This window comes from Cajanus cajan, chromosome 11 (genome assembly GCF_000230855.2).
Source record: "Cajanus cajan strain Asha chromosome 11, NIPB_CcT2T_4, whole genome shotgun sequence".
Classification (NCBI taxonomy): domain Eukaryota; kingdom Viridiplantae; phylum Streptophyta; class Magnoliopsida; order Fabales; family Fabaceae; genus Cajanus; species Cajanus cajan.
Window position 1 is genome coordinate 22,415,752 of NC_138527.1, and position 72,089 is coordinate 22,487,840.

At 34.9% G+C, this 72,089-nt stretch overlaps 2 protein-coding genes across 2 annotated transcripts; one reads left to right on the forward strand and one right to left on the reverse strand.

The window, feature by feature from the left end:
* Nucleotides 1-5,396: 5,396 nt before the first annotated feature.
* Nucleotides 5,397-8,462, reverse strand: NUDX1 (nudix hydrolase 1). Its single transcript, XM_020352256.3, has 2 exons — nt 8,275-8,462; nt 5,397-5,906 (listed from the first exon to the last, which is right to left on the reverse strand). The coding sequence occupies exons 1-2, from the start codon at nt 8,420-8,422 to the stop codon at nt 5,599-5,601; spliced, it is 456 nt and encodes a 151-aa protein (XP_020207845.1). The 5' UTR covers nt 8,423-8,462; the 3' UTR covers nt 5,397-5,598.
* A 20,007-nt stretch (nt 8,463-28,469) lies between these two features.
* Nucleotides 28,470-40,793, forward strand: PPC4 (phosphoenolpyruvate carboxylase 4). The gene is made up of 20 exons (XM_020352255.3): nt 28,470-28,750; nt 29,727-29,890; nt 30,121-30,235; nt 30,458-30,535; nt 30,663-30,731; nt 30,906-30,984; nt 31,456-31,532; nt 31,613-31,708; nt 32,736-32,874; nt 33,518-33,652; nt 34,008-34,072; nt 34,148-34,417; nt 35,331-35,456; nt 35,534-35,635; nt 35,706-35,852; nt 36,655-36,753; nt 37,092-37,180; nt 37,777-37,903; nt 38,001-38,207; nt 39,737-40,793. The coding sequence occupies exons 1-20, from the start codon at nt 28,595-28,597 to the stop codon at nt 40,559-40,561; spliced, it is 3,165 nt and encodes a 1,054-aa protein (XP_020207844.1). The 5' UTR covers nt 28,470-28,594; the 3' UTR covers nt 40,562-40,793.
* Nucleotides 40,794-72,089: the final 31,296 nt, after the last annotated feature.

The window sequence follows — 72,089 nt, forward strand, 5'->3', positions numbered from 1 at the left end:
GTTCTAGAACCAGAACAAGCTGTTCTGAGGTTGCACTTTAACACATAATGACCATGTTTGGAACGGCCCGTTCTAAACCCAGAACGACCAGTTCTCAACTAGGGTTACAAGCCTTTTGGGTGGTTTGGAACGCCCTGTTCCCATCTAGAATTTGTAGGCCATTTTAGTAGTTTGGAACGGCCCGTTCCAATTTGGGAACGGCCAGTTCTGGGCTACTAGATCACGCTTGTTTTAGTAGTTTGGAACGACCCGTTCTAATTTGGGAACGGCCCGTTTTGGGCTACTAAGTCACACTAAAAATTACTAAATTACCCTCATCAAAAAGCATGAAAACTAAGGTGTTACAATAGGAATGTTAGGAGATTGAAGGATGTGAACATAAGATAAATCTGGTCTTTCTAAGTGAATTTGAAGTTGTTTTAGAGCTTGGGGAGTTGAAATACTTCAAAGAGTAGGAAATTTGAGGTAAATAGGTGCTAAGAGTGAAATTTGGAAAATGGAAATTTTGGAAAATGGCTATATATAGGGGCTTAGGACCAGAGGATTTCATTTGTCAGAAAGAAACAGTTTCTAGAGAGAGGAAGTATATAGAGAAGCTCTGGTCCAGAGGGAAGCTGAGAATACATTTGGGAAGTTTATCAAGCTAGGATCAATCTTCACAACTGGAATTTCAAGAGTTTTAGCCTTTAAAAGCTTGGAAAGTGAGATTGAAGTTTGAGTTGGGATTTGAGGATCTAGTTAAAATCTTGCATTTCTAAGGGTAAGGGTAGTACTTATAAGATTTAATCTAGTATGTGGATTTGAAATATCACATTGATTCCATGTTTTATGCATGATTAAGGTTAGATTGAGTGGAGAGGGTTTGGTTGGGTTTCTTCATGATTTTCATGGATTAATGGTTAATACTTGATTTTATCACTTAATATGTTGTTTTTGGATGATGTTTATGCTCTATAATGGTTCGAAATCATGTAATTTGGTTTGGAATTCATGTTAGGATGGAGTTGAGGGTGAAAATCGAAGTTTTCAAACTTCTGACGCGTTGTCTGATGCATGTGCGCTAAGCGCACGCGACGACACGCTAAGCGCATTGAAGAACAGAGCTTTCTATCTAGAGCGCGTTGAGTGCATTTAACCATGGGTTAAGCGCACGAGTCTATGTGCTAAGCGGGCAGCTTCTAGTGGCTCTCTGTACAGAGCGCATTGAGCGCATGTAGCCATGGGTTGAGCGCATGTGGTGACGCACTGAGCGGGCAAAGCCTGATAGGCTCCCAGTTTTGATTGCGTTGAGCGCAAATACCACTACGCTAGGCACGTGGTTTCTTTGAGGAAAACCTTTTATAATTGAGTTGTTATGAAACTTTCAAATTTTGAATCATACCATCTTTTGATGTTATATATTTGGTATGGAATGTGGCATGATTATGGAAAAGATTACATGTAATTATGGAATATGCTTATGTGTGTTTGGTTCGGAAAGCTAATAGGACTTAGAGGAATAAGGTTATGATATGGATTGGGAGATCTCTTGGTGAGATCTGGATATAATCCTTGGGAAAACATGGAATTTGGGGGTTCCATGGTGAGGATCCTAATATGGAACTTTTCCAAAGATTATATAATAAACCAATTTAGATGTTAGGTGGATTCTAAAGTACTCCTCTAAGCATTCTATTTGCTACCGGTATGAGGGCAAGGTCGAGTCATACTGATGGATGAAGTGGCTAGAATCACCAGGGTTACGTGACGACGTAATCCAACTGTGTATTTTCCATGAGAGGTTAGGTGTGTGACATGGGCAGGTGACATGTTCACAAACTCAACACTTGGGTTGGATGTGTTGATGCCAACATTTGGTTTGGATGTGTTGGCTACTTCATGGGATTATACAATGGTGTGACTTTGGTTTGGATATGGAATATGTATGCATTTGGTATGGATTGTATACATTGGTTATGGATTCTTTATTATTATAGAATATATATGTATGCATTGGTATGGATGTGTATACATTAGATTTTGAATTTGTTTATATTGGCATGGAGATGGGCATGTAATAATGTTGTCATTCCTTTGGTATGGATAAATGTCGATGATTAATATTTGGTTTGATGATATTTCATTTATATGTGTTATGGTTGGTTTTATACATGTTAACCCTTATATTTTCATGATGTGGACTGTGATGATCTCACTATGTGGGGGAGAAGATCAGGTGTGAGACTTTGGGATGACAAGGAGTCTTTTGGTAACTTCTTTGAGAAGTGACTAGATCTAGAGCTTGACCAGCACCTAGGGTGTCTTATTTTGATGTTTTCATGATGTTGTAACTATATTATCTTCTTGGATGACTGTATAACCTTACTAGTGATAACTCTTTTATAAAATCACGTTTTATATGATAAAAATAATTTATACATTTTAAGTTATTTTTACTCTAAGGTAGCTGACATTTACTCTTTTTTCTTTTTATATTATTATTTATTTTGAGTTGTTGGGTTGGTGATAACTTCCTATGCTATTATAATATTGTCCTTGCTATTCCTATGGGTATGAAACTGCTCTGATTAGGATGCACCAGTTGCTCCATAACTTGGTTGAGTCGGTGGGCTAAAACCTTGATGAGGACCTTGTAAGAAACATTGCAAAGCCCAATTGGTCGCATATGATTCAACTAGGCAACATTGTCCAACTTTGGGATTAAGATAATGAACATGTCATTTATATGAGCAACTCTAGTTGGATTATCTTTAATGTCATGAATTAGCTAACACAAAGTAGTCTCGATAATATGCCATTGGGTTTGGTAGAATATGGCTTGGAGACCATCTGGACCTGGGGCTTTGAAATTGCCCATGAGAAATGAGAGATAAATAATTCTATATAATTGGTGACATATTAAATACAAATTAATGACTCGTTTGATAGATAAATAGAGTGAAAAGAAATATGTGATAAATAAAATGGAGAGAGATCGAAAAGAGATAAATAGGCGAATAAAAATAAAGTAGAAATTTAATTAAAGAGAAATAAGAAAAAATATAGAAAAGAAAAATAAATAAAACAAAATAATCTTATAATCATTCATATGATAAAAATTAATTTTGCGTAAATTATATATATATATATATATATATATATATATATTATATTTGTTATCATTTAGGACTATTCTTTGATGAAACATTTTTAAATTTTTAAAAAATTTCTTATATACTCCAAATTTTTATTTATCTTATTAATTTTTGGGTCAAATTTTTATATTTTTATAAATAAATTAATAATTAAAAATATTCTTTTGAGAGAGTAGAGGAATAAAAGTGTGAGAAAAAACCTTGTCCTCTCTCCCTCTTCTGTTTTCTGGGCTATTTCAACTTGAATTTGTGAAAAAAATTTATAGACAAGGATCCACATGTGCAAATTTCTCCTTTGATGAATCTCCCACTAAACAAACAACACAACTTATTTGAATGATAATATTTCTTCTGTCCCTATGCTATTTCTTGGATATTTGGTAAACAAACGTAACGTCAAAAATACAATAATTTTGACATTTTATTTAATGATAATTCATTCAATCATTATATCATAACATATATAATTTATCTCAATTAAACCTAAAAAAATATATTTTGACAATGACTCTAATTTCAAATATTTTTAATATTATATATTTTATAAACATTACATGCATGTAAAAACATCATTTTAATATAGTCTAGTGTTTCAAATAAGATATTAATTTGTTTTGTTAGTATTTATTTTAATATTTTCAATTTGAAAAGTAAGTCAATATCAATAATATCAAATTAATGTTTATTTAAAATTAATATAATATTTCATTTTTCAAGTTATTCTTTTTTAAAATTTTCGTTTATTGAGATTCATGTAAAAAAATTAAATTGATTTCATATTTTAGTATTTGTTAAAATAAGTTGAGTAAAACAAAATAAATAAATTTAATATATAAAATATATCATTTCATAATTTAAATTAAAAATTATTTTTTAATAATATAAAAAAAATTATGAAGGGCTTAAGGCCTCACTCACCTTGCCACCACCAATATTGTAAACAACAAAACTCATTTCCACTCCAAAATTTCCTCTCATTGTCCTCTCCTTCCATTTCTAACCTATCAAACATACTTAATGCTTGATTTGGAGAAGGTGGAAGAATCGAAGGGAATGAGAGATAAGTGAGCATTGATTTGATAGAATATATATCAAAAAAATAGTATAGAATTTGTAATTATTTGATAAAATGAAATTAAGTGAGAAATAAAGAGAAATTGATATTTTAAAATTGTATTTTATATAGTTATAATTTTATGTAAAAATATATGATTTAGACAATTACATCTTTACTCTTTACTAACTATTTTAAAATATACATTTAGACAATATTGTAGGCATTTTTTTTTTTGAAAAATTCCTCACAAACCCATGCATAAGAATGAAATTAAATCTACATGAACTCTAGCACAATTTTCTCACAAATCTACTTAAATCATCTCTTTTAAACACACTTTTTCTAATTCCTTCATAATTTTTTTTTATCTTTTTTCTTTATTTCCTACTAAATTACCTCTCTCAAACAAGTGTCGACTTTAGGATTTTATCCTTTTCAATTTCCAAATGTCGAGTTTGTCAACAATAAAGGAGTTTTCCTCCATGACATAGAAGCCTGATTGGTAGTCTTGTGATATATTTTGCCATTTGATTGAATGATTTTACACACCAAAAGCAACACTGAAAATCATAACAACATATTAGCAATATCTTCTTCCAAAATTAAGATTTCAAGACCCAATGCATCATTTTTTGCAAACTCATTTGTTGCAACTGAAGTATTTTCGAGACAAAACAGCTAGCAATTACAAAAAACTCAAATTAATTGCTTCGTCCATTATGCTAGGTGAAATTAAAATTGTTCAATCTTTTAGATAGTGGAATATTATAAATGTGGTTTAATTGTCTTTATTCGTCTAATATTATAATCATATAATTTTGATTTTTAAGATTTTAATTGAATAATTTTAATTATTCAAATATTATAATTATATAATTTTGGTCTCCTAAATTTTAATTAAGTAATTTAATTTTTTAAGTTTTACAATTATATAATTTTAGTCATTCAAATATCATAATAATGCAATTTTTGACCTATTTAAATTACATATATTATAACTAAAATTACATAATTATGATATTTAAAAGACTAAAATTATTCAATTAAAATTTTAAAAATTAAAATTACTCAATTAATGTACTTCATAGACCAAAATCACATTTAAAGCCTATAAATTTTTCTTGGTATAATAGTCAGAGTTGTTTCGTTTAAAAGAGAGGTATTCAATCTCATTACAATTTAAAACACTTAAAAAAAAAGGCTAATTAAAAAAATTAATTAATATTACTTATTATCAATAAGATGCACCTACTCAACAACAAAATATGGCAATAGGAGAGATCACACATGCACTTCATCAAAATATGGCAAACTGAACTACAAAATCCACATCACACCAAAAAGAAAACCTAGCCCAAACACATAGCTACCCGAGCATATTCAAAAAAGCATACATGAAAAACAGAATTAGGACGAAAATGGGTCATAACCTCCTTTGACCATTTTCTCGAGTGGCCCAAACAAAGGTTGCGGCAAATGATCCCATTCATACCAATCCCAACCATCACACTTGTGAGGCTCTAGATTTTGTGGCTCTTGCTCTTCTTTTGGGGCATCCACGCCCACAATTACTCTCATGAAAATGGTCACATAGTGGCACTTTTTAGGCTGATCCAACATCACGTTGTTCGTTACAGTCAGAAACTCTGCGTTCCTTATCTCCAACCCTGTTTCCTCTTTCACTTCTCTAGCTGCACATTCCTCAAAACTCTCCCCTGCAAAACTAAAAACACCCCTCAACCATTTTCTTAATTTTTGTGCATAATCTTAAACGACAATAAAAAAAAAACAGAGGGAGTATACGTTTTTAATGCTCTGTTCAATTATAAGAGGTGTCAAAGCTTATATCACAGCAACTCTTACACGAATCAAATAGTAATAATGACTTGAGTTATTTTTACTGTATATGCTTTCATTTAGGGTGGATCTTTCTGTATAAGTTATTGTTTTAAATTCTAGTTATCAACTCTTAGACAACTTTCTCTCGATAACATTGGGTTGATGACACATCTTATGCTTCAATTCAATGTCTTGTTTTTCAATTCAATGTCATTTTTGCTTGTCAAGAAACAAAAATTAGGGGAGTTGGAATCAACACCGTTTTATTCTTTTTTTCCCCCTTTATGTATAATAAGATTAAACTATCCGTGATGCAAATTACTTCGCCATGTATTTTATTTTATTATATCTAATATTATCACATCACATTTAAGTAATTCATAGACAACATACTACATTTTTTCTCTAATAGTATAATTTTAAACGATCCTTACTAAATCTTTTTCTAGATATGATTTCTCGTTTTTATTTTTCTTTTTCTCGATTTAATGGTGTAAAAATAACTTTTTATTTATAAGCTATCATATCTTACATGCTCCTAATTACTTTTATAAAAAAAAGTCACACATTTTTTTATTAAATCTAAACAAATTTCAACTACTTTTATTTTATTTAATAACTTTTTTAAATATTTTTTTTTCAACACATGACTTTTTAGTTACACTACTTTTATGCATTTATGAAAGATAATTAAGGAACCGTATTAAGGAATAGTAAAATATAATGCACTAAGTTGATTTCTTAACATGTGTGAAACAATTTTTTTTTCCTTATAAAAAACAAGAGTAAGATATAAAACTTAAAATTAAGATACTTTTATGCTAGGTAAACCAACTTTAATAGGGAAAAAAAGATATAATTGCTTAAACAAAAATACACATAAGATACTAACTTTATTGACTATTCTTCATCAATGTGTCAACTCTAGTAATTACCTTTTTATTTTCTTTAAACTTTAGAGAGAAAAAAATTATACATTGACAATATAAATATTATCCCCAATCATAAATTATTACATACAATCTTTTTATTTTTAATTTTAGAATTTTATCTCCCGATGACATGTTCATCCATGTCATTAAATAAATGACATAACAATTAAAATTTAATAATATTTAGATTAAATTTAATTTTTATTTTTTATTTTTATCTCATAAAAATAATAATAACATAATTATTATAATTTAACCTAAATATTATTAAATAATAATCTTGTCAATTTGCTTAACATTGAATCAAAACTAATGTTACACTATTAACAATAAATGGACAACATTTAAAATGAGAGAATAAAATTATAAAATTAAGAATAGAATACCAAAATTGTGAATTAGATATTATAAAGAAAATAAAATTACAATTTAGCCTTAAAAAAATTATATATATATATATATATATGATTATAATTATACCGGTATAACTTTTACTAAGTATTACACCACTCAATAACTTTATATTAAATGTAAATTTTATAAATCTAACCGTTAGATTAAAAGTTCATATCACTTTATATGTGTATAACAAATTTTGTTAAAATTGAACAACAACTTGAAAGTAATCAAAGTGCTCATATTTTAATATATTTTAAAATAAATATATTACGTTAATTTTGTTTTATAAGAATAAAATATCAAATTATCTTGGATTAATATATATATAATTAAATTTACAAAATTTATATTTAATATAAAATTATTGAGCGGTGTAACACTTAATAAAAAATATACCAATATTATTATAACCCCTCTTATATATATATATATATATAAATAAAATGACACATTCTTTTAACATTTTTCATTTTAATGACTCTCATATCTAAACTGGTATTTATTTTTTATTTTTTTATTTTTTTCTGAATAACTAAACTAGTAAGCAGTAACCAACCACTAAGACGGCGAATGGATTGAAAAGGAAACGATAGAAAACCACATCGAAAAAATGGAACAAACAGAAAATAATACTCTACTCCCCTTTTTCAAAAAATTGTGAAAATCATCCTTCGAAATTTAAAATATTAATATTTTTTTAATAAATTTGTTATAAAATAATTATTTAATTTAATATTTTATAATTTAAATTATTATTTTATATATTCGGACAAATTTTTAGACAAATTTTTTGAGGATCTATCATTTTTCTTTTCAAAATATTTGTCGGAAATCGTAATCATAAATATAATTATAATCACAATAATAATAAAATAAATAAATAAAAGGGAGAGGGAGAGGGAGAGGGAGATACCGAATTCGAGGTGGCCGCCAGGGAGAGCAAAGGTGGCATTGCCAACGGAGGCGCGACGGCGGCCGAGGAGCACCGATCTGCCCTTCAAGAGGAAAACGACGACCGCCACCCGCGGCTCCGGCGTCAGGTCTCCTTTGTTGTGTTCCATTTGAGGTCTCTGTTGCCTCACTTCTGAGTTCTCACTACTCTCTTTCTCTTTATATAACTTCTGCAGTCTTCATTCTCTCCAATTGTTAGACGACACGTGGCGTTTTGATTTTCTCGGAATGTGAACCTCCTTGGGCTCCAAGCATTTTATTTTAAATGCAAAAAAGTTAGTGTTTGACTGACTCCTTCACTACGGTATTCTGGTTAGATATTTGTCAAAAAAATATTTAAAAGGGTAATTATTATTTGAAAAATTAACCTAAGTATATTTTAATGTTAAGAATATCAATAGTCTATTTGGATATGATGTGAAAGAGTTTTGGAGAAGTTTTTTTTTTATTGAATTTGCTTTAATAAATAAAGAATTTGTTTGTATACAGATTAGAAGAGTTTGAAAATAAATAACTACTAGAAGTAAATAATATATTTAAGTGGATGTGAATGAATTTGTGTGGATTTAATAAAAGTTATGCTTGTTAAGGATTATTTTAAGTTGATTAAAGATAAATACTTGTGGATTTCATGATGAAATCAATTACTATATATAAAGGAGTCATTTGTGTTAAATTATATTTTAGTTCACTAATAGTTACAAAATTAACCTTTGTTCTTTTGTTTCTAATCAAGTAAGCTCCAAAAGGTATCTTGAAAAGCTTGAGCATTTGGGCATGTTGTTCGCCTTTTTTTATTTATTTTTTATTGTGAAGGTGTGATAGGATTCAAGTTGATGAGAGCTATAAGGTTACACTAGTATTACTAAATAAAGAAAAGCTAATTCAGGAAAATGATATTCTCTGCCCGTTCAATTAACCCGAGCGTACATATATAGGTGCTTAGAAAATATCTAATGGACACTAGTCTTGTGAGATCAAGGGCTGGAAATTATTCTAAAAAAACAACTGAAACAACAAAAGGAACAATTGGGCCAGTGTATCCATTAAATATAGTCTCTCATCCAAGTTGGTGATTTAATGTATCTTTTGGGCTTATCATTACCGCCCGGTCGACAATGAACCTTGTCCTCAAGGTCCACAATGGCCATATCATGATGTGGCGGCAACTGGTTGGTGGAAGTATGGAAGTTACGGATCACGGTTGCAGGGAGTGGTGAGGATGAATTTGTGTTTGTTGGGAGTGGCCTAGATGAAACCGCAACACTCGTGGGGTTAAGTGTGGACACGTGCGTGCTTGCAGAAGTCGAAGTGACCTTAGTGGGGTTAGGTGGGAGTGAGGAATTTAGACTTGTGGGATTCAAATTGGATAGCTCAGATTGGGAGAGAGGTTGATAGGGTGATGGGGCAGCATCTGAAAATGCAATATTGGGAAGGAAAGTGTCATTTGGATTGGTATGTGAGTTAAGCGGAGGGAAGAGGTCACTAGGAAGGTTTAGGGGCGACAATGGAAGAGAAGGTCCCCGATAGGGCCTAAGCTTGGAAATATGAACCACAGGATCGATTTTGGTTGTCTCTGGAAGTGCCAAATCATAGGCCACCAAACCAATGCGACGACGAACCTGGAAGGGGCCAAAAAAAGGACAGCCAAGTTTGTTCGATGATCGACGAGACAATGTGGTTTGCCGGTACGGTTGGAGCCGGAGAAGGACCCAGTCACCAACTTCAAAGGTAAGGTCTTTGCGACCTAGGTCGGCGAGAGCTTTCATTCGTTGATGACTGCGAAATAGGTTAGCTTTAACTATCTTGACAATATGCTTGTGTTCTCTGATAATCGCAGTCAATGTTGTTGAGCTTAGGAGAGCTTGAAGCTTAAAGAAGTTTTGATGATCACAACATGTGTGTACAACAACACCTTGGAAGAACAACTTGGATGCACAAAAACAAAGTCAAGAAAATGTTGGTCCCTACGGTTAGAATCTAGAAGGGGGGGTTGAATAGATTCTATGTTATTTTTCCTTTTCTTCTTTGCTTTCTAAATCTTTACCAAACAAATCTTGATTTAAAACAAACCTTTAAACAAAAAAGGTAATTCAGAGTTATAAATGCACAGCTTATCCAACAAGATTTGAATAACAAGATATGTAAAGATTGAATTTATCAATTACCAAGAATCTTTAAAGTTCAGTTTCTGCAGATAATGTTTTTCTTCATACAACATTAATCAAGAAACTTATACAGAATGTAAAGAGTGTAAGAGTTAAGAAAATCATGCACCAAGATATATACTGGTTCAGCCATCCAAAGGCCTACATCCAGTTTCAGATTTAGATACACCTCTAAATCCAGTCAAATCCACTATTGATATTCTTTACATGCACCCTGCACAAGCAATATCCAATCAATGAATTTAACAAGCAAATCTTGACACCTACAAGATTAACAAACCATTTCTTGACTCCACAAGAAACATATAACCCAAGAATATTGATCCCACAATATCCTACTTGAGAAAAACCTATCTCAAGATTTCTCTTTACACAACTCTTCCAGAGATTCTCTAATCTCAAGAGTTAAAACCATTCAAACAATAACAAAAGATCAGAAACGAGTACACCTGTTCGTGTAGATATGATCTTCAACAACGTAAACCAGTTTAGAATGAATTTTCTATATGAACTTCATCTTCTTGAATTGATCTTGCACACTTCTTTTTCCAAAAGTTGATTTTCAGCAGATATGTTCTTTCTTTCTTTTTCAGAAAATCTTTTTCTCTTTTGCAGTAATGTGTATTCAAAAAAAATTTTCTTGTTCGTGTAAGTATCTCTCTTTTTTCTGTGTGTGAAAATTCTCTTTTAAAAGCTTCAGTTTTAATCTTATTTAAAGATAATTTTCATGTGCAAGGAAACAGTTATTTCAGTTATATTCATAACAGAGATAATCTATTACCTGTGATGGTAATCTATTACCACGAGTTAGAATAACTGAACTAATTGTTTCAGCTCCTGTTTTAATCTATTACCTAACATGGTAATCGATTAACACGATGCCAAAATAACACAAAACTCACATTTGGAACAGAGGTAATCGATTACTTTAAAGAGGTAATCGATTAACACGATCCTTTTTCCTCTTGAAATCATCAGAATCAGTTTGGTAATCTATTACCACACATGGTAATCGATTATTCCAGTATCAATCAGTTTTTCAACATGAGTCAGGTAATCTATTACCAGTTCAGGTAATCTATTCCTTAACTCAGAAAATTTCTGATGTTTTCAAGTTTTCATTTAAAGTCTCAAACACTCAGTAAATTAATACTTCATGTTCTCAACAATGAATGAAATAAGAAAAATGAGTATTATGATATTTTCACCTTCATGTTAATTACTAATTTTTAACACATAACAAACAAACACATACAAGCCTAATCTTTTAAACAATCAATACATTATCCTTTTGACATAGGCTTAAAATAAAAAGCAACATGAGCAAAACATCAAAACTAAAACTTCTAGGGAACATCTTCCAGATGTAGATTCTTCAATCTTCAACAGAAAATGCTATGTAATAGAGTTTAGAAAATAAAGTGTTTTGAATGAGTTTTTATGTTGTGTGTGCTTAGTATGCTTTGTGCATAAGCAAAATCTATATCTGAGCTAAGTAGAGAGTATATGATGATGAGTTAAAAGGTTGGAAATTTATTTTGAGACTTAAAATGAAGTTTTAAAAACTAACTCAAAATAATCGATTATCGTTAAATATAATTGATTATTCCAGCAACAGGCAAAATGGGATGCCTTGCTGCAATAATCGATTATTTGCCAAAATAATCGATTATCCCAGGAACAACTCTCTGGAATAATCGATTATCCAGCAAAATAATCGATTATATTGTTCTTGGTTGATTTCCAGAAAACCTGAAGAACAAAATAATCGATTATTCTTTAAAATAATTGATTATCTGCGTCTAAGACTTTTATAAATAGTTTGAACTTTGAGAAACTTCAGAAAAGAGTTAGAACTGATAATCAAATTGAGATAAGCGTTTTTGTGGAGTCTTTGTGACTATCTTGGAGAGTTTTCTTTGTGAAATCCAAGAGTAAAAACGTTTGTGAAAAACTTTGTCAGAAGATCATCATCATCATCATATCTTGAAAGGGGAAGATTAAGATTTGCTTCAAGAATTCCAGGTGAATTCGTTCCTTTATTCTGTGTGAATACTTGTAAAATCTTGAGAAGGGTTTCTCAAGTGGTAAGGTTTCTTGTAGTGGGTTTCTACAAGGGGTGTTTTCTTGGGGTCAAGAAAGTGGTTATCTTTAGTGGTGAAGTATATGCATGTGTGTGTGCTTGTAAACCTTCTTACTTAAGATAGTGGAACAAATCTTAATCAGGTGTTGATTAAGGACTGGATGTAGGTCACATGTGGAGTGGCTGAACCAGTATAAAAGACTTGTGCAATCTTCTTCTACCTTTATCTTTTACTTTGAGTAATTTCTTGGTTGGACATTAAAGAAGATAATTATTGATTAACAAGTGTGTATGAATATTGTTGGTTTAAATCTGAATTAGAGCATTACATTTGAACCTCATTATTTTGTAATCAAGAGAGCATATTGCATTCATACTTTCATAACAAGTCCTTAGAAGAGTTTCATTTGAAAATTCAGTCTTAGAAAAGTTTAAGTGAAATAAAGATCCTAAATACTTTGATAAATTTTTAAAGGGTTATTGAATCCAATTCACCCCTCCCTCTTGGATTGTGCCATTCTTTTCTAACAATTAGTATCTAGAGCAAGGTTCTTGAGAGTTATTCAAGATTTCAAAAATGGCCAATAACAACCTACCCTATGGTGAGGGTGTGTTTATTCATAGACCTCCTGTTTTCAATGGTGAAAACTATGTCTACTGGAAAATTAGGATGAGAATTTTCATTGAAGCTATTGATATTGCTGTATGGGATGCTATAGAAAATGGACCTTATATCCCTATGAAAAAAGATGGTGATGAGCTAAAGGAAAAACATTGGAGTGAATGGAGTGATGAGGAAAAGAAAAGAGCCCAACATGATAAGAGAGCCAAAAACATCATAACATCTGCATTGTCTATTGATGAATTTTTTAGAATTTCACAATGCATATCTGCTAAAGAAATGTGGGATACTTTGCAAGTCACTCATGAAGGAACAAGTGATGTAAAGAGATCAAGAAAGCATACTCTCATTAGAGAATATGAGCTGTTTAGAATGCAAAATGGTTAATCTATTTCTGATTTTCAAAAGAGATTTACACACTTGATAAATCACCTTGTTGTCCTTGGCAGGAAATTTGAGAAAGAAGAGCTGAATTTAAAAGTGCTGCAATGCTTGGACAGATCATGGCAAGCAAAGGTGACAGCCATTGAAGAATCAAATGATTTGACCTCCTTGACATTAGCTACTCTCTTTGGAAAGCTAAGAGAGCATGAGCAAAAGCTGCACATATTTGATGAACATGATCAGCAGGACAAGAAAGGCAAAGGTGTGTCATTGAAAGCTTTGAAATCTGCCAAAGGAAAAGAGGTGTGTGAAGAAACAAGCTCCGATGATTCCGAAATCGAGAACTTCAATCTGCTGGTAAAGAAGTTCAGAAAATTCATAAGAAGAAAGAAGAATTCCCCCTACAAATTCAATAAAAAGACAAACAAGAAAGAGGAAGCAAGCACATCCTCCTTCAATTGCTTTGAATGTGGAAAATCGGGACACATGAAAGCTGAGTGTCCAAACCTCTTGAAGAAGCAACAAGAGGAGAAGAAAAGCAAGAGAAATGGAAAAGGGAAGAAAGCCTACATTGCTTGGGAAGATAATGACTCAAGCACATCAAGTGATGAATCCAAATGTGAGGAGAACAACTTGTGCTTGATGGCTAGAACTGACCAAGACACAATTGTAAGTGACTCTGACCTTGAATCAAATCTGGATTATGACCAACTCCAAGAAGCTTTTATACAAATTCATAAAGAAGCTGTAAAATTGGATGCATTGAATTCAAAGCTGAAAAACAAGCTGAAATGGTATGAAAATGCTTTAATTAAAGCTGAACAAGAGCTTGAGGATTTGAAACATGAGCATGAAAATCTTCAAACTATGTTTAACTTTAGTGAAGCCCATTGTGAAAACTCCACTTCCTCAAAAGATGTTTGTGAACATTGCAAAATTTTTGAAAAAGAAAATGCTGATTTAAAATCCACTCTTGCAAAGTTCACAAATGGAAATGCAAACTTAAACATTCTTTTGGGAAAACAAAGAAACACTTTTGATAGGAGTGGACTTGGTTTTAATCCAAGCATGAGCATGCCATTTAAGTCAAAGAAAGAAGCTTTTGTGAAAAACCAAAACTTTAGAAAATTCAAAAGCAATTTCTCTAGACAAACAACTTGTTTTTATTGCTGCAAAAAAGGCCTTACAATTAGGAACTGTTATTCTAGGAAATATGGAGTTCCAAATGGAGAGATGGTTTGGGTTGAAAAGAGTCAAAGGCTGAGAACTAACCTACAAGGACCCTTCACATGTGTACCTAAATTTTTCCTCTGAATCTTTGTTGTAGGAATGCTTGAGGGCCAAAAATCTTCTGTGGTATCTTGATAATGGCTGCTCAAGGCATATGACTGGGGATCCTTCAAAATTCTCAAGTCTGAAATTGAAGAATGAAGGTATGTTACCTATGGTGACAACAACAAAGGGAAAATTCTTGGCCATGGTAATGTTGGTAATTCCTCCTCTCAAATATTGATTGAGAATGTATTGCTTGTTGATGGTTTGAAACATAATTTGCTGAGTATAAGTCAACTAAGTGATAAAGGTTTTAAAATTGAATTTGATAATACATGTTGCTTGATATGTGATAAAAAGAGTAAAGAAATCAGATTCATAGGAAAAAGAATTGACAATATATACATGTTTGACTTAGAAAACTCTATAGCAATTTCAAACACTAAGTGCCTAATAACTCAAGAAGAAAACATATGGCTTTGGCATAGGAGAGATGCACATATTCATATGGATCATTTGAATAAGCTGAGTAGGAAAGAATTAGTGATTGGTCTACCTAAACTCAAGTTTGGTAAGGACAAACTATGTGATGCTTGTCAAAAGGGCAAGCAAGTGAAGGCTAGCTTTAAAAGCAAAAATCAGATTTCCACAACTAGACCTTTGCAATTAATTCACATGGATTTGTTTGGTCCTTCAAGAACCATGAGCTTAGGCGGAAACTACTATGGCTTAGTGATTGTTGATGACTACTCAAGATACACATGGGTTATGTTTCTTGCAAACAAAAATGATGCTTTTAATGCCTTTAGAAAATTTGCCAAGCTTGTTCAAAATGAGAAGTGTTCAAACATCACCTCTATAAGAAGTGATCATGGAGGTGAGTTTCAAAACATAATGTTTCAAAAATTCTGTGAGGAACATGGTATAAACCATAATTTCTCAACACCTAGGACACCTCAACAAAATGGGGTTGTTGAGAGGAAAAATAGGTCCTTAGAAGAACTTGCTAGAACAATGTTGAATGAAACAAACTTTCCAAAATATTTTTGGGCTGATGCTATTAACACAGCTTGTCATGTGTTAAACAAAGTTCTGATTCGGCCTATATTAAAGAAAACACCCTATGAAATTTACAATGGAAGGAAGCCTAACATTTCATACTTTAGAGTGTTTGGGTGTAAGTGCTATGTGCTGAATAATGGGAAAAAGCAACTTGGAAAGTTTGATGCAAAGGCTAATGAGTCAATCTTTCTAGGATACTCTACAAATAGTAAAGCTTATAGAATCTATAATAAGAGAACTCTAGTTGTAGAAGAATCTGTCCATGTGGTATTTGATGAGTCTAATAAACAAGAAACAAGGCAAACTGAAATTGAAGATTTAAATGAGTTGCTTGATCAATCCTTATTAGAGAATGAACCAAATGAAGTGTCTAAGGAGAGTGAATCACATGAGAAAGCAAGGGAAACATGTGAACAATTGCCCAAAGAGTGGAAGACTTCTAGAGACTTATCAATGGATAACATAATTGGAAATATTGGTAAGGGAGTTTCAACTAGGAGTTCTATTAAAAATATTTGCAACACTATGGCATTTGTGTCACAAGTTGAACCTAAGAGCATTGATGAAGCACTAAAAGATGAGCATTGGTTAATGGCCATGCAAGAGGAACTAAATCAGTTTGAAAGAAATGAAGTTTGGGATTTAGTGCCATTACCAAAAGATTATCCTATTATTGGAACCAAGTGGGTTTTTAGAAATAAGCTTGATGAATCTGGGATAATTCTAAGAAATAAGGCAAGACTAGTGGCTAAGGGGTATAATCAAGAAGAGGGAATTGACTATGATGAGACTTTCGCCCCTATAGCAAGGATAGAAGCCATTAGATTACTTCTTGCTTATTCTTCTATAAAGAATTTCAAGCTTTATCAAATGGATGTTAAAAGTGCTTTCCTCAATGGGTTAATACAAGAGGAAGTATATGTTGAACAACCACCTGGCTTTGTGGACTTTAAGAATCCTAATCATGTGTACAAGCTTAAAAAGGCACTCTATGGCTTGAAGCAAGCTCCAAGATCATGGTATGACAGGTTGAGCAAATTTTTGATTGAGAATGACTATGAAAGAGGAAAGGTGGATAATACATTGTTTGTCAAGAAGTTTGAAAATGATACAATGTATGTACAAATATATGTGGATGATATTGTGTTTGGATCCACAAATACTTCTCTTTGTAAAGAATTTGCTAAAACTATGCAAGGAGAATTTGAGATGTCAATGATGGGAGAGCTCACATTCTTTTTGGGTTTGCAAATCAAACAAATGCATGATGGAATATTCATAAGTCAAAGCAAGTATTGCAATGAACTTCTGAAAAAGTTTGGTATGGAAGGGTGCAAGGAGGTTGCCACACCTATATCAAACAATTGCAATCTTGACTTAGATGAGAAAGGAATTGTTGTTGATAGTTCAAAGTATAGAGACATTATTGGATCACTCTTGTACTTGACAGCAAGTAGGCCTGATATAATGTTTGATGTGTGCCTATGTGCAAGATTTCAGGCTAATCCTAAAGAATCTCATATGAAGAGTGTAAAGAGAATCCTTAAGTATTTAAAAGGTACAACCAATGTGGGGTTGTGGTATCCAAAGGGAGTCTCACTAAGTCTGATGGGCTACTCAGATTCAGACTATGCTGGGTGTAGACTAGATAGAAAGAGCACAAGTGGAACTTGTCACTTACTAGGTAGTGCACCTGTTTCATGGCATGGCAAAAAGCAAGCTTGTGTTGCCTTGAGTACAACTGAGGCTGAGTATATAGCTGCTGGAAGTTGTTGTGCTCAAATTCTTTGGATGAAACAACAATTAAGAGATTATGGAGTTGAGCTGAACAAAATTCCTTTGAGGTGTGACAATACTAGTGCAATAAATTTGACCAAGAATCCAATTTTGCACTCTAGGACAAAACATATTGAGATAAGACACCACTTTTTGAGAGATCATGTTCAAAGGAATGATTGTGTTGTAGAGTTTGTAGAAACTAGCAGACAACTAGCTGATATTTTTACAAAACCTCTACCAAGGGAAAGATTCAACCAATTGAGAATTGAATTAGGAATAATCAATGAATCATGTTTGAATTGATTATGCTTTGAGAGTGAAAGTTAGAGATGTTTAGTATTTAAGTGGCAAATTAGACTTGGTGTAATTTGAAGTGTTAAAATTTCTGAGAAACAAAACTTCTCTGGAATAATCGATTATCTTAAAATATAATCGATTATCTTAAGAAAACCCATGAAAATAATCGATTATTTGGGTAATAATCAATTATCTGGAACATGAAGAATTCAAAGAGCCACTGGAATAATCGATTATTCTGTAAATAATCGATTATCTGGTAAGAAGAATCTAAAGAGTCACTGTTATAATCGATTATCTTGGGTAATAATCGATTATCTGAGTAGTGGAATCTGAAAGGCCACTGGAATAATCGATTATTCTATAAATAATCGATTATCTGGGCTGTGTTAGGAGAAGATACTCTCTGTAATAATCGATTATCTTGAAAATAATCGATTATCCATATCAGATTGCGTTTTTAAGGGGATTTTGTTGATGCAAATAATCGATTATCTAGGCGGTTTTTGAAATTCCTAAAACATTTAAACGGTTAAATACGCGCCAAACCCTTGGAACCTCCTATAACTCCCACTCAGAAGCTGTTAGGGCGTAAACCTTCTCTTCTCTCATTTTCTCTCATTCTCTCTCAAACCCACAAACGCTAACCCTCTCAAAACCTCTCAAATCTCTCATTTTCTTCATCTTCTTCAATACCCACTCATGGCATCTTCATCAAAGAGACCAAAGAAGCTTGAAGTGAGGGGGAGCAAACATCCTCTACCCTCTGGGCAACTGATTACAAAATGGTTTGCTGATGAGAAGGCTCAAGAGTACTATTTTGAGTGGTACGCCGGGCGGAGAATCATTCCTCCGAAGACTCTTAAGCTTGAATGGTTTAAGAATGAGGGTTTTAGTTTTCCAACCCTTCTGGAGCACCAAGAACTGGGCAAGTTTTTGGAAATGGAGGGTCCCTAGTATCCTGAGTTAATCAGGTTATTTCTCTGTTTCGCCTCGAGTAACGACGGTATTATGCAATCGATGGTGAAAGGAAAGCTGATTAAGTTGGACGGGCCAACGTTGAAGGCTGCTACGGGGCTGAGCGGCACTGGACGGGAGAAACCCCAACCTTTCAATTTTGGGGATTTTGAAGAGATGATTACCTTCCGGGACTGTCAAAGGAATCCAGTGAACACCAACTATGAGAAGTTCCTAGCGGGAGGTATGAAAAAGAATTCCCGTTTAATTTCCTTCATTATTGCTTGGATGTTGAAACCTATGTTGCATAATCATGCTCAAATGTCAAGAGACGAAATTCTATTGATGCATGTTATTAAAAAGAAAATCAAGATTGATTGGGTATCAGTCGTAAATGATTGTATTTGGAAGGCAAGGCGGAAGGAAGATGGACCAATTCCGTATGCTCTATTATTGTCCAAGATTTTTGAGAATGCTGGTGTAGATTTATCTGGGGAAGAAAAATAATTTTGCATGCTTCGAACAAGATAGAGAAGTCTTCTCTACATCACATGGGGATGCTTAAACAAGAAGACAAATGGGTGTTCAAAGGAGATGTACCCCCTACCCCGGAGCCGGCAACTGATGAAGACGGTGTTCCGTCACATGATGAGGATCAGCCACCACAGGTGGAAGCTGAACTTGGTAGGGAGGCAGAGGCGGAGCCAAAACCGTTTTCACCATTTGAGCAAATTATGATAAACAAGCTGGATGCGGTGATGGAAATGTCGAGAAGACATGAATCTTTGTTTTCTGGTATTCTGGACAGATTTGATGATCTTGATCATGAAGTGAGGTTGCTCAAGACTCATCTTGGCATACCGGAGGATGAAGATTGATCGTTGTTCTGATTTTATGCTTAGTTTTAATTAGGATTTTAAATTTTGTTTTTGAACAATTAATTTCAATTTGGTTGTAATGTTTTCAATTTCTAAACATTTTAATGCTTTCTGGTGTTGAACAATTAAATTTTGATGAAATTTGGACTTTATTTTGCTGATTTCTTGTTTTGAATGTGGTATCATATTTTGTTTTGCTTGACTGATGCAAAAATGCTCTGGTTTTGAAAGCATGTGTGAATGCTCTGTTTTGAAATTTGATGAGCAAATTGAGCCTTGGTTGATGGCTGATTACAATACTTTGTTTTCAGTATAAATGATTGTCATAATTGATTCATAGTTGATGGTATCATGGTTGATGTATATGATACTCTGTTCTGTGATTGTTTAGAATTGAATGAGTTTGGATTGCTGAATCAATAATTCTGACTTGGATATTGTGATACATAGCTTGATTTGTTTTTGATAATGCCAAAGGGGGAGAAAAGGTAGTTGTGTGGTTAGTTGTTATTTTTGCAGGTATTGTGCTTGTTGTGTGTGTATTGTGCAGGTTTTGTATGTTGGAATTAAAGAAAAGATTGAAGCACGATAGCTTTGGATTGACATGATTTGAGTCATGGGCTGTCATCATCAAAAAGGGGGAGATTGTTGAGCTTTGGAGAGCTTGAAGCTTAAAGAAGTTTTGATGATCACAACATGTGTGTACAACAACACCTTGGAAGAACAACTTGGAAGAACAACTTGGATGCACAAAAACAAAGTCAAGAAAATGCTATGTAATAGAGTTTAGAAAATAAAGTGTTTTGAATGAGTTTTTATGTTGTGTGTGCTTAGTATGCTTTGTGCATAAGCAAAATCTATATCTGAGCTAAGTAGAGAGTATATGATGATGAGTGAAAAGGTTGGAAAGTTATTTTGAGACTTAAAATGAAGTTTTAAAAACTAACTCAAAATAATCGATTATCGTTAAATATAATCGATTATTCTAGCAACAGGCAAAATGGGATGCCTTGCTGCAATAATCGATTATTTGCCAAAATAATCGATTATCCCAGGAACAACTCTCTGGAATAATCGATTATCCAGCAAAATAATCGATTATATTGTTCTTGGTTGATTTCCAGAAAACTTGAAGAACAAAATAATCGATTATTCTTTAAAATAATCGATTATCTGCGTCTAAGACTTTTATAAATAGTTTGAACTTTGAGAAACTTCAGACAAGAGTTAGAACTGATAATCAAATTGAGATAAGCGTTTTTGTAGAGTCTTTGTGACTATCTTGGAGAGTTTTCTTTGTGAAATCCAAGAGTAAAAACGTTTGTGAAAAACTTTGTTAGAAGATCATCATCATCATCATATCTTGAAAGGGGAAGATTAAGATTTGCTTCAAGAATTCCAGGTGAATTCGTTCCTTTATTCTGTGTGAATACTTGTAAAATCTTGAGAAGGGTTTCTCAAGTGGTAAGGTTTCTTGTAGTGGGTTTCTACAAGGGGTGCTTTATTGGGGTCAAGAAAGTGGTTATCTTTAGTGGTGAAGTATATGCATGTGTGTGTGCTTGTAAACCTTCTTACTTAAGATAGTGGAACAAATCTTAATCAGGTGTTGATTAAGGACTGGATGTAGGTCACATGTGGAGTGGCTGAACCAGTATAAAAGACTTGTGCAATCTTCTTCTACCTTTATCTTTTACTTTGAGTAATTTCTTGGTTGGACATTAAAGAAGATAATTCTTGATTAACAAGTGTGTATGAATATTGTTGGTTTAAATCTGAATTAGAGCATTACATTTGAACCTCATTATTTTGTAATCAAGAGAGCATATTGCATTCATACTTTCATAACAAGTCCTTAGAAGAGTTTCATTTGAAAATTCAGTCTTAGAAAAGTTTAAGTGAAATAAAGATCCTAAATACTCTGATAAATTTTTAAAGGGTCATTGAATCCAATTCACCCCCCTCTTGGATTGTGCCATTCTTTTCTAACAACTGTGGTAAGGGAAGATGAGCCCAAAAGGAGATCAATGGTAGCCGGAGGGGGTCGACCATACAGGACATGGAATGGAGACGTACCTAGACTAGAGTGGCGTGAAGTATTGTACCAATATTCAGCGAGATGCAAGAACCGATACCAGGTACGGGGTAGGTCACCAGCAAAATAGCAGAGGTAAGTTTCCAACGACCGGTTCAAGACCTCGGTTTGACCATCGATTTGACGATGGTAGGCTGAGTTGAAACATAGAGTTGTGCCTTGCATGCGAAAAAGCTCTTTCTAAAAAGCACTAATAAAGATAGGGTCACGATCGAAAACAATGGACTTTGGTACTCCATGAAGACGACAAATGTCCACCATGAAACATTGGGCCAGTTATGGAGCAGAAAATTTGGCAAGTGAGGCTATGAAGTGGGCGAACTTGCTGAGCCTATCACACAAAACCCAGATAGTGGTGTGGCCAAAAGATTTAGGTAAATGGGTGATAAAGTCCATTGTAATTTCTCCCCAAACCCGTTTTGGTGTGGTTAAAGGTTGTAATTAGCCAAGTGGTTTCTGTGGGTTTTATTTGTTGCATTGGCAGGTGGAACATTGGCAGATGAAGGTTCTGGTGTCAGCATCCATTTTTGGCCAATAAAAAGAAGCAAAGAGACGACAAAGAGTTAGTTTCAGACCAGAGTGGCCAGCCAAAGGTGTGCAATGAAACTCACGGATAAGCTTGTGACGGAGATCTGAAAGGTCAGGGACGAATAGGTGTTCCTTGAAAAATAACAGCCCATTGCAGTAGGTGAAGTTGTAGTTATGCGTAATGTCCTGTAACAATTTGTGTTTGATTGTTTGGCCCCTGGTGGTGTGATTATAATAGTTTTGCCATTTGTGGATGAAGGATGCAACCGGAGATGATACAGAAAGAACCAACATGGTGGGTGGTTCCAGTTGGGACAAAGCATCAGCAACCATATTCTACTTACCAGGCCTGTATAAAATGTCAAAGTGAAACCCCAAAAATTTAGTGGCCCATTTCTGTTGTGCTGGGGTGTGAATAGATTGCGAGAGTAAGTTTTTTAAACTCTGTTGATCAGTAATAATCTAAAAATGTTGTCCAATGAGATATTGTCGCCATTTTTTTAGAGCCTCTGTGATGGCATACATTTCTCTTATATAAACTGATTCGCTCTGCATTTTTGGACAGAGTTTCTTACTGAAGAAGTCTAACGGATGGCCCCGTTAAGAAAGGACAACTCCAACTGCAATGGCAGAAGCATCAGTTTCAAGCTTTTGGGCGTCCTCTGTCCATGTAAAATTATGAGATTTAAGTAAATTGGTGAGAGGAGCGGCGATATATAGTAGCATAGTTCTTCACGAAACACCGATAGAAACCTGATTAGCTTAAGAACCCACGTAAAGCCGAGAGAGAACGCGGTGTAGGCCACTCCACAATGGCTTGTATCTTTGTTGAGTCTGGGGATACACCCTGATCATTGATAATATGGCCTAAATACTTAATATAAGTCACACCAAACTCACACTTAGATAATTTGGCATAAAACTGATTAGAAAGTAACAAATTGAGAATAATGTGCAAATGAGTAAGATGGCTATCAAATGATTCACTATAGACCAAAATATCATAAAATAAAAAAAAAACTAAAACAAATTTTTCGTAAATATGGTATGAGTAAATCATTCATGGTTGCCTGAAAAGTGGAAGGAGCATTTGACAATCCAAAAGGCATCACCAAAAATTCATAATATGGCCATCAAATGTCCTAAAAACTGTTTTTTAAGTATAAGAGGGAGCAACTCGTATTTGGTGATAACCTGAATGCAAATGAATTTTAGAAAATACTCGAGCAGCCCCAAGCTCATCAAGCAACTCGTCTATTGTAGGAATAGGGAAATGATCATGAATAGTAATCGCATTAAGAGCCTGCTAATCAACAAAAAATGCCATGTTCCATCCTTCTTTTTAACAAGTAGCACTAGGGAGGAAAACAGGCTAGTGTTGGGTTTGATAATCCCGTCATGAAGCATAGGGGAAATAAGGGAGGTCATGGTGTCTTTTTGAGAGTGTGGGTAACGATATGGTTTGATATTGACAGGATTTGAGGAAGCAATTAATGGAATGTGATGGTCGTGGGGTTGGGATGGGGGAAGGCTGTGAGGTTGTTGGAATATTTGAGAAAAATTTTGGAGGAGGGTGGATAGTCCCTATTGAAAAAATGGAAGAGGTTCGGTAGGGGAAGGGTGAGTGTTAGTGGAAAAAGTTGGTGGGGTAGTAACCGAGCTTATGGTTAAAAGGTGAAAAGAGGCAATGAAATATTGATGAAGTAATTGGCAAACTTGATGGAAAGAAGCTTGGGTGGGGTTATGAAGGGTCTCACCCGTAATAGTAATAGGCATAGAATGGTGATTAAAGGTGAAGGAAGGGATCAAAAAATCTGCCTGAACAGGACCTAAGGTGCGTAACCAAGCCAAGCCTAAAACTACATCAACCCCCTCAATGAGAAAGAGGTATAAGGGTACCTGAAAGGTCTGTTGTTGAAAGGATATGGCAACCTGGGGGCAGTAGTCTTGGCAAAGAATGTGGGCGCCATTGCCAACCATTACCTTAAAAGGGGGAGTGGGTTGAGTGGATAAATATAAATGTTTAGCTAGGCGAGGTTGGATTATATTGTGGGAACTCCCAATATTAATTAACACCATGACTCACTGTCCATTGATGGTACCATGGAATTTGAGGGTTTGAGGGGATGGTAAACTCGTGAGTGCTTGTGGGGATAAATGAAAATGTAGGGGTGGGTCAGTTGGTAAAGTCTCAGATTCAGGTTGGAAATTTGGATCAAGGGTTTCTACCTCATCATGAAGTAAAAGAAGGAATCGAGGGGAAGAACATTTATGCCCGGGAAAAAACTTTTCATCAAAATTGTAGCATAAACCAGCAGTACGACGTTCTTGCATTTGTTGGGTGGAAAGGCATTTGACGGGTAGTGTATTTGGGGTAAGGGTAGGGGAATTTTGTGGTGTGTTGGTGGAAGGTATTTTAGAAGAAGAGGTGGTGGTGGTGGAAGAATAGGTATGGGAACAGAAAGGTTTAGGGCATAGATCCTTCAATTTGTCCTCTACCAATTTAGCAAAGCCCATGGCCTGGGACACAATTTGGGGTTTTAAAATAGCCAACTCTTTTTGAATGTCCAGTGAAAGGCCAGATATGAAACAATTTCGAATAACAACTGGGTCTACACCTAATACTTGGTTATTCAATTTTTCAAAAGCAGTCTGATAATCAGTAATAGTACCTATTTGCTTTAATTTGAATAAGGTGGCCTGAGGGTTTTCATATGAAGAAGGACCAAAACGGACTTCCAATGCATGACTAAATGATAGCCAATCACCCAACTGTTGATTGTAAAACATCCATTTGAACCATGCGAGGGCATCACCACACATATAAAAAGCAGCAAGAGACACACCCTGCTCCCAAGGAACTTGATAGAGAATGAAATATTGATCAACTTGAAAAAGCCAATCAAGTGGGTCTTGACCATTAAACATAGCTAGCTGTAGTTTAGGGGGACGAATAATGGTGGGGTATGGTTGGTGGTGGTTAGGAGGGTGGGGAATACCTAAAGGTTGGAGGGAGGGAATAGTTGTGGGAAATGAGTTTTGTGGATATGCAGTGGGAGGGTTTGAGATGTGAAAATAGACGGTATTGTGGGAAAGGATAGGGAGGAATGTGGTGAAGGTGAAGGTATGGGAAGGGATATAGAAGGTGAGGGATCGGGTGGGTGAATATGTTGGGGAAAATGTTCCAAAAATATGGCCATGAGTGTGGTGAGGGAATCATGACGAGACTCTTAGGTTTGGTGTTGAAGGTCCAACTGGGATTGGAGAGCATTAAGCTTCTCTGTGAGTGCCAAAATAGCCTCATCGGTCGGCTTTGGGTTGGTTTCCTTTCGAGGAGGCATGAGCGGCAACAAGGAAAGCACCAATGATAGGATTCAAGTTGATGAGAGCTAGGGCTACACTAGTATTACTAAATAAAGAAAAGCTAATTCAGGAAAATGATATTCTCTGCCCATTCAATTAACCCGAGCGTACATATATAGGTGCTTAGAAAATATCTAATGGACACTAGTCTTGTAAGATCAAGGGTTGGAAATTATTCTAAAAAAACAACTGAAACAAAAAAGGAATAATTGGGCTAGCCTATGCATTAGATATAGTCTCTCATCCAAGCTGGTGATTTAGTGTATCTTTTGGGCCTATCAAGGTGAGAAGGTTTGAACATGAAGGCGAGAAGCTACGTGAAGGGTATTCCACAAGCTCTCGTGAATCCACATTATCACTTATGGATCCTATGAGTATTTGTGAAGGTGAGAAGCTCTCGTAAAGGGTATTTTAATCAGGCATGCTCTCGTGTTCATCTTCATCTCCAACTTTTGTTCTTCCTTTTTGCTTCACCAACTGACTTCATCTTTTGCTTTTGCATCCAACGAGCAATTTGTTATGGTTTTTGTTGTTGGCATTTCTTTGATTCAACTTCATCCACAACTTTTGTTCATCATCTATATAAGTACAAATCTACATTTATTTTAACTTATTTTGGTTTGTTTTTTGCACATTCATATAATAACTATATAGACCTACAAATGCATGCATAATAGTGTGTTTGAAATATTGATGGAAGAATTGATTTGTTGGTTAGAGAATATTATAGATTAATCATAGATGTTAAAATTCTAAAAAAAATAGATTAAAATTTAGGATGTAAAAATTTTATTGCATATAAAAAAGTGAATAGTAGTTTCATACTATCTTTACGAGTTCACTAATAGTAACTTCATACTATGTAAATATTCTCTTGCCTCATAGGTTTCAATATTATATATTGAGATACCATAACTCGCGGATGTAAAGAACACATCTTTAACTATTCTCTTACCTTAGTATTAAGATGGTTGAAATGATGCACATATTTTATATTTAGTTGTATAAATTATTCTATCACATTTTATTTATTTATTTATTTTTATTTTAAGTCATTTTTTTTATACTGTAATGCCAACAAGAGGAAAAGAAAGACAAAAACAACTACTCCCGTAGCACGGGGAGACCCATGCATCAACAAAGAGCTGGGCCTCTAACACAATTAGAGGATTTTCGAGTTCCATAAGTGCAATCCTAGAATTAGGTCCCATCTTAACAAGCATGTCTACGCACATATTTCCTTCCCTCCAATAATAAGCTAGACTAAGAGCCCATAGTTTGGCCATTAATTCTATTTGTATTTTAAATCTATGTATATTATGTTAAGTAGTAAATAAATGAGTGATTATGTTAGATTATTGAGACATTATATCTTATTTATGTAAAGTTTAATTAATCGTATGTTTAAATTTAAATGGTCACTGACATACCTAATTGGTAAGAAGATTTGTGCAATGCACGAATAACAAACATGACAATGACATGTTGGATGAAGAGGAAATAATAAATAATTGAATGGATTTGAATATGTCAATATTAAGTCATGATCAACACAAGTTGAATAAAAGGATGAAAATAGCTACAATAATTTTATTGTATTATGTTGGACATGCATTACATGTCATGTAATTTCTATTGTCAAGAGTAAAAATTTCTCTTAATAATTATGATAAGAGACTAGAGATGTCATAAGTTAATGAATTATCTAGTTCACCCATTTGTGTCATAAACTAAAAGGTACAATAATTGTTAAAAATACTATACACTCAATAGTAGAAGAGCAAGTGACAAGGTTTTTACATATTTTAGGTCAGATGGAAAAAATAGAACGATATCATTCTTTTTTCATCAATATGATGAAAGAGTTAGTTGATACTTCCACAATGTGATGCAGTCAATTATTACATTAGAGGAAAAAATTTTGGTCTAACCATTAAGTATGGAAGTTTCACCACATATACTTAATAATAAAAGATTTTATCCTTTTTCAAGGTACCTTTATTTTATGTTAAACCTTCAATGAATATTAGACAATTCAATTTATTGGCGGATATTTTTAAAAATTTGTTTAAAAAAGGATTGTCTAGATGTTATTAATGGTAACACCATGTACGAGTAATGGTCCCAAAGTCTAATGCCCTTCATTTACGAGGTAGGAAGAATATCTCATGAGAAGGGACTCACATTCATTTTAGATTTGAAATGAAAAAAAAAAAAAAAAATACTCAATCAAACAAATCTAAATCAATTCAACCCAATTTAATTTGTGTACTTTAAATTTCGAATTCTTCCCATAAATCCAATCCAATTCAATGAAAACCCTGAATCCCCTAATTTTGATAAGACATACTTTTATTTTTTTATTACTCTTTTGAATTATAGATTGGTGTTTCACCTACAGCTCATGCACATTGCTAATCTATCATTGATTTCCAATGAAAGTAGTTTTGAGAAGGTGAAGATGTCTCCCCGCAGCGCATAATCCGAAAACATTGGAGTTTGATTTTTATTGGCGAAGCAAGACAAAGACCAAAATGGAACAGAAATAGAATTGACCAAGTAAAATGCTCTTACAATTTTGGTGGGACATGGGAAAGTCACAATTTCACAACGGTTCTAGCTTTGTTCGCGCATGTTAGTTATGCTTTGCCACCTTATTATATGCCACTTTCTTCTCTTCCATTCTTACTCATCAAACACCACACACACACACACACTCCTTCTCTTTCTTCTTCTTCTTCTTTCGTATTTGTTCTTCTCTTCTGTGTGTTAGTTTTTGGTTGAGTGGCAAGTAACGATGACGGACATCACTGACGACATAGCGGAGGAAATCTCATTCCATCTCTTCGATGATGACTGTAGATTGTTGGGAAACCTTCTCAAAGACATTTTGCAGAGAGAGGTTGGCACCACCTTCGTTGACAAGCTTGAAAAAATTCGAGTCCTTTCACAGGTTTTGCTCTCTCTCTTTTACCAATTTTTAATTTTTATCAATACCCCACTTTTTCTATTTTGAGAGTTTTTAATGGGTTTGCTTGCTTTACTTGTTCCTAGAATAGTGGGTTGGCGTTGTTAATGATTTTAACGTTGTTTTTGAGTTTTTTTAGTGATGGGGTTTATCTGTTTTTTTTTTTTTGGTTGTGATGTGATCACAGTTTTAAGGGGACCCTGTAATGCTTTTAAGTTTTAACGTTCATTTCATGTTTTTTCAATGATGGGGTTCGTCTTCTTCGTTTTTTTCCCTTGGGGTGGGGTGGTTCTTGTTTTTGTGATTTTTCATCACTGTTTTCTGTGGACTCTGTTTGGTTGTTTAGAGAGTGGATAGTGGAAGCACAAGGTTATTAATAATTTTAACGTTGATTTTTGTGATTCTTCAGTGTTACTGTTGGGGTTCGTGTCTTTTTTTTTTTCCTTCTTTTTTTCTTGTCATGATTTCATCACTTTTCTTAACAAGGACACTATTTGGTTGTGGAGAAAGTGGATCGAGGTTGAAAAATGATATGCATTTTGCATGTAGTGTTTCGTAAATGCATGCATGTGGGGTTAATATTATAAGAAAAGACTCAAATCATGACTAGACTAAACCTTTTATGGTGGAAATTTGATTGCATATTATTTTAAGTAGTGTTTGGGTTCATCAAGTTATGAAATCTTCAACATTAAACGTTAAATTTGGAAATTTAATTGGTCTCAGTTACCTAACGAGCTGCAACACTTACAAAAAGTGCAAAGACTATTTACTCTATCATCCGATTACGAATCGTCCTATAATTGGATACTGACTTTTTTTTTTTTTTTTTTATAATAATTACCGTAAAAGTTATACCTAAATTTCTAACTCGTTGAGTGTGTAAAAATCTTTACTTTCGCCAACAATCTAGGAATTGAAAATTCCTTATCATTCTTTTTTTTTTCCTTTTTGTCTCTAGAGTGCTTGTAATATGAGACAGGCAGGGATTGAGGACATGGCTGAGCTACTGGAAAAACAATTGGCTTCAGAGTTGTCCAAGATGACACTAGAAGAAGCTCTAACACTTGCTCGTGCCTTTAGCCATCATCTTACTTTGATGGGTATAGCTGAAACCCACCATAGGTATTCATTCTGGTCTCCAACTATTGGTCTCTTATTATTCTATTAGTTCATAGTTTGTCTTATCCTTCTTTGCCTCTTCCACATTGATAATGCAATTTTGGTTCAGCTCTCAGCAAAAATACTCTAGAATAAGTTGAACCGTAGGCTAATAACAACCAACATTCCCCCGAATACTATTCTATACATGATTTCTTCAGTAGAATAGTCTTGAACATGTTATGTTTGTGTAGGGTTCGTAAAGGAGGAAATTTGGCTTATGTTGCAAAATCTTGCGATGATATCTTTAACCAGTTGTTGCAAGCTGGTGTTTCTCCTGATGATCTTTATAGCACAGTTTGCAAGCAGGTATGTTGTTTTGTTCCTTATGTATTTTTAATCTGCATAGTCTAAGAAGTATAGATGACAACAAGTAAATATGAATTTTCAATATCCATGCACTACGTAAGCTGAGATTACTTGTTGTCTTGTTGATTTAGTGAAACATTATGTGCTTATTGTGAGTGGTTGCAGCATAATCTGGTTCTAATTTCTATTATTCAAAATCCAATGTCATTTTTGTTGCTACAGGAGGTGGAAATCGTTCTCACAGCTCATCCGACTCAAATTAATCGCCGTACCTTGCAATACAAACACATTAAAATTGCTGTAATTTTTTTTTTATTTTATCTTTTTTTAAGTAAAATTATTGTAGGTTTCAGCCTTGACCTTTATGATATAATGTCAAATATTCTGCAAGTGTTTTGTCTCTTACTACTTTTTCACCTTCATGCAGCATCTTTTAGATTATAATGATCGACCTGATCTTGGCCCTGAAGATCGAGATATGGTTATCGAAGATCTGGTATGTTCTTGAATCGTATTACCGGTTTACTTAACTACCAGTGTTTGTACCCCACAGATAAAAATGCACCTATGATTTAGGGCGGTATATCATATCTTTATGTGAAAAGGGTCGTGGAATTTCTTTTCCTAGCACACTTTCTTCTTTTCTCATAAATCATATTGGGTTTTTTAGGTAAGAGAGATAACTTCAATATGGCAGACAGATGAGCTTAGGCGCGAGAAACCCACACCAGTTGATGAAGCCAGGGCTGGTAAGTTGCTTGAGTAAATAGTATTATATGTTAGAGCATCTCTAAAAAAAGTTGCTTATGGTGTTTTCAAACTTAATGAACCAGTTCTTAAGGATTGCTCCAGTGATGAAAAAACTTGTTAAAGTCCTTAAATCCCATGTGGCATTGTACGACTCACCAAAAGTGAGTTAAGCCACTCCATGTTTGCATTGTTGGAGATACTCCTAAAAATTAAACCTTTTATAACAATCTGCCTCTTAGCTTAAGTTTTCTTGGTTGTTCAATGACAATGTTCTATGGCCGTTTTGACCAAGTTCTCAAGAGTTTTGTCCCTCTTGTACCCAAAAGGCTTTTACATGAACACCTAATATCTTAATCTTTTAGGAGATACAGTCCTTGACATTTTATATGTTAGCTCTTGCATGATTTGATTCACTGTTGAGAAAAAAGAAGTGGAAGAACCCCTTGGTTTATTTTTTTCAATTCTCCCAGGATTGAATATTGTGGAGCAATCACTCTGGAAAGCTGTTCCTCATTATTTACGTCGAGTTAGCAGCGCTTTAAAGAAGGTCTAATCTTTAATTTGTGCCAATTAACTTGTACATTCTTTGCCTAAAACATTTTCAATACAACTTACCCTTCCTTGCAGCACACGGGAAAACCACTTCCATTGACTTGCACTCCCATTAAGTTTGGATCTTGGATGGGAGGTGATAGAGACGGAAACCCAAATGTGACAGCAAAGGTAGCAAAATTTCAAATATCCATTCATGCTGCCTGTACTTTTACTATGCAATTTCATTTTCTCAATAACCAATGAGTCTTTCTCAACAGGTGAGGAGTTTACAAGTAGTGGAAACATATTTGAATCTGTTATACCATTATATTATTGACAACCTAAAGATGTCCAGTATGCTTGTCATTATGAAAAGTGCACGTTTAATGATGATTAAATTGGGAAAACTAAAGACAAAAATGGCTGAGATTTTAACATGTGAAGTATTTTCTTGGATCTTTGCCAATGTTGTACTTTCTAGTCAAATTTTATATTGTCTCAGGCCAGGATAAAAAAAGAGGTGGGCTGTTTTAGGTTGTTATTAGCCAATATAAAATTATGTTGAATGTGTTTTTAGGCGTGAACACTCTCAGAATTTGGGTTTTAACCGAACCCAATGACATGGTGTCATCCATGAAGCTAGCATCACTATTGTTCTTATTATTCTTTAGAAAAGAACAACAAAATGGTTTTTATAGAAAATATTTCAGAATTTTTTTAATAGAAATTTTAGTTTTTGATAGAGAATAATTGATCCATGTTTTTACTCCATCAAGTGTGGGATAAAGCTTGATAGTTGTTATCGTCAATGCTATAGTTGAAGGATGTGTTTTGTGTAGGGATATAAATAAAGTTTACATCATTAAAATAAGAGGAGAAATAAATGTATATAAAGCATACACATACTCCATTGGAAAGAGGTCTTTTGGGTGATGACTAAAAATAAAATTATGAGAGTATAAATTCAAAATGGACAATATCTTACTTACCATAATTACCAGAATTTTTCTCTCTTATTAGGAGAGGGATTTTTTGCAGAATATTTTTGTGTTTTTCATTTGATCCTGGAATTCAAACTTTTGTGAAGTCTCACATCACATGCCTCAATTCTCCGGATGCAGCTTATGTATCTATTGGGCAACTTCACTTATAGCCAATTGGTCTTAAGTTGGAATCTAACAATGATTGTGTAATTGGTTTTCCTTTTGTTCTTCAGGTCACAAAAGATGTTTCACTTCTATCAAGATGGATGGCAATTGACCTCTATGTTCGGGAAGTGGATAGCATGAGATTTGAGTTATCCATGAACCGGTGTAGCGATAAGCTGTTAAGACTAGCACATGAAATTCTAGAAGGTTTGTCTGTTTAGTTTTGTGTATTTCCAAATGCTAACAAGAATAGCAATCATCTTTGTTTCTATATCACGTGACTGCTGGATATGGTTTGTCAGAAAGTAACACTGGTTCATGTATACAGGCAAATTGAAACACCTAAAAGCAGTAGATAGTACGTGACTGTGTGTTTTAGCCTTCTACTTTTCTCTTGTTTCCAAAGACATCAACCTGTTAACATTTACTACACTCCACTCTCAAATCACATCCAATTGAATGACACGAGGTTGACTATAGTTGCATATGTGTGGTAAAATATTTGAGGTCATTTTATATGTTTCCCAAGAAAATTTTTTTTCAAGAAGGCAACAAAATCTGCTTTTTGAAGGGGCAAGTTTTCTTTTAGGATGACAATTGTTTGTAGAAAATATTTTAAACTTTGTAATGAATCAGACTGTAACATAGGTATGATATGATATTTGAGGATGCAGTACAAGTGAAATGGTCATCTATTTATTGTTCTATTTATGAATGTCTTAACATAATTAACTGCATATGTTACTTCATGAATTGTTCTAAATTATGGTGTGTCACTTTTATATCCTCAAAGATATGTTTGATACTCTTTCAATCCAATTTTAAGAGTTGGTGATCACTTTATCTTTAGAAACTAACAATGAGGAGGATCGCCGTGAACATTGGAATGAATCTGTGAGTAGAAGTCAATTCAAAAGTCCTAATCAACAAGCTTTACCATTTCCAACTAAACTTCCATCTGGAGCTCATTTACCCTCTTGTGCTGGTACATATAATTTTCCTCAAAGTTGTTGTCTAGTTTTTTGTTTGCAAATTGTGTTTTTTAATGTCATGTTTTTTTCTTCTAGAACCACACAATAGTATTTACATGTCACATGTGACTTCTAACTAATAATGTTTAATTAAGGAATGGTGCCTCTTGCTAATGGCATGAATAAACGAATTGGAATCCCTCCAATCCTAAAAAATAACTTCTCAGTTCATGCTGTCACGCATGAAGAATAAATTGCATTTTTATTCATGTTGACATATATAAATTTCTGAACCAATCAAGAAGTACATGTTATAAACATATTATGTATTAGTACAGAGTTCTTGTTTGAATGTTTTATTTCATGTAGAAAAGGGTGGATCTGAGCATCCCAGACTCATGCCAGGAGCTGATCAAAAGAAACCCAATCACAAGGTAGATCAATTCAGTAGCTTTCTGAATTTTCCATTTAATCCTAGATAATACACGTGTACATATATTCGCTGATAGGATGGTGGGATTTCAAGTTCAACTGAGAGCAATAGTGGCAATCGCAATGTTCGTTCATCAATACCAATTTCACCAAGTTCCAGTGCTACTTCATTAGCTTCAATGACACGCTCTCCTTCTTTCAACTCTAGTCAACTTCATGCTCAGAGGAAATTGTTTGCAGAATCCCAGATAGGAAGAACCAGTTTTCAGAAGCTTTTGGAGCCAAAGCTCCCTCAGTTTCCTGGAATTGCTCCTTATAGAGTTGTTCTTGGACATGTAAAAGATAAGGTATTACTTCAGATATACTTCAGTGTTACATCAAAATTGGTTGCATGGACACAATTGTTCAATTTCTGCTGTCGAATTTTCTACAAGAATATGTTGCTTGTTTCCTAGGAGTTATTAAGCTTTATAACCTAGCATGGCTTTAAATGAAACTCAGCGGACTGTAGTTTGAAAATGAAATAAATGATCTTGCGTAACTTTTTTTATGGTTTTTTTGTTTGGGTTGGTCGAAAGACATTTTAGTTTAGAAGTGCAGTTGCATGGAAAATGATTTTGAAAGATAGAGAATTCAAATTCTCACAGTACCTAACACCATTGTCCATTATTCTTGTCTTTTATATTTATTCACGTTGTTGCCTTTATTTTTCCTTTAGATAAAAAGACAGGTGGTTATGAAAACAAGTGAGCAGAACCATTGAGGAATGATATTAATGCAGAAAATGTTGTGGCAAACAAAACTATACAAGATTGATTTCAGCATATATTTATACTTTTTGTATTACTTCTAGCTAAAGTGTGAAGGACTTTTTAACTTGAGTGTTGACATTGCGGATTTGAAATTCAATTTCCAAATAAATGTCTATATATAGAATGACAGATTGCAGACTCATCTTGGATGGATCATTAATTTATATGCATTATTAGGAGCTACACTGGATATGATGAAAATCATATTGCTTTTTGGTTAAAGACAGTTAAATTTACTTATTTAGAGATCAAGCTTATTTGCATGTCATTTTGTGCATTGTTAGAAAAATATCTTTTCCAGTTTTGATTTGAATATTTGTCCAATCCACGGAGAATTTGTACCTGGGGTGCCATTAAGGCAAATTCACGTCTCATTAACTGGTAATCTGAATTTGTCAATCTAGTATAAGATAGTAACTTCATCCATATATTTTTTTCATGTGTTTAGCTTGTTAAAACTCGTAGATGGTTGGAGCTTCTTATTGAGGATGGTCCATGTGAGCATAATCCTATGGATTATTATGAAACAACAGAGCAACTTTTGGAACCTCTGCTTCTTTGTTATGAATCTCTGGTACTCATTGTTTCCAACTTTCTTTTCCCTCTAAGGTGGTTGTCCAAAAATTATTATTTAACTCTACATTTCTCCAGCAATCATGTGGATCTGGGGTGCTAGCTGATGGTCGACTTGCTGATATAATTCGAAGAGTTGCTACCTTTGGCATGGTGTTAATGAAGCTTGATTTGCGTCAAGTATGTTCAAATTTTTTTGCTCATTATTGTTTGGATATTTAGTTGTGGCCTGAAACTAGCAGTGTGACAGGAATCTGGCAGACATGCTGAAACACTAGATGCAATTACAAGGTATTTGGATATTGGTAAATACAGTGAATGGGATGAAGAAAAGAAACTGGACTTCTTAACTAAAGAGTTGAAAGGGAAGAGGCCACTGGTTCCAGTTAGTATAGAGGTGAGATGGTTAGAATGTTGAACCAAATGATACCTTTACAAGCTTTACAAGCTCTTTATCCAGTATAGGATAGTAAAACATTTTACTTTTAGAAAAGGAAAGTTGATATTTAAAAATTTAAAGCTATTCTATTGATTGAAGTTTGAGACTTGAGAGTTTATTTTGTATTACTTGAGTCTGCAATTTTTATTGGTTCTATCTTATCAATAACATGCTTTATGGTCATTTTAGGTTTAAAGTGGAAGAGGATGATTATTTTGATGCTAAACTCTTGAACTCTGAAGTTCGTTTTTCCTGTAAACCATATCTACTACTACACTTCAAGTAATTTCAAAGCCTGCTATTGGTCAATTCAAACTCTGATACAAATTTCCCCAAAATATGGACTAACACTCCTTCTCTAACTGCCCATATCAGCTAATATTACAACCATCAGCTATTTCGATTAACCATATGACTTTTCCTAAATTTCATTGAAGCCCATACCTCTTGTCAAGATATCGAACAGAACATGCAACTGCAAATGTGTAAGCAGGGCACTCCAACACTCCTCCTTCATGATATTGTAACCAATGACAACCATTTCATAATTAACCATCTTGTCTAAAAGTAACCAAGTATCTAACTAATTGAGGCTTTGGTTTGATGGGAGTTTCTAAAGTTTAAAATTTAGATCTTAATAATCCAATTGCAATTTTGAAAATATAGTTGTTGACATGATATGTACAATTTAATTTTTTTTTCTCTATTCCATGCTCCCGAGTTTCTGTATCTAAGTGGCATCTTAATCTATTCTTTTTAGGTTTCTCCAGATGTTAGAGAAGTGTTGGATACGTTCCGAACTGCGGCTGAGCTAGGGAGTGATTCATTTGGTGCCTATGTGATCTCTATGGCCTCAAATGTATGATTAACTACTTTGTTACAAATTGTCCCTGCAAAGTTTATATAACTGAATTATTGAAACAGTTTGTGCAATATCGATTCAGATGCTAAACTTCCAAAAAAAAATCAGTGTCTTCTTTTTCTTCCCTTTTTTCTTAATGTTTGATTTTGCCCCAAAAAACAATCAGTTTTGCTACATTATAAATTTAGTTGTCTAATATTTTCTTGGCAATTTAAACTTACGAGGGTACAACTTTGAAACAAAAAATCTAAGGACTAGGATATAATAGTGTTTTAAAAATGTTGTTATTAGCAATAGCATTGGTACTAACGATTTGGATTTGACTTGATTATCAGGCAAGTGATGTTCTTGCAGTAGAGCTTTTGCAGAAGGATGCACGACTTGCTGTTAGTGGGGAGTTAGGAAGAGCATGTCCTGGTGGAACGTAAGTATGGAAATACAACGTTCATGTATGTGTAACTTATTTATCAATTTAAGTAGAAGTTAATTAGAATACACAGACAAAACAACCTAAAGATTTTTATATTGTTATCCAACCATCGACTAACATATAATTGAATGTTGTTGAATTTAGTAATAGTTATTTTAAAAGTCACATCTAGGACAATTTCTAATTGGTTAAAAGTGTAAAAATCTTTATGATGAGAGAGCATTAAAGTGAAACTCTTCTTTTAGCAAAAGGTTAGAATAAAGTGTGAATCGTGTATATTACATGATATCTATACACAGACATTCATGCACGTAAATTTTACATTCTAGTGTGTTTAACAAGCCCAAGAAGCTTATGGTCAATTTTCTTGTCAATGTTTGGAAAATGAATGGCAGGACTTGCCTGATCTTGTTTTGCTTTATTTGTTACAAGGTCAAAAGGAAAGGGTGCTAGGAAAAGTTTTATGATTTCTCTATGAAAAGTTTGTAGTAATTTGCTAGATATTTGGTCCAAAGATCTCCCAACAAAACAAATATTGCTGTTGTTTCATTAGACTGTTTGAGTTTTAACAACAGACGTGTCAAACATAGGTTGCGGGTGGTTCCTCTATTTGAAACTGTGAAGGACCTGAGAGGAGCTGGTTCAGTTATCAGAAAGCTTTTGTCAATAGATTGGTACCGCCAACACGTCATTAAAAACCATAATGGGCATCAAGAGGTACTTTTTAGTTATAGATTCAGTTCATTTATGTTGTAGCTGTGATGGGAATTGTTGCAGTGGTATTATATATATTATATATTTCTTCTATATGCAGGTTATGGTTGGGTATTCTGATTCTGGTAAAGATGCTGGGCGCTTTACTGCTGCTTGGGAACTCTACAAAGCTCAGGAGGATGTTGTGGCTGCATGCAAGGAATATGGTATTAAGGTTACTCTCTTCCATGGCCGTGGAGGGAGTATTGGCCGTGGTGGTGGCCCAACATATCTGGCTATTCAGTCTCAACCACCCGGCTCTGTGATGGTGGGTTTTGCATCTTAACCTTAATTATTACCTGTCACTAATAGTAATTTAACAGTAACACCTTATTGAGTTGACACTAATAGTAATCAAATTTTAACACCGTCATGGGTTGACACTTGACACTTACTGGGGTCACGTTGCTTTGAAAAACACTAACACCCTTCAGTACCATACCAACTTAAGACCTATGAGGCTATGACAGAACTGCTTGGTGCCCAGTTTGGCATGGTCACACCTTGTTTGGATACCATGGTTTCAATTCCTTTACATCTCTTAATAATTCAAAACCTAAATGGACAAACTAGCCTTGAGTGGATCAGAGTTCAACTTTTCATAAAGTCCTCTTAATTGACCTGCCTTCCACTACACATTGTAGTGTCGGTGACAGGGAACAAAAATAGTGACTTTGAATTTTAGAGAAATAAACAAAGAAAAATATTTCTAGAAATCAAAACTATTTTTTTTTTTATTTCACAAGAACTAAAAATAATATTTAAAAATTTTAAGGATGAAAAAAAAATAAAATTACAGGGACTAACATCAAAATTCGTTCATTTTATAGAAATTAAGAACATATTTTAAAAGAAAATGTAATGTCTAGACTATTGAAGTGTTGGTAGGGTAAACGTTAACATAGAAATTGTTAGGATACAAACAAGTCTCATATCAATAAAATAAAACAAGAAATAACAATTTATATAGCACAAACATACTTCAATGATCGAGAGACCTTTTGAGTAATGACTAAAAGCAAAACCGTGAGGGCTAAGGTCCAAAGCAGATAATATCTCATCATTGTGAAATATATTTGTGTAATAACCTTATAAAAATAACACTTTCATAAAATATTCCTCTTAGACAAATACCATAAAAATAATTCCATCTCTGGTATCAGAGCCGCAGGTTAGATTCGGTGACAACCAATAACCCCATAACCCCTCATAACTCATAACATATAATGTGATATATAAAGGTTAGGTCCCTTGTTTGAGAGGATGATTGTTGGGATATAAACAAGTCCTACATTGATAAAATAAAACAAGAAATAAATTTCTTTTGGGTGATGACCAAAAGCAAAACCGTGAGGGTTAAGGCCCAAAGTGGACAATATCTCATCATTGTAGAGTATGCTTGTGTAATAACATTATAAAAAATAACTCTCATAAAATATCCCCTCAGACAAGTACTAATAAAATAACCCCAACAGAAACTTGTTATGCATTCTTGGTCTCTTGTTCATATTGGTATGAGTTGTTGTTGACTATTGAATGTCATCGACCGTGAAATTGTTAAGTTTGAATGTTGTTTAAGCCAATCGATGCTTGAGCCTAGAAGAGCATGTGAAATTTATCATTTCTTGAAAGTCAAGTTATACATTTGTTTGACTATGAACTATAGTTTAGATCATGTTCCCATTTAGTCTCCACTCTCCCGTTTAAGTTGCTATCTGCACAGACATTTCATTGAAAGCAGAATTACAAGCAATGTTCTGAAACCAATGACACAATGTGTTACATGATACATTGTAGGGAACCCTTCGTTCAACTGAGCAAGGAGAGATGGTGCAGGCCAAGTTTGGCCTGCCACAGACAGCTGTTAGACAGCTTGAGATATACACAACAGCTGTGCTACTTGCTACCCTTCGTCCACCTCTCCCGCCAAGAGAAGAAAAATGGCGCAATCTCATGGAAGATATCTCAAAGATCAGTTGCCAGTGTTACCGCAATGTAGTATATGAAAATCCAGAATTCCTGTCCTACTTCCATGAAGCCACACCTCAAGCAGAGCTAGGCTTCCTCAACATAGGCAGCCGCCCCACAAGGCGAAAGAGCACGACCGGAATTGGCCACCTTCGTGCCATTCCGTGGGTGTTTGCATGGACTCAAACCAGGTTTGTCCTTCCAGCCTGGCTTGGAGTTGGAGCAGGCTTGCAAGGTGTTATTGAGAAAGGACAAAGTGATGAGCTAAAGGCCATGTACAAAGAGTGGCCTTTCTTTCAAAGCACAATAGACTTGATTGAGATGGTTTTGGGAAAAGCAGATATTCCTATTGCTAAGCACTATGATGAAGTTCTTGTCTCACAGCAGAGGCAAGAACTTGGAACTCAACTGAGGAATGAGCTCATCACAACTGGCAAGTTTGTGCTAGTGGTTAGTGGCCATGAGAAGCCTCAGGAGAATAACAAGAGCCTAAGGAGGCTTATTGAGAGTAGACTTCCCTTTCTCAATCCCATGAATATGTTGCAAGTAGAGATACTCAAGAGGCTAAGATGTGATGATGACAACCTTAAAGCCAGAGATGCCTTGCTTATCACCATAAATGGTATTGCTGCAGGGATGAGGAACACTGGTTAAGTTCTCAACAACTTAATTATATGCAATTTTCACTCATTCTGTATGTTGTTAACTTGGTCCTTTACACTTTCCCATGTTTATAGGATTATGTATATGCTAATGAAAGATTAATGTTGCCAAAAAGCCTTAGTCAAATTCTTTTTTTTCTACACATAGACATGATTAACATAATTTCAAAATATGATGAAACGTTGTTTTTCTTGCATTTAATTTTATTCCATCTGGATGACTATAGACTGACTTTTTATTATTTTTTGAATTTGAGTCGATAAATCTGAATTTGTGTGGACAATCAAATGTAAATGTCAATTGCGCCAAGGTCATTTGTTAATTAAATTTAAGAAGGCTGATTCCAGGTATTCCTAGTTGTTCTGCAGTGATTGAATTTCTAATTTCCAACATATTCTGTCACTTCTCAGTTCTTATCAAGTTTTTTTTGATAAGTTAATCACTTCCCATCAAGTCAACTGCTTGAATATAACAATTCTGCATCCACCAAGTTGTTCTTTAGCATGATAAACCTTAATTTTGTTTTAATTATTGTTTAAACTTTACTTCTTTTACTAATAAATATAGTCAATTTTAATTTTATTCTAATTATTATTTAAATTTTATCATTTTTTACGAACAATATTTTATTACCAAATTAGAGATAATTTATCTTAAATATTAATCATTCATTTTGTTACAATTATTTTAGAAATATAATAAAAATATGAGTTTAATTACAAAGAAAGAAAAAGAAGAGAATGCCAAAGACAACAAAAAAAATATTTATTTGATATATAAAAAAGTGAGATATGAACATAAAATTAACATATGCACCAAAAACTAATAAATAAGTTTGTTTAAAAATAAATAAATAAATGATTAATATTTCTTCTTTATGAGTAACTTAGTAGTTTAATGTTAATTAATATAAAAGATTGTTTTAAAAGAAATAAAATTTGAAAATTAATTAAGATGAAATTGAAATCACAGTATTTATTTGTAAAGGATAATAAATTTTAAAGATCAATTATAATAAAATCAAATTTTATGATGTTTATTTGCTACTTTAAAGATCAATTGAGATAAAATAAAAGTTTGTAGTCTTTATTCATACAAGAGGCAAAGTTTAGGGAAACTAAATGTTTTTTCCTATTATTATTAATCTCGTATATAAGTAAAGTGTGAGTTGTGAGTGTAGGCATGAATATCCTATGTGGATATGATGTCGAAGGTAGAAATTATTTTAAATGTGGATACTAAGACAAGTTCTATGACACCCTAATGATTATTTTGTGTGTACGAATGTGTATATATATATATATATATAGAAGAATGTATACTTACTTCATTTAATAACTTATATTTTATATTAAATTTTAACAATCTAATCATGAATTAAAATTTTTTAATGCATAGATTAAACTTGTAATTTTTTTTTTTTAAAATTGAAAATTATATAATACTTTGTTATATAGATTCAAATCAATGTATAAAATGTTTGTATGATTATTTGTTAATTTAAATTAATAAAATGAAATATCAAATATTTTTCAAAATTTATATTAATTTATAGACTTGATCTATGTATTAATAATTTTTAATTTAACGATTGGAACCAAAACTTACTCTTAGAATAAGTAGATCTCTCTTTATATATATGAAGAATGGTCCACTTGCTAAACTTATTATTGGAATAAGTGGATCCCTTTCACATATATGAAGAGGGATTCACTTATTCCAAGAGTAATGGTAGACTTACTCTACTTAAATCATATTCTATATGAGATTTCAATAATCTAATTATTAAATTAAGAGTTCCTAATATATAGATAAAATTACAATTTTTTTAAAAATTAAAAATTATGTGATATTTTATTATATAGATTTAAATTAACATATAACATATTTTTATAATTATCTATCAATTTAAACTAATGAAATGAAATATCAATCAATTTTTTAATTTTTTTTTTAAATTTGTAAATTCTATCTATATATTAAAAACTTTTAATTTAATAATTAAATTATTAAAATTTAATATAAAATATGAGTTATTAAATAAAGTAAGTGAAAGAAGCATATAATAAATGTAAAATTTAGATAGTGATAATAGTCTTGAAATTGTGCGAATTTTGTTCCATACCAACAGGTAGCTTTTTGGGCTGGAAAGAGATTTTTTCTGGAAAGAGATTTTTTTTAATAATATTTATAACCCATCTAGATCTTTCCATAAACCACTTGTATACAATTGAGATGGTAAGGTGAGAGTCCATTCAATCACTTGAAGATCTATATAATCGATTGTAAAATTATTATTGAAAAAGTTTAAACTTAGGTGTTAAACAGTTTAAAATTAAGTTAGATGATATAATTGTAAACAAAATATTTTGGCTCCACTTTTTAAATTTAATTTATTAATTGCTATAAGCCTATAATGAGTTACTTCCATCAATTTTCTTCTAATGAACACTAAGATTTCAATACTAGAATCCAAACACACCACACACTACAAGAAAACTTATCTTTAGAGATTAAATTTTCAGTCTCCAAATTAACAAAATCAGTTACTAAACCAATAAGTGGCTGAATTAGATACCAATTTTTTAAAGTAGCTAAACCACTGGTTGCTAATTTTAGCTACCAATCTAGAGTCTGATTTAAAAACTAATTTAATGACCAATTTTTTATGACCGATTCTGTGACTAATTTTATAATGACCAACTTAGTAACTTATTTTACAACGACCAATTTATTGACCAATTTTTAATGACCATCTCATTGTCTCATTGACTAATTTAATTACCAATATTATAGTAACCAATTTAGATACCAATTTTGATAACAACTAATTTAATAACCTATTTTTTAACGACAAACTTAGCAACTTATTTTGTAATAATCAATTTAATTACGGTTATAATGATCGATTCTAAATAAATTATTTTAGTGACCAAATTTTAAAATAATTGAATTAGTGACCCATTTTTCAGCCATAAATCTAAATTCAAATCCTCGCTGGTCAAATCATTTTTATAGAAACAACGCAAAGTCAATAATAAAATCATTTAGACTAAAGTATTGGTTTCTAAAGTGTTTTAATAGTGATCAAAAATTTTGTCTCAGATTATATTTTAATTAGAGACTAAATAATTTGTATCTAATTAAATAAATAATATTTTTAAACTATTAGCTACTAAAAGTTTGGTCTCTAATTACATAAAAAATATTAATGAAAATAGAGATTGAATTAGGGACCAACTATAATCAATCTCTAAAATAATATTTAAATAAGTTGCTAAAGTAACTATATAAATTTGGTCTCTAAATTAGTCTCTATTTAATGAATTTCTTGTAGTGACAGTTCCCGTAACATGAGGCTTTTAATTAAGTATAAATTACATTTATAACTATTAAAGTTTTGCGAAATTGTATATATACTTTCTGCATCCCTACACAAATTTCTTGAATTGTTTAAAAAAATAGTATATTAATTAAGTCATTTACACATTACTCAAACCTCCATTAATTGTTTAATTATTTAAAAAATATTACATTCACTAGTACAAAAGAGGTAATTTACGTCGGTTATTTTAAGCTTTTTACGTTAGAAAAAAGTCCAATGTTAAAGCAGGAGACGTAAATTTATGTCAGTTGTAAAATTCGACGTAAATTTAAGTCAGATATTGCCAAGATCCGACGTAAAAAAGTTGTAAACAAAAAAAAACATAACAAGTGCAAGCAGAACGGGTTGTTCTGCTTGCAGCACAGGCCGTTCTACTTGCAGCACGGGCCGTTCTGCTTGCAGCACGGGCCGTTCTGCTTGCAGCACGGGCCGTTCTGCTTGCAAAATAGGTCGTTCCAGATGAAAAATCAAAATTCTCTGGCGAAACAAACTTACAAACTTAAGAATCAGGCGAGTTACATACCTTACCTGTAGATGCTCCATATCCTGAATAATCATAGCTGAAAGCATAGTACAAAATTGAAAGAAACTAAATAAACATAAAACTAAATATATCAAAGTAAAAAAGCAAGAAATTTTGGTGTTGGTGTGTTACTTCTGATGAAACCGAAACCAAAGAAGGAAAGTGAAAAGTGGCAGAAAACAAATCCGACCTAAGCGGTTGAGCTTCTTCTTTCTCTCACACCGTTTCACATGTCTCTTGTTTTCAAATACTGACACGCGCGGGAAGATTAATAGACTTTTTTACGTCGGACATAAAGGGGTCCGACGTAAAATGTAAAATCTACGTTGGACGTATCTTATGTCCGACGTAGATTTTACATTTTACGTTGGACTCCTTTATGTTCGACGTAAAAAAGTTCACAAAAATTACAAAAATACCACCGCATCTTTTTTACGTCGATTTTTGGTATGTCCGACGACAAAGAGGTAACGTAAAAGACTGATTTTTCACTAGTGATTATGTCATTAATTAAAAAATTGTGTACAATTTTTCATTAATTAAAGTTATCTCATTTACATATGATGGTTTGGAGACACTTTTGCATGCACTAAATCAACTGTATGTGTCCTTCCTTAAAAGGCCAAAACATAACACCATAATTTTAGCATGAAGAATGTTAGTGATTCCATCACTCCCAAAGGACCCTGAAAGATACTTGATTGGCCTCACAGCAATCCACTTAACCGGGGCAAGGTTTGGAAAAATCTCATTATATAATTTATAAATATGAAAAATATTGAACAATTTTTCTCTATTAAAAATATATTTTCCATGATTTAATTTATCAATATATTATTTTATTTATAATTACTCAGGTTAAAATATAAACTTAAAAATAATTTAATAAATAAAATGTCATATTTTTACATAATTTAGGTATTAATATTACTTTATTCTTGAGAATTACAATAAAAACACTAGCATTTGAATTTGAAAGTTTGTTCATACAATTCAACTGTCACTAGATTAACTCTAATAGTTTATTTAAACATTAATATATAATTATATGATTTTCATCCCATGCGATGCAACTGTTTACTTTCTTTATTTATATATTAATATACTTTCATGAGAATTTAAATGTGCTTGTAATTTAAATATCATATACTTTTTTTTTAAGTTTTAATTCTTTGATGATGTAATAAATATTATTTTTTAATTAAGTTTTAATAAATTTTCATGTAAATTTTTAATTTTTTACCCATTTAATTTAAATATTAAGCGAATTTCATCTTAGATATATCTCAATGTCAAGTAAAAATTTGGAAGGATTAATATTTTTAGATAGATTATATTTTCTATAAATGTTGAATTATAATTGTACATTATTGTTAGTATTTTTTTTTTGTCAAAATTGAAAAATAAGAAAATAATTAAATTATTTATATTCTATATATTTTAAAAGTATACATGACGTTATGTATATGGAGGATATTTCAAATAATTTTAAATTAATACAAAATTTTATAAATATAATTTATGAAAAAATAATTTTTAATTAAATGGCGGTTTTTTCCCCTCACATTTATTTTAGGCTAAAATTCTAATTTGGTCTCACTTTAATTTTTGGTTTCAATTTGGTCCCAATTTATTTATAATACTTCAATGTGGGACTTCCGTCCAAATTTCACTGACAGTGTTAACTCTTGGCCACGTGGATGCCAACGTGGATGTAACACCCTATTTTTTGTACTTTATATAAATAATATTTTTGAAATTATTTTGATATTTAATATACTTATTTTAGAGTTTTGATATTATTTAATTAATTATATGAGCTTTATTTTAATATAAAACATGATTTTTAATTAATATTTGGATTATTTGCTATAAGACTATTTTTGTGAAAATATATTTTATCAAGAATTATATTTATGTTATTTTTTAAAAGGAGGAAATATGTTTAATTATTTGATGAGAAGGGAAGGAGAGATGTAGTGGTCTTTTGCTAAATAGTATTATTATTATTTTTATTATTTTTAAGAAAGGAGGTTGTCAAAAGTTATTTTTAAGCTTCTCACTTTCTCATTCTTTTCTACGCGTGTACTCTGAAGACTCAAGAGAAGCATGAAGAAGAGGTCACTAGAGATAAGGAAACTAAGTTCGTTAGTCATTTTTTGAAAACTCTTTGGAGTAAACTAGGAATTAAAATACTTTTCTCAACTACTTGTCATCCCCATACTGATGGGTAGACTAAAGTAGTTAATAGATCCCTATCTACCATGTTGAGGGCATTCCTTAAAGGAAACCGCAAGTCTTGGGATGAGTACTTGCCCCATATAGAATTTGCCTACAACCGCGTAATTCATAAAACTACCAAGATCTCACCTTTTGAGATTGTTTATGGTTTCAATCCTCTCATACCTTTGGATCTAGTACCTTTACCTGATTCTCATCAGTACTTTCATAAAAGAAGGGGTATCTAGAGCTGATTTTGTAAAAAAATTACATGAGAGGGTTAGGGACCATATTCAACAACAAAATGAGAGATATGCCTTAAAAAGAGGCAAAGGCAAGAAAGCCCTCATTTTTTTAGGAGGGTGACTGGGTTTGCCTTCATTTGAGAAAGGAAAGATTTCCCTCTCAAAGGAAGTCTAAACTCAATCCTAGAGGAGATGGTCCTTTCCAAGTCCTCCAAAGGATTAATGATAATGCATAAAAGCTAGACCGTCCAGATGATTATGGAGTAAGTAATACTTTTAATGTTAGTGATCTTATTCCTTTTGCAAGATTTGATGAGGAGGAGGTTGAGTCTACAAATTTGAGGACAAATCCACTTCAACAGGGAGGGGATGATGGACCATGGGCCAAGGGCCCAATTACTCGAGCTATGGCTAAGAGCATACAGGAAGGATTGGCTAGCTTGGAGGTTAATGGGCTTTCTAAGCCCAAGCTACTCTTCATGTGGGCCATCACATCTTGAAGAGATGGTCTAGCTCATTTGTATATACTAGTTTTTTGTATAGGTTCATTTTGCCTTTGTATTTGTGAAACACTTTCTTTCTTCTATTATAGGACATTCCTTTGAGTATTTAGGGTATGTTACTTGGAGACATTTGCCCCATTTGACCTTATATTAAGGGTCATTCATTTTTATATTTTCAGTAGTAGAAGTGGGGTGACAAATAGTAAGGTGTATAGGTGCAACTAGTAATTGGGCCAGAAGTGGGCCTAGGCTAAATTTTACATATTGAGCTTGTTTTCCTCCTGTAGACCCCTAAAATTGTCCGGGTCGGAAATAAGACTCGAAGACTCTCGAAGATCAAAGGAAAGTCAGCCAAAGGGACTCTTAGAAGACCGTGGGATGACAATCTGTAGGTTTAGAGGTCTTAGAGTAGCAAAAAATAAGAAAGTGGAGGGAATGAAGCCCAATACGGCCTCCCAAAAGTTCAGTACGGCCGTATTGAACATTTTAAACTACAATACGGCCGCACTGAACTCAATACGGCCGTATTGAAGTTTCTGAACTTCAATACGGCTGCACTGAACTCAATACGGCTGCACTGAACTTCAATACGGCTGCACTGAACTCAATACGGCCGTATTGAGGTTTTTTGAACTTCAATACGGCCGTACTGAATTCAATACGGCCGTATTGTAGTTCAAAACTTCAATACGGACCGTATTGACCCCCAGAGGCCGTATTGCGCCTCATCCCTATAAATATGACGTCAATTGGACGTCATTCTAGACTTTTACACTGAGTTTTAACCCTCTTCTTGAGTATTCTGGGTTTTTTTGAGCAGTGCTCTGCCTAGAAATCACTCGGAGAGTTGATCCGACAAAGTTCTCGAGTTCTGAGCTTTTTGCTTGAGTCTCGAACTGAGTCGAAGGGAAATCCTCCGGATTTCCATAGTTAAAATTTTCTAGGAGGGAGCGAGCGGGCTTGTAGAGCGAGGGAACGCCAAAAAGCTTCCCAGTTTTACTTGAATATAAAAGCACGCTTCAAAGGTTTCTTCTTAAAACCTTCCTTTTACTGCTTTCTGTGTGTATATTTAACTGTCATCATGTAGATAGTTAAGTTATAATTGTTTAGAATAAATAGGGGTAATTTAGTAATTTTGCACTATTATTTTTAGAAATAATCTGTCATAGGGAACCCGAAAGGGGCGCTGTGGGGTGCTAACACCTTCCCCACGCGTAACCGACTCCCTTACCCGACTCTGGTTGTCATGGCCGAAGTCGATTTTTGAATCGATTGCCTTAAACTTCTTTTTCCAATGTTTTGAGTAAAACATTGGTGGCGACTCCATGAACCCTTCCTTTTTATGAAAACCGCTAATCCATGGAGGGTCCCGCTTGGGATTAACATGGATTGGTAAGCCTTTTAATAAAATTGCTCGTTTGACAAGGTCTCAGTTTGAGAATAAGTCATTCTAGCAATCCATATTTTTAAACAAATAAAAGAGTCCAACCATCCTTCGCGAATGCCGAAAGCCCGTTTCGGGCCGGTGGCGACAGATGGCGACTCCACTGGGGAAGCCTCGAGAGTCAGTCCCATTTAGTGACAGATTATTTTTAACAAATAATAGTTAAAATTACTTCATTACCCCTCGCGTGTATGATAACATGCTTTATTTATATGGCTTTAATAACTGTTGTATGTTTAAATTTCCGCAATTGTTTGGAATACAAACTGTACACGAACCTTTGCACACAACAGTTCCCTCTATACCCGGGGGCATGAGTGGTAAGCCATAGGGAGTGGATGTTAGTACGGCCGGTTGTCGAATGGGTCTATAGGTGCCCGTAGACCGTTGTCGGAAAGCATCACTCAAGGTGATAACCATGAACTCAAGTCCGACAGTGCGTTGGAGTTTTCCATCGACTTACGACGAGAGGAATTGGGTCCCTATAATGGGGGCACCTTGGGGGCCTTGGACTGGTGAGAACAGTTAGAACCACCTTGAATATGCACCTTTCTGCAGGATACCCCTACCTCGTGATTCGCTCGTGACTGTTCGTGGATGAGTGAATTGTTTGTGCATTTTTATGTGACATTGTATGAGCATACATTGCACCTTTTAAACATACAACATTTCTTTTTAAATAATAAGAATAAATAGAAATAAGAATCTTCCATTACATGGTGTTAACATCTACCTTCATCACATTCATATAGGTAGTTTCCCTTTTCACCCTAAAAATACAAAAAAAAATATATAATAAAAATACCCAAAAAAGAAAAAAGGGTTATTTATCCAAACCAAGCAATATCATGCATCATCTTAGGAACATCCCGAAAACATGATAATGCTTAGTTGAATAAACACAATGCATGCATATTCAACGTCATCATCTCATGTCATGCATTCTTATCAAAGATCATGGAGGGATCTAGGTTTGCATTTCATACATCCCTCCCAATAAATCATTAATAAACATTAATAAAAAGAAAGAAATAATCGATGCGTATGTTCAAGATGGATCGCACGCCATTTGTTATTAAGTGTAAGCCAACAACCGCGCCAAGCGAGCGCACATCAACTCCGTTGTTGGTAATCAAGACGAATAAAGGGGAAGGTCCAACACCATTAAGGATCACTGCTCCAAGACCTTTCCCCTACGAATCAAATAAGGCTGTGCCGTGGATATACGACATCCATTCTTCTGCCTACAGCGATATCTCTAACATCGCTGGACTTGGGGGCATGACTAGGAGTGGCAGGATCTACACTCCCGATGATCTTCATGATAAAGCTCCCAAGAATAAAGAAAAGGAAAAAGAAAAAGAAAAAAACCGAGGAAAATAAAGAATCCGAGGAGGAGACTGATGAGCTATTAAAATATATCCGACAGAGCGAGTACTCCATCATGGATCAACTTCATAAGACGCCAGCAAAGATTACTCTGTTGTCGTTGATCCTATGCTCCGAACCGCATCGGCAAGCTCTGTTGAAAGTCTTGAACGAGGCATATGTGTCGCACACTATCTCCCAAGACAAGTTTGAGGGGATTGTTAGTCACATCACGGCTAATGATCACCTCACTTTCACCGATGAGGAAATCCCCGCTGGGGGACCAAATCACAACAAGCCCTTGCACATCTCTGTAAAGTGCAAGGAGTATCACATCGCTAAAGTCTTGGTAGATAATGGATCTTCCTTGAACGTAATGCCAAAAAGAACGCTCGAGCAAGTGGCAATCAAGGGAATCCAAATGCGCCCGAGCAACATGATCGTCCGAGCTTTCGACGGTTCTAAAAGAGAAGTGGTGGGAAAAGTCAATCTTCCAATCCAAATTGGACCCACCATCTTCAACGTCGAATTTCAAGTGATGGACATTTCTCCCGCATATAGCTGTCTCCTCGGCCGACCTTGGATTCATGATGCGAAAGCTGTACCCTCTACGCTCCACCAGAAAGTCAAGTTCATAGTGGGTGACAAACTGGTGACTGTACAAGCTGAAGATGACATACTCATCAGCAAGCCATCCAACATACCTTATGTGGATGCAGCAGAGGAAGCTTTAGAAACCGCCTTCCAAGCATTGGAGATCGCCAATGTTGAGACATTTCCCCGAGAAATGAAGAAGGTAGCCCATATGCTCACCAAGAATGGATACTTGCCGGGACAAGGACTTGACAAGGACTCCCAAGGAATTCCTGAGCTACCTATTATCAAGGATAATACGGGGAAACAAGGGTTAGGATACAACCCTTATAAAGATCAAAGGACGAAGAGAAACCAAGATCCTTCTCGACGTTCTTTAAGCCAGATCTTTAGGAAGGCCGGTTCACAAACGTCAAGGCCGGTCGTTGTCATCAAGTGCTTTTCTCCTTCTGATAGGGATGTATAGACCTGATGACTATTAGAGATCACTCCTCGGGGACAGCCCGACCCCCGAGCCTCGATAGGGCACATGTTTTCCACTATGATTATAATAAAATCATTCTTTCTTATTGCTTCTTTTCTTGCTTGCAATAAAATTCTAAACCACATTATTTAACCCTGTTTGAATGAACATAAGTGAGGTTAAAATCGTCTTAATAATCAATAAACCCGCATCATTTTTATGTGGAAGTGTGAGTGACAACTTGGAGCACCTTTCCTTGGCCTCAATAAGTGCCGTCATGGATAAAAAGAAATCCATTCAGGACAAAAATCCTAAAAAAACAAAAAGCTCGGCAGGAAACCCAAAAAGGGGACTGCGCAAAAATAAGAGCAAAAGACCCGCTAGGAATCCCACAAAAGGGGTGACCTAGGCAAAAATTAGGGTTACAAAATAATGAACAAAAACAAAAGCCCGCTAAAACTCCACAAATGGGCGTTTTAGGCAAAAGTTAGGGCAATCGAAAAACAGAATAAATCCATGATGGTACCACCAACTGAATTCAACAAAGGGGCTCAAGAAAAGCTATCCAAGTTATCAAATCACAAACGTTAATAACCAAGACGTGCTTAACTTCATAAGTGTTTAATCAAACAAGCCTAAACACTTAAGCCTACCATTGGCCAAGTCATTCTTACAAAATCATTTTTTTTTTTAAAAAAATAAAATAATCCCCTCTAAAACACAAACTTTTGAAAATATATCCTTTCCTTCTTTTCTCTCTTGTCCCAACGATTTTTTAATAATCTAGTGGAAACATGGAGATATAGTGGTCAATAGGAGGGTTGACACATCTTCTAAAAGGAAGGGAAAGATCATTGGGTTGATGACACAAAAAACAAATATGCATCATTCCTCGGTCATAAAAGTCGGCAGCGCACAGTCCGTCTGGAGGAATGGCAAAATCCAAGCAAAAAACGCATCGGTTAATTCTTTTGAAAAATGAATCAAATAGAATTAGGTGCATCATACTGCATACATGCATACAGATGATAGGTGTAATGGAAGATCACTTATTCTCTGTTTATTGAAAAAAAAAAAAAAACAAAACAAAAAATATAAACTTCAGAAAAACAATACGCCCGTATCATGTTCAGTACGCCCGTACCAAAATTAGGGTTATGAACAAATTTTCAATTCAATACGGGCATACTGAAATGAATAACGGCCGTATTGGCAATAACAGAAATCCTCCCTCACGTCGATGACAAAAATTCCTCCAAGAAGAAGAGGATAGGGGGAGCCATTCATTTCTAAAAAAAACAAATTAATAAAATAATTAAACTTGCATTTTGTGCATCACGCACATTAATTGCACATTCAAAGACCTCATCATGAGGCAGTCGCATAAAATAGAAAAAATAGAAAAATTGCTTGTGTATGACAGCAGCAAACAAAATGCAGAAATTCAGAAAATCAATAAAACGTACAGAATAACTGAGCCTGGAGAGGCTTGCCGAAATAATACTCTCAGAATAACTGAGCCTGGAGAGGCTTGCCGAAATAATACTCTCTCAGAATAATTGAGCCTGGAGAGGCTCGCCGAAATAATACTCTCTCAGAATAACTGAGCCTGAAGAGGCTTGCCAAAATAATACTCCTCAGAGACATTTCTGTACAGAAAAAGCCAAAACCAACAAAAAAGGCAAAAATACAGAAAAAGCCAAAATCAACAAAAAATACAGAAAAAGCCGAAATCAACAAAAAAGGCAAAAAACACAGAAAAAGCCAAAATCAACAAAAAAGGCAAAAACACAGAAAAAGCCAAAATCAACAAAAAGGAAAAATACAGAAAATCCGACAAATTATACAGAATAACTGAGCCTGGAGAGGCTTGCCAAAATAATACTCTCCAAAAGACATCTCAGCTTGCATTCTTGGGCTGAACAAGAAAAGCAACTCATCGTACAGAATAACTGAGCCTGGAGAGGCTTGCCGAAATAATACTCATACAGAATAATTGAGCCTGGAGAGGCTCGCCGAAATAATACTCTCTCAGAATAATTGAGCCTGGAGAGGCTTGTCGAAACAATACTCCCTCTTAGAATAATTGAGCCTGGAGAGGCTCGCCGAAATAATACTCTCTCAGAATAACTGAGCCTGGAGAGGCTCGCAGAAATAATACTCCCCAGAGAAACCTCAGCTTAAGCTCATGGAACAAATCCCCAGTGAAAGCTATCAAACCAAGATCAGCAAGATTCCCCAAGGAGGGTTTGATCGTCTAAACAGAATATCCGAGTCGAAAGGACTATGACCTCCTCAATGGAGGATAGCTTTCCAACTCAAGCGATGAGTGAAGCTAAGCCTGAAGAGGCTTTCTAAATAATACTCTGGGATATATAAACTTTAAATCCCCACTCGCCTACTCAGAGGCACCCCTTCAAGAAAAATCACAAAAGACAAATAATCATTCCCCAAGTGGAATCCGGCTCTCAGCCAAACATCAAGCATCAAGATGATCTGCCTAACAGAAGAGGCTAATCACAACAAAACGACAAAATCCTCCAGTGGATGATAGCCTACACAGAGGCAACAAGATCAGAAAACCAAAAAAGAGTCACCCGAATAAGGATAACCGGGATACTCCACCATCGTCGAAAGGACGTCAGCCAATCATAAGGCATCGCTCACATCAGAAAAGAGCATCTTTGTGTCTACACCCCAAGGAATCAGAAATTCCCCAATGGGTACCAACTACTCAATGGAAAGTTGGGACACATGAACCTATGAGTAACTGCACATCCCCTAGACGGATCCCTGCGTTATCCAGCCCTCAGCGGCATCAAAATAAAAAACAACCGTCGAAGCAGCATCGTGGACTGTGGAGACAAAATCATACGACAGAATCCCCTAGTGGATAACAGCCTACGCAGAGGCAATAAAACCAGAAAATCAAAAAACCTGAATAAGGATAATCGGGATACTCCACCAACATCGAAAAGACGTCAGCCAACCATAAGGCACCGCTCATCTCAGAAAGAGCATCTTCGTGTCTACACCCCAAGGAAACAGAAATTCCTCAATGGGCACCAATTACGCAATGCAAAATTGGGACACAAGAACCTATGAGTAACTGCACATCCCCTAGACGGATCCCTGCGTTATCCAGCCCTCAGCGGCACCAAAATCAAAAACAAATCGTCGAAGCAGCATCGTGGACTGTGGAGACAAACCCATCACTAATCCCTGGAGAGGGCAAGACTCACGCTACCAAAGTGACTAGAAGCACAGAGGTACGCAACCCTGGAGAGGGCAAGACTCACGCTACCAAAGTGACTAGAAGCACAGAGGTACGCAACCCTGGAGAGGGCAAGACTCACGCTACCAAAGTGACTAGAAGCACGGAGGTACGCAACCCTGGAGAGGGCAAGACTCACGCTACCAAAGTGACTAAAAGCACAGAGGTACGCAACCCTGGAGAGGGCAAGACTCACGCTACCAAAGTGACTAGAAGCACAGAGGTACGCAACCCTGGAGAGGGCAAGACTCACGCTATCAAAGTGACTAGAAGCACGGAGATACGCAACCCTGGAGAGGGCAAGACTCACGCTACCAAAGTGACTAAAAGCACAGAGGTACGCAACCCTGGAGAGGGCAAGACTCACGCTACCAAAGTGACTAGAAGCACAGAGGTACGCAACCCTGGAGAGGGCAAGACTCACGCTATCAAAGTGACTAGAAGCACGGAGATACGCAACCCTGGAGAGGGCAAGACTCACGCTATCAAAGTGACTAGAAGCACGGAGGTACGCAACCCTGGAGAGGGCAAGACTCACGCTACCAAAGTGACTAAAAGCACAGAGGTACGCAACCCTGGAGAGGGCAAGACTCACGCTACCAAAGTGACTAGAAGCACAGAGGTACGCAACCCTGGAGAGGGTAAGACTCACGTTACCAAAGTGACTAGAAGCGCGGAGGTACGCAACCCTGGAGAGGGCAAGACTCACGCTACCAAAGTGATCAGAAGCACCGAGGTATGCACGAGCCTGGAGAGGCGACGACTAATACTCAACCTGGAGAGGCTACTCAACATTTTTCCACCGGAAGACACTACAAGTCGGAAGGATGGCCTATTCCCCGGACAATTGGGTCAACTCCTTTACTTATCAAACGGTACACCAAAAGGCCGTTTGACTAAGTAAAGGGGGGGCAGCTGTAGACCCCTAAAATTGTCCGGGTCGGAAATAAGACTCGAAGACTCTCGAAGATCAAAGGAAAGTCAGCCAAAGGGACTCTTAGAAGACCGTGGGATGACAATCTGTAGGTTTAGAGGTCTTAGAGTAGCAAAAAATAAGAAAGTGGAGGGAATGAAGCCCAATACGGCCTCCCAAAAGTTCAGTACGGCCGTATTGAACATTTTAAACTACAATACGGCCGCACTGAACTCAATACGGCCGTATTGAAGTTTCTGAACTTCAATATGGCTGCACTGAACTCAATACGGCTGCACTGAACTTCAATACGGCTGCACTGAACTCAATACGGCCGTATTGAGGTTTTTTGAACTTCAATATGGCCGTACTGAATTCAATACGACCGTATTGTAGTTCAAAACTTCAATACGGACCGTATTGACCCCCAGAGGCCGTATTGCGCCTCATCCCTATAAATATGACGTCAATTGGACGTCATTCTAGACTTTTACACTGAGTTTTAACCCTCTTCTTGAGTATTCTGGGTTTTTTTGAGCAGTGCTCTGCCTAGAAATCACTCGGAGAGTTGATCCGACAAAGTTCTCGAGTTCTGAGCTTTTTGCTTGAGTCTCGAACTGAGTCGAAGGGAAATCCTCCAGATTTCCATAGTTAAAATTTTCTAGGAGGGAGCGAGCGGGCTTGTAGAGCGAGGGAACGCCAAAAAGCTTCCCAGTTTTACTTGAATATAAAAGCACGCTTCAAAGGTTTCTTCTTAAAACCTTCCTTTTACTGCTTTCTGTGTGTATATTTAACTGTCATCATGTAGATAGTTAAGTTATAATTGTTTAGAATAAATAGGGGTAATTTAGTAATTTTGCACTATTATTTTTAGAAATAATCTGTCATAGGGAACCCGAAAGGGGCGCTGTGGGGTGCTAACACCTTCCCCACGCGTAACCGACTCCCTTACCCGACTCTGGTTGTCATGGCCGAAGTCGATTTTTGAATCGATTGCCTTAAACTTCTTTTTCCAATGTTTTGAGTAAAACATTGGTGGCGACTCCATGAACCCTTCCTTTTTATGAAAACCGCTAATCCATGGAGGGTCCCGCTTGGGATTAACATGGATTGGTGAGCCTTTTAATAAAATTGCTCGTTTGACAAGGTCTCAGTTTGAGAATAAGTCATTCTAGCAATCCATATTTTTAAACAAATAAAAGAGTCCAACCATCCTTCGCGAATGCCGAAAGCCCGTTTCGGGCCGGTGGCGACACCTCCATTCTTTTTCCAAGGAATTGATTTAGCTAGGTCTCACCATCATTTGGTGAACCTAACTAAAACCAATTCCAAGATTTTTGGATTGGATTACATGTTGGAAACTAGCTTTGGCCGCCTAGCACTTCTTCTTGGCCAAAATTACCAAGCTTCTCCTACACATTTCAGAAGCTTGTGCTATAAGCTTCTAACTTAGCTTGCTTCCCAAGCTTCTAAGTTAGAAGCTTGCTCCACAAGCCTCTTAAACTAACTAGGTCATTCAAGCTTGGCTAACCATGGTTCTCTTGAACCATAGTTAGTCTAGCTTGCACCACAAGTTTCCCTCCATTATATAATTCTTTCTCTTGGCTTTGTAATCATTTTTGACATATATGAGATCAGAGTTTTCAGAAAATTCTCTTTACTCAAGAATCCAAAACCGTGGAGAACCTTCTCTCCTTAAGAACCCTCACAAAAGAATCCTTCCTTTGTTCCTTGGTTCATCACTTCTTCTTCTTCTTCTTCAAGAAGATTGCCACGCCATTGTTGTTGTTCCTTCAAACTCTTGGAGTTTGATTCATAATTCTGTGAAGACTTAAAGCCTCAAGACATTACAACAAAAATGGTATTTAGTAACATTTGAAAAATGTTACTTAATTATGTATAAATGTTGCTAATTTATTTTAGCAACACATTATCAAATGTTGTATATAGTCAATTAATGTTGCTAAAGACTTTTAGTAACATTTTTGCATAATTAGGTAACATTTTTTAAATGTTATCAAAGTAGTATTTTTGTAACATTTTAATAATTTTTGTAACATTTTAATGATGTTGCCAAGATTTTGTTAATCTTATAAAATAATAATTAATTTTAATTTAAATATTACTATCAATTATTATATTTCTATGTCTCCTAAACTTCTAGGAATTCCTTAAGTTTTTAGGGAAAAAAAATTTTAGTTAGTCACCACTAATTATATATAGAATATCAAATTTCATTTATCTTAAATATAACTATATTTCGATGTGAGACTTTAATTATGAGTTATAATTAGATATAAGAGAAATATACTTTTTTTGACTCGATGTGGGACTTTGATTTTAGAAGCAATTATAGTAACATTTTTCAAAAAAATGTTGCAAAATAACATGTAAATTTTTTTACTCGATATGGGACTTTGATTTTGAAAACAATTGGAAAAAATAATATTGAAATAAAAAATTTTACTCTATCTATAATGACATTTTTCAAAAAAGTGTTACAAAATAACATTTATATAATATATAGTAACATTTTAACAAATGTAAACAAGAAAATGTTGCTAAAGGATTAAAATCTAGTAGTGAGAGAAGATTGGTTAAAGAAGATGGAGCTAGTTGAAGAACATCAATCCCTTCCACTAGAAGCTTCCATTAGTGCTTGGATATTTTTGTAATGTTTCTTTAATTTTAATGGAATTATCAACAATTAATAATGATAGTATTGAAGCATTGACTCATGTTTAAATTTAACTATTAGTTTTCAAGAGTAAAACTAGTTTGCGGATGACAAGTTTGTGGATGTTTTTGTCCATTACACTATTAACTCCATCACCGCACCAAATATAAATGTGGAACCAAACCAATAATCATAGAAATACATGTATTAAGCTTTAAATGTTCAAAGAGTTGAATACATATGGTTTGAAAGTTGAAAGAGTTAAGTACATATGCTAAGAAAGTTCAAAGACTGATAACAGACATAATAGAAATTGCTTGTGCTAAAGCAATATGATTCAAAGAAATCATTTAGGAGGAAAATCATCTGAATAACACTGAAGGTGTCAATTATGCATCCTGTCTACCATATAATTATAGTGTTGTTGCCGTTCATCCATCTCTTGCAATCGACGATCCATACACTAAATGGTTGACATGATATTAGCATTGTCTACTTGTACATGCGATTGTGTGGTGAAATGTGTTGAGATTCATGGAGCAGTGAATCAACTCAGACTTGGAGTATGAGAGTTTTGATGATAACAAAGGAGTTGAAGCTGATCAAGGATACAAACCAGTCAAGAAAGGAAGATATGAAAATCATGATGTGTAATAGGAGTAGCTCATAAGTTCTTATGTGTTGTATTATGTTGCTTAGTTTATTTTGCATGAGTGTCCTTTGTGCATGAGTTAATTTTAATATAAATTGATTGAGAGTGAGTATGATGATGATTTAAAATACTTGAAAAGATTTTTGAAGTATAAAATTGAGTTTTTGAAAACCAACTCAAAATAATCGATTATCATTAAGTGTAATCGATTATTCCAGCAACAGGTGAAAAGAGTCTTGCTGTAGTAATCGATTATCTGTGAAATAATCGATTATTCTAGGAAGCACTCTCTGGAATAATCGATTATCCTGCAAAATAATCGATTATTCTGTTCTTAAGTGATTTCCAGAAATCATGAAGAGCAAAATAATCGATTATCCTTTAAAATAATCGATTATCTGGTTCTGAAATTTTTATAAATAGCTTTCACACTTTGAAACTTCAGAATAGAGAATGAATTGAGAATCAACGAGAGAAAAACTATATTATGAAGTCTTTGTGACCTTCTTGGGGTGTTTTCTTTGTGAAACCAAGAAGAAAAATATTTTCTGAAATGCTTTGAAAAAGATCATCATCATCACTACATTCTTGGGAGAGGAAGATTAAGATTTGCTTTTGAAATTCACAGTCTGATTTGTTCAACTTCTAGGTGAATTCGTTCTTTTAATTACTTGTGTAAAGTGTAAGGGAAGTCTTGAGTAGCTGTCTCAAGTGGTAAGGAATTCTTGTAGTGAGTTTCTACAATAAGTGCTTTCTTGGGGGCAAGAAAGTGGTTATCTTGAATGTAGGAGTATATGCATGTGTGGTATGCTTGTAAAACTTTTTCATTGAGATAGTGGAACAAATCTTGAGCAAGTTATGATTGAGGACTGGATGTAGGTCACATGTGACACCCTTACTACCCCAACATATATATTGTAAGAATAAAAACTTATAAATAAATTTTTCAATTTCGGTAAAAGGGTTCACATGAGAATCTTAAAAATTATCCTTCAATAACCACAATAACAAAAAATGAAACGCAAGAGTTTTCAAATTATTTTCAAAATAACATTTACAATAAAAACCTATGTTCTAAAAATCCTTTTTGTCCCGATGTCACAATATCAGAGCATCCCGACAATTCAACCGTTGACATTCTAGATACCACTCATAGCCAGATCTTCCTCACCTAAAATATCCACAAATCGTACGGTGAGAAAAGAAAACATCTATATATATAGCACATAAGAAAACACAATATATTATTTAATATTCGTAAATATTTCAATGTATCGTATTTCAATCAATCATGCATTGTCATCACGTCATAATTCTCAATCAAACCAATCATCACAAATCTTGCACTTCACACTATGCCAAGGTCACGCTACCCATTTAACAATCCCGGGCCGTGCTCACCCCTGATATAACACTGTGCCAAGGTCACGTTATCCCTATCCTAGGGCCGTGCTCACCCCTGCCATGTTAACCAAGGTCACGATACCCACGTAACAATCCAGAGCCGTGCTCACCCCTGATATAACACTGTGCCAAGGTCACGTTACCCCTAACCTAGGGCCGTGCTCACCCCTGACATGTTAACCAAGGTCACGATACTCATGTAACAATCTCGGGTCGTGCTCACCCCTGGTCATAGGTGTGAAGAACCACAACCACATCTCATTCACATTCCACACAACATCTCATAATTCAATTTCATACATATATCACATATGTCCAAAATAATGGGTTTCACACGTATCAAGTAATTCACATGTAAATCATCAATTTTTACCAAATAATATAACAATGATATTCATAAATTAATATAATAAACAACGGAATTACCAATTTAATATATTTTCAACATAAACAGTAAAACCCATAATTGTTCCAAAACCTATAGCTCACAGGCACTTTTCTACAATTTCGTTCTCTTTCCCAGATCATCATTCTTACGATTTAAATATATATTTCTAATCCTCAACACATACGGAATCTAATGGTATAATTAATTCCTCAAACAGAAATAATCCAATTTTTCCAAAACCTAACCTACAGGCACTTTTATATAATTTCGTTCTCTCTCCTAGAGCATCATTTTTACAAACAAATTATATATTTATTGTCCTAAATATATATAGAATCAAATAATGCCAATAATTCTTCAAACAGAAATATTTCTAAAATTGCTCATAATCTTATGGGGTTCTTCCTCTACCCAATTCCCTCATGTAACACTATATATAAATAATTCCCTTTTCCCCCGTACCTGGATATGAAGAAGCTGAATCTAGACTAGATCTGGTTGATCTCCCTCCCTGGGTTCCCCTCGGTCTGAAGCAGAAAGTAGAGGAAAGAAGAGAGAGCAGAAGAAAAGAAATCAGAAATGAGAGGTGTGCTTTTTGGGAGTGGCAAACAGCTCTATTTATAGGCTTTTTACGCCTCCGGACCCTTAAAACGTGGCTAAAAAATACATCCAGAATGGCCCGTTCCAAAACCAGAACGGCCCGTTCTGGTGTGCATTAATTACCCCCAACGGCCATAATTTTGGGAAAGCCCCGTTCCAGGCCTGTTCTCATTTAGGGTTAATGGCATATTTAATAGTCTGGAACGGCCCGTTCTAACTTGAGAACTGCTCATTCTGGGCTATTAACTCACACACAACTTGGTAATTTGGAACGGCCCGTTCCAATTCCGGAACGACCCGTTCCGAGCTACTAAATTACATGCTTTTTGGTAGTTTGGAACGGCCCATTCCAAGCTACTAAATCACCCCTATTACCTTTGTAAAATTACCAAAATACCCTTAATTAAAAATAAATAAATAAAAAGTGAAATAAAAATTGGGGTGTTACAATTCTCCCCTCCTTTAAGAAATTTCGTCCTCGAAATTACCTAAAGCAAATAAAAATGGATATGAAGCTTTCATCTTCTCCTCTAACTCCCAAGTAGCACTTTCAGGTGTAGCTCCTCCCCAAATAACTTTCACCAAAGGAATTTCCTTACCCCTAAGTTGCTTCACCATTCAATCCTCGACTCTCACCGGGGTAGCTTCCACAGTTAGGTTCTCCTTAACCTCAAGATGATCCGACTCAATTACACGCGAAGGATCATGGATGTATTTCCGAAGTTGGGAAATGTGGAAAACATCATGGAGATTTGACAGATTAGGAGGCAAAGCAATTTGGTAGGCAACACTACCGACTCTTTTTAGAATTTGAAAAAGACCAATAAATCGAGGAGTAAGTTTTCTGGATTTCAATGCCCTACCAACCCCAGTCCACGGAGTGACTTTCAAAAACACATGGTCACCTTCTTGAAATTCTAAGTCCTTCCTTCTCCTGTCAGCATAACTTTTCTGTCTACTCTGAGCTGTCCTCATCCTCTCTTGTATCAATCTAACCTTATCAGTGGTTTGTTGCACAATCTCAGGTCCTAAGATAACATTATCACCAGGCTCGCACCAACACAAAGGGGTCCTACATCTCCTACCATACAAGGCTTCATAAGGTGCCATACCTATACTAGAGTGGTAATTATTATTATAGGTAAACTCTATCAAAGGTAAAAGACTATCCCAACTACCCCCTTGGTCTAACACACAGGCTCTAAGCAAATCCTCTAAAGATTGAATATTCCTCTCAGTCTGACCATCAGTTTGAGGGTGGTAAGCTGAACTAAGTCTAAGTTGGGTCGCCAAAGCTCGTTGTAGGCTCTCCCAAAATCTAGAGGTGAATCTAGCGTCTCTATTTGAAACTATGCTAGATGGTATCCCATGCAATCTCACAATCTCATCAATATATAGTCCAGCCAATCTCTCTAGAGAATACCTAATGTTAATAGGTAAGAAATGTGCACTCTTAGTCAACCTATCAACTATAACCCAAATGGAATCATGCCCTCTCCTAGTCCTAGGCAAAGCAACTACAAAATCCATTGAAATGCTATCCCACTTCCACTCAGGTATACTCAAAGGCTGAAGTAGTCCTGAAGGTTTCTGATGTTCTATCTTAGCCTTCTGACACACTAAACAGGCACTCACAAATTCAGCTATATCTTTCTTCATCCTAGGCCACCAAAATATCTTCCTAAGGTCTTGATACATCTTAGTTGCCCCTGGGTGAAAACTAAGCTTGCTCCTATGACCTTCCTCTAGGATCAAACGTCTAAGTGTAGGGTCACTAGGCACGCACACTCGGTCTTTAAATCTTAACACTCCATCTACACCCAAGGTAAATTCTCCTCCAACACCTTGTCCTATAGCATCACGTCTAGCCATTAGAAATGAATCCACTAACTGTGCTTCTCCAATTTCCCTCAACAACTCATTAGTCACCCGAGTCATACCTAGTCTCACACTTCTAGGGGTCACCTCATAAGTCAAACTCAAGTCTCTAAATTGAGCCAAAAGGTCCATCTCCCTAATCATAAGAGAAGACAAATGCAAAGATTTCCTACTCAATGCATCAGCCACCACATTAGCTTTACCCGGATGATAACTAAGATCAAAATCATAGTCCTTAAGGAACTCTAACCATCTCCTTTGTCTCATATTTAATTCCTTTTGGTCAAATAAATACCTAAGACTCTTATGATCACTAAACACCTCAAATTTTGAACCATACAAATAATGTCTCCAAATCTTAAGTGTGAATACCACAGCTGCTAATTCAAGATCATGGGTGGGGTAATTCTTCTCATGTATTTTCAATTGCCTAGATGCATAAGATACGACCTTTCCTTCTTGCATTAACACTCCACCCAAACCCATCTTAGAAGCGTCACAATAAACCACAAAAGTCTTACTAAGGTTAGGCAACACTAAAACAGGTGCACTAGTCAACTTCTCCTTAAGGGCTCGGAAACTATTCTCACATTTACTATCCCATACAAACACAACTCCTTTCCTAGTTAAACTTGTCAAGGGTAATGCTAACTTAGAGAATCCCTCTATGAATCTTCTATAATATCCAGCCAATCCAAGAAAACTCCTAATCTCACTAACTGACTTAGGTGTCTCCCATTTAAGCACCGCCTCAACTTTAGATGGATCTACTGCTATACCTCCACTTGAAATCACATGTCCTAAGAAACTCACCTCCTCTAGCCAAAAGTCACACTTAGACAACTTGGCATAAAGTTGTCTCTCCCTGAGAGTTTGAAGTACTACCTTTAAGTGTTCCTTATGCTCCTCTTTAGTCTTGGAATAAACTAGTATGTCATCTATGAAGACAACTACAAATTTATCCAAATACGGATGAAAAATTCGGTTCATGTAATCCATAAAAAATGCAGGAGCATTTGTCACACCAAAAGGAATTACTAGATACTCATAGTGTCCATAACGAGTCCTAAATGCTGTCTTAGGTACATCCTCACCCTTAACTCTAATCTGATGGTACCCCGATCTAGGATCAATTTTACTAAATACACAAGCACCCACCAACTGGTCCATAAGATCATCTATCCTAGGCAATGGATATTTATTCTTAATGGTCACCTTGTTCAACTGGCGATAATCTACACACAATCTCATACTACCATCCTTCTTCTTAACTAATAGTACGGGTGCTCCCCAAGGTGATACACTAGGCCTCACAAACCCCTTCTCCAACAAGTCTTCTATTTGTTTCTTAAGCTCCACTAACTCTACGGGTGACATCCTATAAGGTGCAATAGAAATAGGTCCTGTACCTGGTACTAAGTCTATGGAAAATTCTACTTCTCTTCTAGGTGGTAAGCTAGTCATATCATCAGAGAAGGCATCCGAAAAGTCATACACAACAGGCAGTTCATTCACCAAAACATTACTCTCAGAATTCAAAGAAGCTAACAACATGTACACTTGGGCATCCTCTTGTAAAGATACCTTAACTTGGTTGGCAGTAAAATAATCCTTACTCACTTTTTCAACATGCTCACCAAAGACAATAGATTTATCAGCACAATTCAAAAGGACATGATTGGAAGATAACCAATCCATACCCAGAATAACATCTAGCTGACTTAGAGGCAAACAAATTAAGTCAACCATGAAATCTCTACCCTCAATAATCAAAGGACATTTTAAACAGACCTCAGAAGTAGACACTGAACCACTAGTTGGTGTCTTTACTATTAACTCAAAAGACAAGGAAGAAATAGGAAATTTTAATTTGGACACACACACATGTGATATAAAAGAGTGAGTCGTACCAGAGTCATATAAAACAATTAGAGGAGTTCCATTAATGAAACACATACCCTGGATTAAGTCTTTGGATTGTGAAGCTTCAGCACCACTCAAGGCAAACACCCTTCCTGTCGCTCGAGGTTTGCTAGCACTCCCTCCAACCTCTGTTGTCTTGTTCTTGGGGCAATCACGAGCTTTGTGTCCTTTCTCTTGACATTTGAAGCACGTTATTTCTCTAGGCAACGGACATTCATATGCCCTATGACCTGGCTTCCCACAATTGTAGTTGTGTGAAACAGAACCCACACTTCCTCCTCTAGAAGTTTGGCTAGCCGTGGGAACTTGGCTTCTTTGTTGCACAGAACCTTGATTATTCACCTTAGAACTTGAATTCCCGGCAAACTTGGTGTAAGGTTTACCCTTACTAGATGACCCAAACTTATTATTCCTCATGGGTCCTCCACTCTTATAATGAGTTACCCTAGCACGGTTATCCTCATCATATACTCGGCACTTGTTCACCAATTCGTGATAGTGAGTAATCTCTTGATAATTGAAAACTTGTTTAATCTCAGGGCGAAGACTACTCACAAACTTCACACATTTGTCCTCCTCATTGCCCACACCATCATACATAGGGCAAAATCTGACCAAGTCTTCAAACTTAGTCACGTACTCAGCCACATAAGCCTCTCCTTGCTTCAATTCAAGGAATTCCACCTGTTTCTTATGTCTCACATCTCGGGGAAAGTATTTCTCTAAGAACAGCCGCTTGAAATTCTCCCAGTTCACTTGGGTACCCGCAGCTATCATTCTTTGTAAAGCACCTTGCCACCAGATGCCAGCCTCTCCAGAAAGCATGAAGGCAGCCAAAGTCACCTTCTGTATCAAAGGACATCCCATAGCTTGGAATATCTTTTCAACTTCGAAAATCCAGTCAGTAGCTCCATCAGGATTATAACCCCCACGGAAGCTTGGCGGATTATTACGCTGGAACCTCTCCAACCAATCTATCTCTGGTTGTTGGTTCATATTACCAAGAGCCTGAGCCATCGCTTGTAAAGCATCAGCGATTGCACGGTCGTTGGTACCTCCTGCCATTACTTTTCTGATCACCAGAAAAGTTAACAATAAACTTAATCAATCATAGCACATATCAACAAATTTCACAATCAAATCATTCAATCAATTATCTACCAAACAAGCATAGTAGACTCATAACTCACGGCCGATTGGATCGACCTGCTCTGATACCACTAAATGTGACACCCTTACTACCCCAACATATATATTGTAAGAATAAAAACTTATAAATAAAATTTTCAATTTCGGTAAAAGGGTTCATGAGAATCTTAAAAATTATCCTTCGATAACCACAATAACAAAAAATGAAACGCAAGAGTTTTCAAATTATTTTCAAAATAACATTTACAATAAAAACCTATGTTCTAAAAATCCTTTTTGCCCCGATGTCACAATATCAGAGCATCCCGACAATTCAACCGTTGGCATTCTAGATACCACTCGTAGCCAGATCTTCCTCACCTAAAATATCCACAAATCGCACGGTGAGAAAAGAAAACATCTATATATATAGCACATAAGAAAACACAATATATTATTTAATATTCGTAAATATTTCAACGTATCGTATTTCAATCAATCATGCATTGTCATCACGTCATAATTCTCAATCAAACCAATCATCACAAATCTTGCACTTCACACTATGCCAAGGTCACGCTACCCATTTAACAATCCCGGGCCGTGCTCACCCCTGATATAACACTGTGCCAAGGTCACGTTATCCCTATCCTAGGGCCGTGCTCACCCCTGACATGTTAACCAAGGTCACGATACCCACGTAACAATCCAGAGCCGTGCTCACCCCTGATATAACACCGTGCCAAGGTCACGTTACCCCTAACCTAGGGCCGTGCTCACCCCTGACATGTTAACCAAGGTCACGATACTCATGTAACAATCTCGGGCCGTGCTCACCCCTGGTCATAGGTGTGAAGAACCACAACCACATCTCATTCACATTCCACACAACATCTCATAATTCAATTTCATACATATATCAGATATGCCCAAAATAATGGGTTTCACACGTATCAAGTAATTCACATGTAAATCATCAATTTTTACCAAATAATATAACAATGATATTCATAAATTAATATAATAAACAACGGAATTACCAATTTAATATATTTTCAACATAAACAGTAAAACCCCTAATTGTTCCAAAACCTATAGCTCACAGGCACTTTTCCACAATTTCGTTCTCTCTCCCAGATCATCATTCTTACAATTTAAATATATATTTCTAATCCTCAACACATACGGAATCTAATGGTATAATTAATTCCTCAAACATAAATAATCCAATTTTTCCAAAACCTAACCTACAGGCACTTTTATATAATTTCGTTCTCTCTCCTAGAGCATCATTTTTACAAACAAATTATATATTTATTGTCCTAAATATATATAGAATCAAATAATGCCAATAATTCTTCAAACAGAAATATTTCTAAAATTGCTCATAATCTTAAGGGGTTCTTCCTCTACCCAATTCCCTCATGTAACACTATATATAAATAATTCCCTTTTCCCCCGTACCTGGATATGAAGAAGCTGAATCTAGACTAGATCTGGTTGATCTCCCTCCCTGGGTTCCCCTCGGTCTGAAGCAGAAAGTAGAGGAAAGAAGAGAGAGCAGAAGAAAAGAAATCAGAAATGAGAGGTGTGCTTTTTGGGAGTGGCAAACAGCTCTATTTATAGGCTTTTTACGCCGGAACGGCCCGTTCCAAATCCGGAACGGCCCGTTCCAGACATTTTAAACGTGGTTAAAAAATACATCCAGAACGGCCCGTTCCAAAACCAGAACGGCCCGTTCTGGTGTGCATTAATTACCCCCAACGACCATAATTTTGGGAACGCCCTGTTCCAGGCCCGTTCTCATTTAGGGTTAATGGCATATTTAATAGTCTGGAATGACCCGTTCTACCTTGAGAACGTCCCGTTCTGGGCTATTAACTCACACAACTTGGTAATTTGGAACGACCCGTTCCAATTCCGGAACGGCCCGTTCCGAGTTACTAAATTACATGCTTTTTGGTAGTTTGGAACGACCCGTTCCAAGCTACTAAATCACCCCTATTACCTTTGTAAAATTACCAAAATACCCTTAATTAAAAATAAATAAATAAAAAGTGAAATAAAAATTGGGGTGTTACATCACATGTGGAGAGGCTAAACCAGGATAAAATACTTGTGCATTCTTCTCTCCCACTCTTATCTTTTACATTGAGCAAAAAATCTTGGTTGAGTGTTAAAGTGCATGATCTTGATTAATATGTTTGTATGCATAACATTGCTTTAAATTGAGTCAAAGTATTGCATATTAGTTGTTCTTAACATTGTTAATCAAGATTTATCAAGAAAGCATATAAGACTCATTCCCATTAGCAAGTCTTTCAAGAAACTTCTTTGAGAATTCATATTAGAAAAGTTTAAGTTGAAATAAAGATCCTTAGAACTCTAAAAAAATTTTAAGTGTCATATAATCCAATTCACCCCCCCTCTTGGATTGAGCCATTCTTTTCTAACAAAATGTTGGTTATGTGATTCTTGTGCTTCATCTTACCAGTTTATTGAAGTCATTCACGCCGTGGGAATCATGGATGTTATTTAGAATCACGGACGTGATTCTTGCACACCATCTTACAAATTTATTGAAGTGATTCATGCCGTGGGAATCACGGGCGTGATTCTCGTGCTTCATCTTACTAGTTTATTGATGTCATTCATGACATGGGAATCATAGGCACAAATTTTTGACCTAATTTACTTATTACTGTCATAAGTAATGTCATACATAATAGACTCATAAACTTCAATATTGTTATATAATTAACACTTAATATTGTCATATACAACACTTTCATAAAAGGAAATTACATCATAAATCATCAATTAACCCTAAACACAAAATAATGTCTATTTCAAAATAAAACCAACACACAAAATTCTTCAACTTTTTCATGGTTTCCATTGTGGTCGTGCTTTCTTAGGCTTCAACTTCTCCCTAAAATTCTTCTTTGGTTGAGATTACTTTGTTGTTTTCTTTCCCTTATGATGGAATCATGCTTTGGAGTGCAAGAGGTGACATACTCAAAGATCCAAGAGGAGTGGGCTAGACATGGAAGATTGGGCCAGTCCAGGCCCAATTGGCTTGGAAGGCCCAAACCAAGTTTCAACATGGGCCTATCTTGTTATTAACATCCTTATTATATTTTTGTTAACCTAGTTTGAATATATTTTGGTCTTGTATTTTGGACCATATAGAGTAGCATTTTAGGTGATAGGTGTCTTGGGCTTAATTTTGGGATTCTTGGGCTTTGGGCTTTTGATACCCAATATTGGGCTCATTCTTCTCCTTGTATTTTTTCCTATTCATTGTATTCATTAGACCATTGTATTTTGGTCATTAGATTAGGGTTTAAGGAGGTTTAGTAGTTCATTTGAATTAGGACAAATTAGGTTAAATTTAGGATGGATTTAAGTTGCATTTAGGTCACACTTTTGGCACCACCTTGGCTACACAAGTGTGACACCAAAATGCAACCCTAAATACATACTAAATTCAGCCTAATTCACATTTAGCTCTACATGACCGGTTATGCACATGTGACACAAGGTTTGAATTCAAATTTGAATTTGAATTCAAATCTTGGCGCCAACATGTGACCTATCATGTGGCGCCAAGTGTCTCCTCCTATTTTCGGTGCATTATATGTTCCCTCCTAACACATTTTGTATTCACTTTGAATGATTAATGAAATTTGTGAGCCATAGTGCCGAGTTTCCCTCTCAAAGTCTCCTTGAGTTCATCTTCAAAAACCTTAGGAATTCACCTAGAATCCTTCTCTTTGAAGTGTGCTCTCCATTGATGCTTGAGCTTGGATGCTTCCCTCCTAGTTCTAGGTTGAGTTCATCCGTGAGTTCATAGATTGAAAGAGTACTTGAGTTGAAGAATTCATCCTCCTTTGAAGAAGATCCGGCTTAAGCAAATCCGTGGAGAAGAACTACCTTCACTTCTCCTAGTTTTGCTATCAATTTTGGTATCAAGAGCAAGGTCTTCAAGGAGATAAGTTCTTCATCTTGTTTTTGTGTCCGTGCTTGTGTTCTTGTATTTCTCCTTGTCTTGTTTGAGTTTCTCTTCGGATCTATATGTTTTAATTCATATTTTGTGTTCATAGATCCATGGTTGATTGTTTTTGAATTTCTTCCTCAATCAACTTGTTTAGGAACTATTTGCTTGTGCTTATTTTTTTGAATTTTCTTTGAGTCTCTCCATTCTTATATGTGTCCGTGATTGGACTTCATGCATTTGCATTAGATTTTTGGTTTTTAATCTTGTTTTGTCTTAGAGTTTGTGTGTAGTCCTTATATGTCACAAAATTCCTTGAATAGCATGTTGATCTAATTTTTGTTTTGAGTTCATTGTTCATTAATTTTTGCTCTCGGTTTGTGTTCTTTTTGTGCCTACCTATATGTGCTTTTCTTTTACCTTATTGTGTTCATGATTTGCTATTAGTCCTAGCAAGTTTCCTTAGAGTTAGGTTTCCATTGTGTTCTTAAAGTTTTCAAATCACTTTCCATTGAAAAAATCTTACAAAAACATTTATGATTCAAAATTTCAAGTACTTCTAGTGCATTATCTTTGGATTCAAGTTTTTTTTAAAAAAAATATATACATTAAGGCTGGAAAATCAGAGTTAAAACAGAGCCTAAAGTGTTCAAAAGATCAAAAGAAAAGAGTTCATAAAGAAGCCAAATCAAAACCTAAAGATTAGTGCACTAGTTTCTCAAGTTTACTTGAATTTTGACCTAATTTTTGGCTAACTTGTAGTCTCGGTTTCTATAGCTTGGAATCATAGAAAAATTTGAAACAAAAGGAAAATATACTCTCTGGACTCTTAACTTGAAACTGGAAAAAGAAAGAATAAAAAAAAATTTAGAGAAAACAATTTAAAAGGAAAAAGCCGAGAGGTGTGTATTGATAAAAATCACTTGATTCCTTGTTATTGTTTTGACTACTACTTGTGCTATACTTATCCAATTGCTTTCAAATTTTTTTTGTTTTGTTCATCTACTCTAGTACCTATCTAGGAACATTCCTAACTGAGTGCTAGCTTTATTTGGAGTCTTATTTTCCAGTTTTACTTGTTGAACCTCTTTGAGTCTTGTCATATATACATATTACTCTTAACTTTTGGTATAAGCTTTTCAAATTGTGCTTCTATTGCTTGTCTAGTTTTCTTTCAATAATTTCCCTGTGCTGGAAGTGGCCTCAAATCCTTGCTCAAGGATCAAGCATTGCTCAACAAAGAGTAGGAAAAGTTTGGACACTAAGACCTTAAAATTTGACCTAAATTAGTGACCAAAACTTCTCCTAAACTTCCTTCACTTGAGTGACCATTCCTTTCACCTTGTGAGGCAGCCACCATTAACCTCTTTTGTTGTGATTCTTTACAGGTCCAGGAGCATCAAATTTGAAGGATTAGTGGCGGATTAAGACACTTAAACAAGTGTTAGAAAAGTTGAACAAAAAAAAACCGTCACTAATTGGTCACCAAAACCGCCATTTATTGCTTTCTAGGCTAGTTTAAATTTTGCAATCTCTCTTGTATTTTAAAATCAATTTGTAAAGCTTGGAGGGAGTATTAAGAAGCTGGTCAGGTATATCTAACTCCTTGTTAGCATTCTCACGTGTAGTACTAGTGGAAGTGGCTTGAAAATTTCATATGTTTCAAGCTTCCACCTAGGGCAAACCGACTAGTTGATTATCCTTGCTTCCTTCAAGTGTTTGAACTTTAATTGTGTTTACTTAGTTGCTTAAATTTGTCTAGACTTGTGTAGATTTACTTGCTCACGTTTAGTTTAGTCTCAAAAACAAACAATTTGTGAAAAAACATTCAAAATTTTTGTGAAAAGTTTTGGGGAATTGGAAGTACCACAAAGGAGTTTAGTGATTTTCACTTGAAAAGGCTTGGTTATTAAGTGGCTCTTTGTAGCTCACCTCCCTTG

Excerpts from the sequence above, each read along its gene's own strand:
- NUDX1 (XM_020352256.3), bottom strand. The coding sequence starts at position 8,422 with ATGGAACACAACAAAGGAGACCTGACGCCGGAGCCGCGGGTGGCGGTC. Across the intron at positions 5,907-8,274 it reads TGGCGGCCACCTCGAATTCG|GGGAGAGTTTTGAGGAATGT; the intron begins GTATCTCCCTCT and ends TTAGTTTTGCAG.
- PPC4 (XM_020352255.3), top strand. The coding sequence starts at position 28,595 with ATGACGGACATCACTGACGACATAGCGGAGGAAATCTCATTCCATCTC. Across the intron at positions 35,457-35,533 it reads TTCTTTGTTATGAATCTCTG|CAATCATGTGGATCTGGGGT; the intron begins GTACTCATTGTT and ends ACATTTCTCCAG. Across the intron at positions 36,754-37,091 it reads TGATCTCTATGGCCTCAAAT|GCAAGTGATGTTCTTGCAGT; the intron begins GTATGATTAACT and ends CTTGATTATCAG.